Source organism: Staurois parvus, unplaced genomic scaffold (genome assembly GCF_062004578.1).
Source record: "Staurois parvus isolate SC_StPar_1 unplaced genomic scaffold, SC_StPar_1.0 ptg000261l, whole genome shotgun sequence".
Lineage (NCBI taxonomy): Eukaryota > Metazoa > Chordata > Amphibia > Anura > Ranidae > Staurois > Staurois parvus.
In genome coordinates this window covers 1,087,791-1,159,879 of record NW_028318057.1, presented here as the reverse complement: position 1 = coordinate 1,159,879, position 72,089 = coordinate 1,087,791, and the positions used below count along the sequence as shown (strand labels likewise).

Sequence of the window (72,089 nt, the reverse complement as noted above, 5' to 3'; positions counted from 1 at the left end):
GAAAAGCTCCCAAACCAGAAGGCTTAACATTACTGTCTTTTGTCTTTCTAGTCATCATTCTCACACTGGTTCGTTAAGGCAAAGAACTCCATCCTTGAGGGTCACCCAATATCGAATAATACACTCCATGCGCACATCTCATTTATCCGAAAGAAGCAAAAAGGTTTATTGCAATGCGCAAGCTATTGGTCCATCTCCCTCCTAAACCTGAATTTCAAAATGTTTGTGAAAATCCTGGACAACCGACTCATCCCATACATGACGAGGAATATACATCATAACCAGGTAGATTTCAGGCCCAAATGAGAATTGAGGGACAATACTTTCAAAGTACTAAACCTTATTCATCTCACCCAGTTGAGAGGAGGGACATTCCAACTCTGCTACTATCTGCAAACACAGAAAAGGCCTTAGACTGGATGTACTGACAATTCCTATGACTGATGCTTAGACATATACTGTAGGTCTGGATAAGAAAATATGTAACTGGATCAATGCTATTTACTCCAGTCATGGCACTGAAAGTGAACGAGGCCGTATCTGAGGAACTACCTTTAAAGAATGGCATGTAGTAGAGCTGTCATTTGTCACCTCTCATTTTTATCTTAACACCAGAACCCCTACTGACATATCTGGCCATATTGAGACCACCCTAAAGTAGTTGAGCAGGTGGATAACCTGCTGTTCTTTATCACCAGACCAGAGCTATTCACTCCCAATCGCCTACATGAGTTGGATGGATTTGTGAAAATGTCTAATTACAAAATTAACCTCACTGAGTCTGAGGCTTTAAATGTCAATGTCCTAATCAGAAGACTGTCCAATATACACTCAAGCTTCACATAAAATTAGCTATTAAGAAAATGAAATACCTAGACATAACTATTACTCTGTCTATTGATGATGGTTTCAACTAAAACTCTAAGCCCCACCCACCCCCACTGTCAGTCATCTCTAAGGACTTTCACAAGTGGACAAAACTCATGCACACATGATTCAGAAAAAATAGCATTCTCAAAATGAGTGTAGTGACCCTCTTATCCTCCTGAAAACACTCCTTATCCAGATCCCACCTCATTTTTTAAGAGTTCTCAAAAATGTCTTCTGGCAAACTAAAGCGCCAAGGATAGCTAGCAAGCTCATATTTTTACAAAAAAGTAGAGAAGGAAAAGGTTTCCTGGATCCCACCTTGTATCCTTACAGCGTTAATAAACCTAGGACCCTGCATTAACTCTATCTGGTCTTCCACGGTACACAGAACATGAAAATGCAATTATTTTATTAAATATAAACTGCTAAATACCTTTTCTCATTAGCAGTAAGAGCAGTCTTGTGACTTCTATGTGACTTCAGTGTCCAGCAGAGCACTGGTTAAAGCTTGTAGGAGGAGTTTTCTTTATGCTCTAGGACAGTGATGGCGAACCCGTGGCACGCGTGCCACAGCCGGCACGCCGAGCCTTATCCGTGGGCACGCCAGGAGAATCCAGCGGCGCGCTGTCTTCCCGGCTGTAGTGTGCGTGACAGCCGGGTCCCAAGTGCGCATGCACAAGAAGCAGTGCTCTTTGTGAATGGTAAGGCGGTACCTGGGACACATGACAGATCCCAGAAGCCGCCGGACCAATCACAAAGCGCAGCGCTTCTCGCGCATGCGCACTGGGCATCCGGCTGTCCGACGAGCGCCCACACTACAGAAGCCGGGAAGACAGCGCGCGGCTGGATAAAGGAAAAGGTAAGATAAAAAAAAAACTCTGCGGAAGTAAAAGCGGGTACTTGTCAAATTCAGGTACCCGCTCCCCTCCCTCCCCAAAGGTCAGCAGTCATCTCTGTACTGTCCGCAGTCTCTGGTCATCCCTGTGCTGTCCGCAGTCTCTGGTCATCCCTGTGCTGTCCGCAGTCTCTGGTCATCCCCTGTACTGTCCGCAGTCTCTGGTCATCTCCTGTACTGTCCGCAGTCTCTGGTCATCCCTGTGCTGTCCGCAGTCTCTGGTCATCCCTGTACTGTGTCCGCAGTCTCTGGTCATCCCTGTGCTGTCCGCAGTCTCTGGTCATCTCCTGTACTGTGTCCGCAGTCTCTGGTCATCCCTGTATTGTGTCCGCAGTCTCTGGTCATCTCCTGTACTGTGTCCGCAGTCTCTGGTCATCCCTGTACTGTGTCCGCAGTCTCTGGTCATCCCTGTACTGTGTCCGCAGTCTCTGGTCATCCCTGTACTGTCCGCAGTCTCTGGTCATCCCTGTACTGTGTCCGCAGTCTCTGGTCATCCCTGTACTGTCCGCAGTCTCTGGTCATCCCTGTACTGTCCGCAGTCACTGGTGATCCCTGTACTATGTCCGCAGTCTCTGGTCATCCCTGTACTGTCCGCAGTCTCTGGTCATCTCCTGTACTTTCCGCAGTCTCTGGTCATCCCTGTACTGTCCGCAGTCACTGGTCATCCCTGTACTGTGTCCGCAGTCTCTGGTCGTCTCCTGTACTGTGTCCGCAGTCTCTGGTCATCCCTGTACTGTCCGCAGTCTCTGGTCATCCCTGTACTGTGTCCGCAGTCTCTGGTCATCCCTGTACTGTCCGCAGTCTCTGGTCATCTCCTGTACTGTGTCCGCAGTCTCTGGTCATCTCCTGTACTGTGTCCGCAGTCTCTGGTCATCTCCTGTACTGTCCGCAGTCTCTGGTCATCTCCTGTACTGTCCGCAGTCTCTGGTCATCCCTGTACTGTGTCCGCAGTCTCTGGTCATCCCTGTACTGTGTCCGCAGTCTCTGGTCATCTCCTGTACTGTGTCCGCAGTCTCTGGTCATCCCTGTACTGTCCGCAGTCTCTGGTCATCTCCTGTACTGTGTCCGCAGTCTCTGGTCATCCCTGTACTGTGTCCGCAGTCTCTGGTCATCCCTGTACTGTCCGCAGTCTCTGGTCATCCCTGTACTGTGTCTGCAGTCTCTGGTCATCCCTGTACTGTGTCTGCAGTCTCTGGTCATCCCTGTACTGTGTCTGCAGTCTCTGGTCATCCCTGTACTGTGTCTGCAGTCTCTGGTCATCCCTGTACTGTGTCTGCAGTCTCTGGTCATCCCTGTACTGTGTCTGCAGTCTCTGGTCATCCCTGTACTGTGTCTGCAGTCTCTGGTCATCCCTGTACTGTGTCCGCAGTCTCTGGTCATCCCTGTACTGTCCGCAGTCTCTGGTCATCCCTGTACTGTCCGCAGTCTCTGGTCATCTCCTGTACTGTTCGCAGTCTCTGGTCATCTCCTGTACTGTGTCCGCAGTCTCTGGTCATCTCCTGTACTGTGTCCGCAGTCTCTGGTCATCTCCTGTACTGTGTCCGCAGTCTCTGGTCATCTCCTGTACTGTCCGCAGTCTCTGGTCATCCCTGTACTGTGTCTGCAGTCTCTGGTCATCTCCTGTACTGTGTCCGCAGTCTCTGGTCATCTCCTGTACTGTGTCCGCAGTCTCTGGTCATCTCCTGTACTGTCCGCAGTCTCTGGTCATCCCTGTACTGTCCGCAGTCTCTGGTCATCCCTGTACTGTGTCCGCAGTCTCTGGTCATCTCCTGTACTGTGTCCGCAGTCTCTGGTCATCTCCTGTACTGTGTCCGCAGTCTCTGGTCATCTCCTGTACTGTCCGCAGTCTCTGGTCATCCCTGTACTGTGTCCGCAGTCTCTGGTCATCCCTGTACTGTGTCCGCAGTCTCTGGTCATCTCCTGTACTGTGTCCGCAGTCTCTGGTCATCCCTGTACTGTCCGCAGTCTCTGGTCATCTCCTGTACTGTGTCCGCAGTCTCTGGTCATCCCTGTACTGTCCGCAGTCTCTGGTCATCCCTGTACTGTGTCTGCAGTCTCTGGTCATCTCCTGTACTGTGTCCGCAGTCTCTGGTCATCCCTGTACTGTCCGCAGTCTCTGGTCATCCCTGTACTGTCCGCAGTCTCTGGTCATCTCCTGTACTGTGTCCGCAGTCTCTGGTCATCCCTGTACTGTGTCCGCAGTCTCTGGTCATCCCTGTACTGTGTTTGCAGTCTCTGGTCATCCCTGTACTGTGTCCGCAGTCTCTGGTCATCCCTGTACTGTCCGCAGTCTCTGGTCATCCCTGTACTGTCCGCAGTCTCTGGTCATCCCTGTACTGTGTCCGCAGTCTCTGGTCATCCCTGTACTGTGTCCGCAGTCTCTGGTCATCCCTGTACTGTGTCCGCAGTCTCTGGTCATCCCTGTACTGTTAATTAGTTTGCACTACTGTACGAGTTGTTTTTTCTAAACCAAAAGCTCGATATTCAGGTTTCATTGCAGTGTTGGCACTTTGAAAGAAATAAGTTGGTTTTGGGTTGCAGTTTGGGCACTCGGGCTCAAAAAGGTTCGCCATCACTGCTCTAGGAGGATGCAAACCCCCTTATCCTCTGTCTGGACAGTGCTGATTGGCCCAGTGCTGATCACATGCACTCTCCCAAGAAAGAAAAAAACCTCTCCATGTACCATGTGCATGTGGCTATGGGTTCACTCTTATCAAGTGGACATCTGAACAAGACGAGGGGCAGAGAAGTCAGGATCAAATGGCCTTTTTACACAATGCAAAAGGATTAACCCGTTAGGTTCCACAGTGAGTATAACAAGTATGCTTTACTGCATATACTGTCTAATTTTACTATTGTGGGTTTAGTAACACTTTAAGCAGTGCATTTAGCCAAAATAAATGACTGGTGTAAACACTCTGCTTACCTGAGATGGATTAACATAGAGCAGGTCTACAGGAGATGTCTAGCATACCTTTCTCAATCCTGCCATGGGTTTATTGCAAAGCTCCTAACAAGATCAAACATCACCCACTAATAGTACCAACAATGAGGACAATTGCTAAGACAACCCGTTTACCTATGTGGAATTTCTCTATCTTCTCAGTGACTCAGATTATTGGTAACCTTGACTTTTTACCCTGTATAGAGGTTGGTAGATTATAACCTTTTGTACACAACAACATTTTTGACTGCCAAGAATTTTTCTTATAGGACAGCTCCAAATCTATCATTGAAATACAAACTATGGTAGACCCTTCCATTTTGGTATAGCAGGCCATGCAAATGAAACACTTTCTATTTACCCTGAAGATCTGCTTATCAGATCTTCCCTCCAGATACTAGTCCACCCACCATAGGTCAGTGGGTCACTGCTGTAAATCAAAATGGAAAACCTCACTCTTTACTTCTGACAAAAGAAGGAAATTTTAATAAAACCTGGTTTTACTGGCAATTCAGATACTATGATGAATATAGGTCTGTTCTTTTGAGTTAGTGTGAAGTACACTAAAAGGGCAGACTCACCCTGATATGAGTTTTATTTAGAGCCCCTTCTATCCCCCTGATGGCTGTAGCTTGGGGGCTACCATTTCCCCCTATCACACACACCTTTTTCCCTCCTCCAATTTCATCCTCAGCCTTCTCTTTCTTTTTACCCCATTTCCACTGTTCTCCACATGTGTTTGTACTGTTGGGTTGAACAACAGAAAAAAAAAAAAGCTTTGCGCATGCGCCAGGCTTGAAGCTAGTCAACTATCACCTCACTGGGTGTGACAAGCCATCAGCTGTTGTTAACTGGAATGACCAAGTTTTTCAGTGAAGCATTTGTAACTTTGTTCTTGCCTGGTCTGAAGTTACTAAAGGAGTGTATGTAAGTAACTGGCACCACACATAGTCTACAGTGTGGGTCAGTAAAGCACTTTGGCATATAAATATACAAGAGGTTTCACAAGTAGCCTATTGTGAAGCATGTGGCTGTGATAGATAGCATCTTATACTGAGGGAGTTGTTGTTGCCACTCTCTCCATAAGCAGTCCGTATCCCATAGCTACAGGAGCAGATCACCTTTACAGACGTCCTCAGCCTGTACACTGGTATGGAAGAGGAAGAGTTAATGCATAGCACATATGGAGCCAGTGCTAGGTGCTTGGTGGAGCTCCACTTATTTACTGGGTGTGATGTAGTGGAGATCCGCTGGACAGGTGAAGAGGGCATCGGCTCAGTGTATCCCTCCTAAATACAACAAGTTACAGTGAAGGTGTACATTGGGGACAAGAGAGTTAACTGGAGGACAGTTTATTGTTCAACTGTACACGGTGTACAGCCATCTAATAGGTTGTGGTTTTGTCTTGAGGTGGAGTTATCCCTGGAAGCAACCCCTGTCTTGTCCTGGGGTGTTGATAAGCACGATACAGTAAAGGTACCCCATGTGTAAGGCAAGTGACCCTGTTCAAGGTGCCTATCGTAGCCCAGAAGAACCCACCCCAGGGCAGCCATCTCATGTGACCCATGTTTGGTGCTTGACAAGAAGGGGAACATAGAGGGCATGTCACCCACCTGCCCTACAATGGGGTGATGAGAGTTATCCCTTCTGATAGTATCAACTTTGAGCTACATGCAGATACAAAATGGCATGTCCTCATAAATTCTCCTAGGGACCAACTAAACAGTTCTATGTACCCTGCCTGCCCCACATCTCTAGTGCTACAAAAAGTAGCATGAAATTGAATGGTGTAATTTGTCTAGAGCTCGTTCTGAATAAAGGGGTTCCTGACTTTCCCTGGTGTGCTAACATCAACAGGATAAAGCAATACTGTCCAAATGGTAAACTTTACTTTTGTTTTCCTCCCATTTTTATATTTATAGTAAATAGGCAATATCTCTATATGTCATTTTCTTCCCTTTTTTTGTAAATATTAATGTTGTACATATTTTAGTGCACTGTTATGCATTTTGCAATATTACATATAAAAGGAATAAGTTGCCCTTCTATGTACCAGGCAAAGAATTTACAACTTGTAGAGGAATTATTATGCTACGTGGTGTGTTTAGTTGTATTGCTAGTGCTAGCTTGGTTGTAACTTTGCTGATAATCTGTGTATGAGTTGATCACGTGGCTGCACCCTTATGTTCCCTGTAACTGCAACGGGTGGCTGACAGAGAGCGTGATGGCCAACCTAGTTGCATGCAGATTAAAGTCAGTGTGTGAAGGCTATTGTATCTGCCATAGGCAGGGACAAATCTAATTGCTAGCAATAGGGATATGTGCTGTGTGGGTGTGTATGGTTGTCTAGCACACCAGTCAATGTAAAAACCTCAGGTGGTGGTATCTACCCTGTAAGTTATGCGTCCGGTGTGTGGGGAGTGGAAAAGTGATTGTGTAAGGATATCAGCTCACAGGATTGCTTGGTGAATCTCAGAAACGCATGGCAATCATGTAGCTTTTACAAAACGCTCAGAGTCCACCAGATTGCATGCAAGATTTGTTACATAGTTAATCTGGTTGAAAAAAGACAATTGTCCATCCAATTCAAGCAACATTTGTATCTGCGTGTGTGTGTGTGTCCAGCCACCTAGATTTTGGGAGAGTCTCCCTTTAGTGGTGGTCAGCAGTATTTCAAGCTTTGAAAACTGTTTCCCAGTTTTGTTCTACCTCCTCAAAGCAAGCTCTTTCCTAATTCTTTTCTCTACTTTGCAAGATGCTGTGGGCATGATTTCTTGATGATGACATACATTCAAAAAGTGTCAACCTGAAGATGAAGGCATGATGGTTATATTTTTATACTACCAGAGTGGTCAATCACATAAACTGTTTAGAACCTACAGCCTAACATCAGCTATTATTTTAGACATTTCCATCAGTTTACCAAGAATTCTTTCACCACAGAGTGAGCCAGAAAAACCTATTAAATATTTTCAATGAAAATTTCGAGGATGCTTTTCTTGACTGCCTTAATCATCTTTTTGATACAGTGCTGATGGTAGAGAATGAAATATCCTCTGTAGGATTTCTTTTATCAGTTCTAAAAACTAATTTGTCCTTCAGAATGTTCAGCATCATCAGGCTCAGAGTATGCTGCTTGATTAGATTCTGAAGCATTATCACTATAATTACTATCTTCTTCAGACTTTTCTGTAAATGGGAATTTCATTTTCTATAATGTATTCATCATAGAAGATCTGAACCATATAAAAAAAGCCTTCTAAATTGAACATTGCCAAGCAGAATGCTGGACTAGCACAAATGACAGTTTTAACCATCAGGAATGACATGCTCAGGTGGTCAATTCCTTCACTGGGACTCAACAGTTATACAGTGACTTCCTTCATTGTGGCCTGGTTCACCTTGATGCAAATCCAGAACACATAGATTTGCATATCAAGGGAGTTAACATGACTTTCTATGGAGGTTGTTCACACCTATGCATTCCAAACACAAAGTGAATTCCAAAAGGGTCCTGTGCATGTTTGGTGCGATTCGGTGCGTTTTTGACTTGTTGAATGGAAACAGAAGTGAAAATGCATAGGTGTTCAATGCAATTTCAGTGCAAGATACACCTATTTCTAATGTCACAGAATTAGCTAGAACAGAAATCGCAGCTGTGTAAAATCACATTAGAATCCCTACAGAATCGCTCCGTAACTGCCTCTGAAATCGCAAGGGATCAGTGTGAACCAAGGCTTACTGTTCTAGTTGTAACTTTTTTGAGGATCATTGAATCTAATATCTAAAGCACCAAAATATACAAGCAACCTACATGCAGTAAAGTTAATAGCGTACAATAGAAGTACAGTTTAAAACAAATTGTAGAAAGAAAACAGAAATAGAAAAAAAAAGTTGTAGTATATTCAATAAAGTCTCATGAACCTGGACATCCAGAGGCTGCAAAGTCCTATAAAAAATAAATCTCCAGCATCTGCCCAGGAAGGTGCAATGTACAGCTGTCCACACAAGTAAAAAGCTGTATGTAGCCAAACTTATGTAAACACATTTGGGGAAACACACCATATGATCTTGCCAGTGTTTACAAGAGAACAGCCAATTGCTTGTATGGGTGGCTGTATGTTGCAACTGTGGCTCTCCAGGAATAAGGTAGCATGGGGTCTAAGGCTATAGACTCGATAAAAGTTCAACTTTATCGCTGAATCCCAAGTATAGTGTTTACAACATAGCTACTGTCATGCCTTCAGCAATTTGTTCTTTGTTAATTAGGCATTATTAGTATGCCTTATCAGTTTGTAATTCTCTGTTCGTTGTGTAACTGCTCCATCTAGTGGCTGTTTGTATACACTGCATCTTTTCACAGTAGAAGTTTGACCCATTTCAGCTTCCATAGCTTGTAGCCTATGAACTCTGATTACATCATCAGCCCTGCTCATAGCAGCCATTTCCTCATCACAGACTCCATTCCTGTGGTAACCACGCTGCTGGTAGGATCCAACCCTCACATTCAGGTTCACAATAGCATCGTCGGTACGTCTACACACATGTCTATATTTTATGCATCTGTGTTTTATGTAACCTACATGTCTTACATGTGTTTATATGTGCATTGCCTTACTGTAATGTATAATATGCTTTGTCACATGGCAGACAGTGTTACTAAGCGGCTTATTTTCTGTTCCTCAGTTTCACCTCTTATATCTTTGCAATAAAGACAAAGTTGGACGTTGCTTCTTTGTCAACTCATTGCCGAGAAAGGTTTAGCTGTCTGTCAAGCTATGTACCTTCACACATAAGGAGGACAGAACAGCTACATTGGTTCAGCTTGGACCAATGTAAGTAGACACGTGTGGTAAAGTTCGTTATGAAACAAAATTCAGACACAATTTGCGTTATTTTGTGTTTGAATGTGTCCAAATCTACAAAAGTAGCAAATTTCAACTAATCCGAAATAAATTATAGGGAAAACAACAAATTCATTCATATTCATTTCATTTGGATGACATAATGCACTAGTTTAGGCCTTTTGTTAAAACATAAAGACATAACAAACGACCTGATTTTTTTTTATTGGGCTGAACTATTCAATTAATTTACATGTGTATAACCCAACAAAATCAGTAGGACGTGTTTTGTTATCTACATGTGACGTTCTCAGGAGCCAAGCAAATTTTAGTATATATATATATATATCTATATATATATCTATATATATATGCTTAATAAAACGGTGTAACGCTATGGAAGTTTATGCTTGAGTAACCATTAGTTCCAGTGGATAATACAGTTTAGTTCAGTGGTGAGCTTCCATTGGTTTATGATAGGTAACCCAGGGTTCCACATTCAGAAGCCAATGAATACACACTAATAAGCACTTGTTTACCATCTGGTTTATGACAGAAAGTCAATTCCTTTTGTTGAGTGTGGAGTCTGGCTTGGGGACAAGGTGGATTTTTTTTTTTTTTATTCACTGTTATATCTGTATTGTGCAAGATACATAATTCTGGGTCTAACCCTACATCTATTTCAGTTATCATTTCTATCAGATAGATTATTGTCCTCCAGAATACTTGGATTTTGGGGCACCCCCACCATACATGGTATACCGTACCTATCTCTCCACATCCCCTCCAACACAACGGTGAATTTTCTCCACACATCTTATATTCTACACTTGGTGTAATGTGCCATCTTATTAAACACTTATAATTTATTTCTACTTCTCTCATACTTACATTTTCGTGAGTTAATCTATATATTCTCTTCTGTTTTTCCTCATCTATCACAACTCCCATATCACTTTCCCATTTTACTTTATATGTTGTCTTTGTGTCTGTGTCTAATTCAGTGAGAACTTTATAAACTTTAGCAATCCCATGTCTCCCATCACCTCGTGTCCCCAACAACTTTTCAACCAAATTCCACTTATCTCTTGTCCTTAGAGGTTTTGAAAGATTCCCAACAAAACATCTCAATTGGAAATACCGCCATTCATCTAACTTAGTGAAAATCTCTCCCTTTTTTTCCCCAAATCCTTAAATGATCCTAATTTACCCTCCACCAAAATATCTCTCAATTGAACCTCATCTTTTTTTAAACCACCTACCTACTATCTCTTCTCTACCTGGGGGAAAAAAACTCTGTGTTTCTCAATGGCATCAATATTGTTTTCAAATCCCATTTCATACTTTTGTGCAAGTTATCCCAAATCCTTAAAACATTTAAAGTGTAAATATTTACATTATCTTTTAGACCCCTATATTGTGTTGGCACCCACACCACATTACCTAAGTTTGTTTTCAATTCTCACCCAACTTTTCTCGTGGTTATACATCCAGTCTATAATTCTTGTCAATATTACTGCTTTATAATATCTTTTAAAGTCTGGAAGCCCCAGTCCACCTCTCTCTTTATTCCTACTCAACAACTCATAAGATACTCTTGGTTTTTTATTCCTCCATATATATCTTGTTATCATTTTCTTAATTACTTTAAATAAGGCTTCTGGGAGTTTAATCGGGATCATTTGATATCTATATAAGATTTTAGGTACTATTACCATTTTTACCAGATTTATACGCCCTATCCATGTCGGGCATCCTCCTTCCAATATTTTTAGTTCCTCTCTGATCTCGTTTTACAGTGAAATATAGTTTAGTTTATATAGATGTTTATATGAAGCTGTAAGTTTTACTCCAAAATATTTTATATCTCTTTCTTTCCATTTAAAAGGGAATTCCTTTTGTATCTTTTCTTTTTCACTTTTTAAAATATTTATATTTAAAATCTCCGTTTTTGTTGGGTTAATCTTTAAATTTGACAATTCCCCAAACTCCCTCAGTAGCTTCATTAAGTTTGGAAGTGTTATCCTGGGATTTCCTACATAGAACAACAAGTCATCCGCAAAGGCCGCTACTTTATGTTCTGTGTCATCTATCTGAATTCCCTTTACATCTCTATTCTGCCTTATCGTTGACAACAAGGGTTCCAGTGATAGAACATACAGCAATGGGGACAGTGGGCATCCCTGTCTTGTTCCGTTTGACATCTCAATGGGTTTCGACTTCTCCCCATTCACCACAATAACTGCGGAGGGATATCTATACAACTTTCCTATCCACTCTCTCATTCTAGACCCGATTCCCAGAGCTTCAAGAGTATCCATCATGAATCCCCAGTCCACTCTATCAAATGCTTTCTCAGCATCAATCGAGAGTAGCACAACCGGGTCTTTTCCCTTTCTACTTTTTTGGACAAGCATCAGTGATCGTAACCCATTATCTTTGCCCTCTCTCCCTGGAACAAAGCCAACTTGGTCCTCATGTATCCATTCGGGCATTAGTTCTTTCAATCTATTTGCTAAAACCTTTGCGTATAACTTAGTATCGGTATTCAATAATGAGATTGGTCTATAGCTCGAGCATTGAGAGGCGTCTTTTCCTTCTTTTTGAATAAGTACCACATGAGCTTGTAATGATTCTCTTCTTACTTCCATCCCTCCTCCTAGAGCATTCATATATCTTCTAAGTTTAGGTATTAATATTTCACTATATTTTTAATAGTATCTCACCGTGTAACCATCTGGTCCTGGGCTTTTCCCTGATGCTGTATTTTTTAATGCTGTTTTTATTTCTTCCTGTGAAATTTCTTCATCTAGGGAATTCAGTTGTTCCTCACTTAATTTTGGTAACCCAGCCTTCTCCAAGTATTTCTTTCTTTTTTGGTTCCTCTCACTTTCTGTGTTTTTTAATAAATCCAGGGGGCCTATATTATACAATTTTCTATAATATTCCATAAATACTTTGGTGATTTCTTTATTTGAGTGTACCAGTTCACCCTTGGCATTTTTTTTTTCTATATAATTCCTATTTTTCTTTTTCCTCAGGGTTCTCATCAAGTGTTTTCCAGGTCTATCTCCCCATCTATATCTCTCACTTAAAACTTTATTGTACACTCTCCTCCTCTCCTCTTCCATCACAGCCTCTAGTTCTTCTATCTTTTTTATTATCTTCAGCTCTATTTCTTTTGTTATTCTATTCTTATGTATTTGCTCTAATTCACTTATTTCTTTTAATAGCCCACTCATTTTCTCTCTTATTTCTTTTTTCTTTTTTGCCCCAATCGCTATCAGTACTCCTCTTATATATGCCTTATGAGATTCCCACTCTGTGGCCATCGATACCTCTCCTGTCTCATTCTCCTTAAAAAATCGTTCGATCTCCTCCCCGACTTTCTGAGCAATATCTTTTTCTAATAAGAGTGCCTCGTTCAACTTCCATCACAGCCCTCCTACTGTCTTCCTTCCCCATTCTATTTTCATAGTGACCGGGGCATGATCCGATAGGGACATTGTCTCTATCCCTTCCTGAATCAGATGTTCAATTAATTGATGCTCTATTAATATATAATCTAATCTTGAGTACCTCTTATGCATATTTGAGAAAAAGGTGTAGTCCCTATCTTGCATATGTGTGATTCTCCAGGCATCTACCAGTTGACATTCATGTATTTCTTTTTTCAATAATCTCAGGGCCCTACACCCCTCTCTCTGCATATGGGAAGTAGCATCTTTTTGTGGGTCCATACAAAAATTAAAATCTCCTGCCAGAATCAAACGGCCCCTTTTAAAGTCCATCAGCTTCCTCAACACCCTTTTCAAAAACACCTCCGGCCTTATATTAGGACAATAGATATTAGCCAATGTACACTCAATCTCCTGTAGTTTGCCTCTTAGGAACAAAAATCTCCCTTCTGGATCTGTTTTTCTGTCTTCCAACTCAAACCTGATATTTTTTGCCAACCCTATTGCTACGCCTTTTGCTCTTTTAATCGGTGAGTCTGCATAATAGCATGTTGGATGGTACCTAGATTTTAACTTAACATTTGATTCTATCTCAAAATGTGTCTCCTGTAAGAATACCACTGAAGCTGCTCTATGTTGTAGTTCTTTAAATAATCTAAATCTTTTCCCGGGACAATTCAACCCATTTACATTGTAAGTTATAAACTGTATCTCTTCCATCTTTCTTGGATCTCCCCTTTTCTCCTCCATCTATGTTTTTTCTTTTTTCTTGCTTTTATATCTCCTTTTATCCTGCAGGGAGTTATCCTCAAATCCCCATCCCCCATCCCTCCCATTTTCCCACCCCTCCCCCCCCCCCCCTATTTTTAGGCCTACAGTTTGCCTATCGATCATTTGTGGGAATAAAATCCACCTTTGATTTAATCCTTAGGGCTAAACTCTGACCATGGACGACTTTCCCCTTCTCTGGCCCCCCCACTAACCCCCAAACCCTGCAGAGACATCTCAAGGAATGGAGAGAGGCCGGAAGGGAGAGGGAAGAAAGAGAAAAAAAAATTCCTTTCTTCCCTTCCCTCCTCCTCCCCCCCCTCTCCCCTTACTCTCTCCCCCCTACAAGCTGCCAGTCCTCTTTTTTTTCGATCTAATTTCCCCATGTTCTTCTTCCCAACCAGGAATTTCCATTCTTTGTAATTCGAGTCTATCACAAAAGTTTCTCAAATCCTCTGGGAACCTGAGGTATGCTGTAACTCCATTTTTCCATCCTATTAGGCACTCAGGTATCCCCCATCTATATTGCACATTCTGTTTTTTCATCTGTTCTAACAAAGGTCTCAGGGTTCTCCTTCTCCACAAAGTCTCCAGTGACAAATCCGCAAATATCAGAATATCCATTTCTCCATATTTAATTACTGTTTTTCCCTTAGTCTTCCTCCAGATTTTTTCTTTATCTTGAAGCTCATAAAATTTAACAAGTATATCTCTCGGCCTTTCCTTCCCAAGATTTCCTTGGAGTTTTCCTTTTCTAAAAGTTCCTTCTATTTTAGTCCTTTCCATATCAGTACCGTCCATTATAGAGTTTAGTATTTTACAAACCACCTCATGCAGTATTTCTCCTTTTGGGCTTTCTGGGACCCCTCGTATCCTGATGTTTCTCCTCCTGTCCCTATTTTCTTGTATCTCAGCCTTGTAAAGCAATTTTTCTTGAACTTTCCCTATATTAATTATCTTCTATCTAATTTGGAAATAACTTGGGTCTGGTTTTTAACTTTCTCCTCAGTTTCTTCCACTCTCACCAAAAGCTGCCCCAAATCATTCCGATTATTTACCATTTCTTGCTTTATTGTTTTCTCCAAATCTTTGAACATTTCTGCCATCTCTTTTTTATTTGGTATTTGTAGATCTTTTTCCATCTCTATATTTCCTGATATTTGTTGACTACTAATATCCAGGCCTAGTGATAGTCTAGGGCTACTTTCCAGACTAAGGTCTACTTCTCCTTTTTCATTCATACCCTGGGGCCTTTCTGGGGTCACGTTTCCCTGGGAGGTATATTTTTTTAATTGTGCCAGTCTGGGTCCCTTTAAGCCCACTTCCTTTAGCATTTTTATTTTTCATTTCTTCTGTGGCTCTTATTCTCCTTTATAGACTCGGGGCTAGGAAGAGACAGCTATTAATATACAAGTCCCAGCCCTGTCCACTTGCTTGTCTTTTACACTTTTCTTTCACCAATCTTCTTCACCCTTCCACCTCTTTACATTCCCCGGGGGTCCCCCCTTTCTCTCACACCCTGCTTCTCCCAACAGCTCAGTACAGGGTATAATATACATCAAGCCTCAGCCAGAGTCACTCACCCTCCTCGCACTTTTCTTCTTGTGACACGGCTAGAGGCTCCCTCCGTCAATCCTTCTAGTAGGGCGGCTGTTCGTCTCTTATCAGGGGGACTCCCCAGGGTATCCTCTGCTCTCCTCTCTCCAGACCAAGGCGTTTCCCTTCTCTCTGCTGTAATCAGGCAGGGCTCCGGGGAGTAGACCAGCAAGCAGGCCAGCACCTCTCTCTCACCGCAGGACGCCAGCCGGCTTCCTCACCTCCCAGCAATGCTCAGCGGCCGACCACGTGGTCGCGCCGCACCTCCTCGTCTCCTGGCAACCAGGCACGCTGTCACCGCTGGGCTCCACACAGCTGATCTCTGTCGCCCGGGTCACTCCTCCTGCGGGCCACCGCCGCCTATCCAAGGGGGGTCATCTGGTAGAGGTAGGTCTTGCTATGTAGGGCTTCTGCATTTGCACTGCTTTGGCATCAGTCACTGTGCAGCCCGGCCCCCTTGTTTTTTCTCTCTCTATGAATGGAGAAGAGAGATACATTGTATCTCTAACTCCTGACACAGAGAGATAAAAAAAAGTTTGTAAAAAAAAAAAGAAAAAAAAGATAAATAAATAAATATTAAAAAATAAAAGAAAAAATAAAGAAAAATACCTAGATCAAGGTTTGATCTAGTTCAGTACCAGGGTTGGGTTTGGGTCAAGGCCAGGGTCAAAGGTCAAGGTAAAAAAAAATTGGTATCAGTGTCAGTTAGTGTTAATGTCAGTGTGTTTTAGGTAAAAAAAAGAAGACAAAAACAAAATGCGCACTATTGTTTCTGGGCTGTACTACGGGTACAAACAACAAATAACATGCACATATAAAGTATCGTTGCAATCGTCAAGAACTGGAGAATTTATTTTGGGTTGTTCTATGGAGGTAGGTTGTGGTCATAACAAGAAACACACAGCTAAATTTAAAAAAAACAATTTGGGCCAGTTTTCCTTTGATAATGAAAAAAAAATTAGGAGCTATCCATTACCATTTACCACCAAATGAAAGCCCAATTTGTCCTGAAAAAAAACAAAGTATAATCCACCTGGATGTACAAAGTAGTTGTGATGATATGTACGGTTTTACTAACACATGTCAAAGTTGCAGAATTGTGCTTAGGCATTTAGATTTGTTTTACCCTTAGGCGTGAAGGGGTTAAAGGGATGTTCTGAAGTTTATAGCAGTCACTTTCCAAGCTCTCAAATCTCCATAATCCTCATAAAAATAGAAAAAAACCCATGCAGCATATGGTAAAGAGCATAAAGACATTTAATGCAGCATCTTACATTGGGGACTTATAAAATTCAGCATTATTTCCCATGAACCAGCCACAGCAGCTTCCTTATCTCAGAATCATGTTTTTCCAATTTCCAAAATGGACCATTTTCCATTTTGGAAATTGGAAAAATGCATTCTGTCGCACGACAGAATGAGCTAAAGCGCTTGAAACCGCATGATGTGTGGATTTCTATGTATTTCAATAGGAATAAAAACATGCCAATGTGCCTCCATGGAGCTACAAAAATAGCTACAAAATGTTTTTGAGCTCCAGACGTTCTGTTTCGGGTGACTTGGAGTGGACATGTGAACCATCTCTATAGAGCAATATTAAGCCCCCGGTCACATGGGGTGTGACTTGGCATGTGATTTGCCAAGACGCACCCTATTGTCCACTATTAGAGTGGTCATATCTCCTACATTGTAAGCTCCAAGGAGCAGGGCGTTAAAAACGCTTCCCAAACACCTGTCAAATGCTATAGGGGCATTTGGCAGGAGTTAGAAATGAAGCCAAGTGTGAACGTAGCCCTAAAGGTCCTTTTCTTCCCTCACTCAATAAAGTAAACATTGAAGTTGTACTGTAGGTTTGTCTGTTTCTTCCCTTGAGTTCAGCTCCATAAAGCCAGGTCACACAAGTTTATTGAGTTTCAATAAATATGGTAGGCATTCTTATAGCAAAGGAACCAAACCAACAATACAGAAACAAAAATCTATTTCGAGAAGTATTTTTCTCCAGAAGGTTCCCCTCTTCACAAGGTTACGCCTAGCTAAGTAGCACCTGCAGGACCAGTCAAAGGACTACATCTCCCGGCAGCCTTTGCGCCAGGACGTGCTAATCAAGATGGCGGAGACTGCTACGGCTGTGAGTGGTTCGGGCAGCTCCGGAACGGTAATATTCACCCGGGTGATGAACGAATCAAATCGGGGGCGAGAGTTCAGCAAGCTTTACGTTTTATGTAATGATAGATTTGTGTTTGAGAAGGTTCCGAACTGTTTCATAAGCTCATGGCGTGCGGGAGCGATAGGCGGAAACCAGTCACGTGAACGGAGGCGTGGCCCGAGGTCATGATAGGGGTTTACGCAGCTTCCAGCCTTTTGCAGGAAAACAAAGCAGTAATGGCGTTGTCCCTAGCAACGAGCCAGGGGTCTCATTTCAAGAGCAGACATCAGTCATTGCTGTGTGCACCGCTAGGCCACGCTCCATACACCAGGTTAACACATGGGGGATCTCTCCAAACAAACCGAATGCCTAGAAAAGCCGTGCAGGACAATGCGAGGCAGAGCCCACTAAGCTACATGAGGGAGTGGGCGTCAACAACAACACATTTAAAGGGGGAGGGAGGGGGGACTTTTTGCTTCTAAAAGCTGCCCTATGTTAACCTACACTATATTGCCAGAAGTGTTGGGACGCCTGCCTTTACACGCACATGAACTGTAACCACTTCAATACTGTGCACTTTCACCCCCTTTTTGACATACTTTGAATTACAATTGCGCAGTCATGCAACACTGCATCCGTATGACATTTGTATCATTTTTTTTTAGACAGGTTTTTTTTTTGTGTTATTTAACCACTTCAAGTCCGGACACTTTTACCCCCTTCCTGTCCAGGCCAATTTTCAGCGCTATCACACTTTGAATGACAATTGCGTCGTCATGCAACACTGCACCCATATGTATTTGTTAGTATTTTTTTGAGACGGAAAACTTTATTTTGGTGGTATTTATTCACCTCTGGGATTTTTATTTTTTTGCAATATAAATGAAAAAGTCCAAACATTTGAAAAAAATGTAGCAAATCTTTCTTCAAAACGTATTCAGCTATTTTTTTAGTAAAAAAAAAACCCAAATTAGTTTAGAACCAAAAGATATAATTTTTCAGAAATCTTTTTTACATTTTATTTTTTTATATTATTATTTTTACATACTGTCACCCTAGCAGTGGGGGGTGATGATTTTTTGTTTACACTGATTGCTTTTACACCCATAAAGGCTGTAAAAGCAATCATTTCTCCTTCTCTCTGGCTGCATTCTTGCAGCCATTGAGAAATACTGTGAGATCTGTGATTGGTCACAGCTTGTCACATGGTATAAGGCTGTTGTGAATAGCCTTGTACCATGTGACCTCTGTGATCATTCACAGGTTTCACACGTAGTAAGCAATGATGTCAGAAGTGACATCTTGCTTACTACTATTCATGTGATCACTGATTGGCCAATCAGTGATCACATGATCTGGACCTCACATAGAGGTCCCGTACAACGATCGGTGTTCTGCTGTGTCCGGAAGACACAGTGGGCACCAGATCGCGGTGCTGTGCGCTCCCAGGGAGCGGGCACAGGCAGGGAAGTGGGAGGACGTTTATAAATGGCAACCCGCTCCTGCACTGCATTCATCTGGCCATTTATGTTCATGGGCTGGACGGGAAGTGAATAATCACCACTGGGTTTTTAATATTTTCCTAACCAAATAAAACAAACGAAAATTAAAAAAAAAAATTCTTAGTTTCTTTTTTCTAAAATGTTGCAAATAAGTCATTTTTCTCCTTCACTGATGTGCTCTGCTGAAGCTCCACTGATTATCAGTGCAAAAGTCCCCTGTCAGAATTGCCAGTTACTGGCTCTTTTCTCGCTGTGACAGCGTATGAGGAAAGGACTGTCCATAACCGAAAAGTCTGTTTACAATGTGAACAACTGTGATTGGACACAGCTGATCACATGGTAAAGGGCTGCTGTGATTGTCCCTTTACTGCTATCTGTGATCAGCTGTGTCCAAATAACACAGCGATCACAGAACACGTCAGATGTGTACCCCAGGGAGCAAGTGGGGGGCGTGGTTCTGGGAGGACATCTATAGATGCCCTCCCAGAACTGGATGAACGCACTGTAGCCATATTTTGGCTATAGCGAAGTTGGGAAGAGCTTAATGGCATCCCAGTCTTAGTCTGTAGGGTTCAATATTGAGTTGGCCCACCCTTTGCAGCTATAACAGCTTCAACTCTTCTGGGAAGGCTGTCCACAAGGTTTAGGAGTGTGTCTATGGGAATGTTTGACCATTCTTCCAGAAGCACATTTGTGAGGTCAGGCAGTGATGTCGGATGAGAAGGCCTGGCTCGCAGTCTCTGCTGTAATTCATCCCAAAGGTGTTCTATCGGGTTGAGGTCAGGACTCTGTACAGGCCAGTCATGTTTTTCCACCCCAAACGTGCTCATCCATGTCTTTATGAACCTTGCTTTGTGCACTGGTGCGCAGTCATGTTGGAACAGGAAAGGGCCATCCCCAAACTGTTCCCACAAAGTTGGGAGCATGAAATTGTCCAAAATGTCTTGGTGTGCTGATGCCTTAAGAGTTCCCTTCACTGGAACTAAAGGACCAAGCCCAACCCCTGAAAACAACTCCACACCATAATCTCCCCTCCACCACACTTTACACTTGGCACAATGCAGTCAGGCAAGTACCGTTCTCCTGTTAACCGGCAAACTCAGACACGTCCTTCTGGACGGAAGTGTGATTTGTCACTCCAGGGGACACATGTCTACTGCTCTAGAGTCCAGTGGCAGTGTGCTTTACACCACTGCATCCGACGCTTTGCATTGCACTTGGTGATGTAAGGCTCGGATGCAGCTGCTCAGCCATGAAAACCCATTCAATGAAGCTCTCTATGCACCGTTGTGCTAATCTGAAGGCCACACAAAGTTTGGAGGTCTTTAGCTATTGACTCTGCAGACAGTTGGTGACTTCTGCACACTGTGCGCTTCAGCATGTTCTGACTCTGCTCTGTCATTTAACGTGACTGAGTTGCTGTTGTTCCCAGTTGCTTCCACTTTGTTATAATAATACTAACATTTGACCCTGGAATATTTAGTAGCAAGGAAATTTCACGGATGGACTTATTGCACAGGTGGCAACCTATCAAGGTATCACGCTTGAATTCACTGAGCTCCTGAGAGCGACCCATTCTTTCACAAATGTTTGTAGAAGCAGTCTGCATGCCTAGGTGCTTGATTATATGCACCTGTGGCCATGGAGGTGATTGGAACACCTGAATCCAATGATTTGGAGGGGTGTCCCAATACTTTTGGCAATATAGTCTATGCACACCTACCCTAGAGTTCATGAAGACTGGCGCATGCAGATTTTACAAAAGTGTGTCGCATGTTTTCTAAAAGTGGTGAAGAATGTGCCAAATTCATGTACCTGTCTAGAACTTGTACTTGAATTTAGCGCATGCTGTGCCACTTTTAAAATGAGACACTTTTGCAAAATTTAACTGAGACTGGGTTTTCTCTCTGTACACCAAAAGAGAATTGGTCTTCACTACGGATGCACCGATATCAGCGACCAGAATGTATTGGCTGAAGATAGTGTTATCTGCATTTTGCTAATAGGAAAAAAGGTGTCGATAAGTGTGCACTTTTGCAGCGATTTTTACCATGTTTAGGGTGCGGTTTTCATAGGTCATATGGCTCAAAAAATGCATCAAAAACGTAACACGTGTTTTTTTTTATGCATTTTTCAATGCATTTCAGGCCTGGTTCACACCAATGCATATTGCATTTTGTCTGTTTTGCTGTTTCTTTTGCAGTGCATTTTGTGTTTTTGCATGTGCATTTTTGATGCTTTTTTGTGTGTTTCTAAATTTTTTTTTCTTTTGTTTGGTTAACTTGTTGCTGGGCAGATTAAAAATGCAAAATGCATCAAAACTGTATCAAAATGTGCGTTTTCTGCTGCATCTCTATTGAAGTCTGTTGAACCAAATACGCAACGTTTTGCATTTAAAAAGCGTCCTGACCCTTTCCAAAAACACAGCAAAAAAGCATAAATGTGTCCCATAGAAAACCGTGTTAAATGGACTGTAGCGCGTTTCTGCAAAAAGCACTATAAACCACATAGGGGTGAACCAGGCTATAATGGGGAGGTACATTTTTGGTGCGCCTTTTTTTTTTTTCTTTTTTTTTTAACTGTCCAAATATGCATAAAAATTGTGGCAACGAGGATTTTAGTACAATAGACCAGTGACAAAGACATACATTGAATCTAATTTTTTTTAGCTTTTCTTGCGCTTTTTTTTTAAACGCAAAGCACTTCAACAACTGCTCAGTGTGAAAGCAGCCTATTGACCAAAAAGGTGCTGAAAATAAATTCATATTTATTTAAATTCATGATATTAAAGCGGTTATAAAGGCTCAGGGTTTTTTACTTTCATACAGTCTATGCATTCTGAACCAAAAGTGTCGCAAATAGATGTTTGGTATCTATTATCTCGACACAACCTTATCTTTTATATTTCACCATAATTGGTATTATATTGTGCGTGTTTGGATTACAATTTATTTAATTTTTTTCTGAAATTAATGAACAGTTACAAAAATATCATGAGGCATAAAAATTTGCAGTATCGTACAGGGCCTCAGCTTTCAGAAAATATATAATGTTTTGGGGGTTTAAGTAGCTTTGTTACCAAAAATGAAGATTTTTACACGTGTGCAAAAATGTAAAATATTTGCTGTGGAGCTGAACTGGTTAAGGTAAAAAAACCTTCTGGCTTTAGAACCACTTTATTTTGGAGACCTTATTGACAGGACACTTTAAAGTGGTTGTAAAGGCTCAAGGTATTTTAACTTAATGCATTCTGTGTAGCAGCATCCCAATACTTATCTGAGCCCCACTGCAATGCAGCAATGTGCACAAGTGACTCGGCTCTTCGGGGACTCTCCCTCCTCATTGGCTCCTGCTCCTGTCAGTCACAGTCAGTGAGCCAATGAGGAAAGATGGGGACAGGGCCAATCCATGGCTTTGTGTGTGAATAGACACACAGGGCAATGGTTCCGGGCAAGCCTGCTCAGGTGCCCCCATAGCAAGCTGTTTGCTTTGAGGACACTTGGCAGGAGGAAAGGGCCAGGATGTTAAAGAACTTCCATTTTTTATACACAGTGTTATACATACGAAATGTAAGCTGTAACAGCTCTCCATTAATATTGCAGAATGTACATTGGGTAAAATGTCACAGATACTTTACATTAAATATTTAGTTGTAACAACAATTTACGAGGTGGTATCAAAAGGTTTCAAGACTCGCCAACAGATGGCAGTACAAGGCTGCACGCACCATTGCAGGGAGCACCAACCTTCATAAGTCAGTGTGCCAAAAGACATTGTTTTATGCACATTGGGAGGTGTATTGAGTGGCACGCGCACTTTAAGAGTAGAAGAACATCACTGGAAGACAACGAGAGATCAGGAAGACCTTCAGCGAGCTTAACCCCCAAAAATGTTGAAACCATTCAGCAACTTGTGCATGATGATTGTCGAAGAATAATCCACAACATTGCTGCCATTGTCTGTGTGTCATATGGAACAATCCAGGCCATCCTCATGTGTGATTTGAACATGCGCCTTGTTTCCAAGTTCGTCTACAGGCTGCTGACCCAGGAGCAGAAGGAACACTGCGTTGAAGCCTGCCAAGAACTCCCATCAGAGTGCTGTGGATGACCTGTTCTTCATGTCAAGGATCATTACCAGTGTACAGGTTTTACGTTTCACTCTTTGTTCTAACTAGCTGTTTGTGACGGACCACCTTGCACCCCACCTGGGTGATTCCATCAGATAACTGCTTCCTCGCCGCTGGGACACAGGGCCACGGTATTATAGGTGTGCATTACACCCAAGTAATAGATGATACTAGCTTGGGTGCAATCTGGAACTCTTTATTTAACAGAAATACTTTTTTTTTTTTTTATATATATATATACACTTCAGAAATAGAGGCAGCCCCCATATGAACAATAAAAACAAATCTTGCACATCAGGATAAACATCCTACACTAATTAGGTAAGAGCTTGATCACATTATCCTAAACAGTGCAAACTGTAGACAGTATAGCCAACAACTAACAGTGATCTAATTAACAGTAAGCTAATCAACAGTCAAGCACCCAGGCCAGCCAGGAGCCTAACCCCAGACAGCCTGACACCTCCCTGAATACACATTACAAATGCTGTCCTTCAGGTGACTGGCCCTCACCTGTGCAATCTTTCCATCATGAAACAAAACTCATACAATACTCCAACAGTCTGAAAAAGTAGAATTAATTTATCTTCAGTGATTTCTTGAGGGAGATTGTTGATAAATATTTCTGTCCCAATATACACACACACACACACACACACACACACACACACACACACACCCTTGAAAAGTATTCATACCCCTTGAAATTCTCCACATTTTGTTACAACCAAAAACGTACCTCCGGTTTAAGACCTCAGGTTTAACGGGGTTTATTTTTAAGTTTGACATCTCCCCATACTGTTTTAATACTTTCATTAAGTTAGGCAAAGTTATTCTAGGGTTAACTATGTAAAACAACATATCATCTGCAAAGGCGGCGACTTTATGCTCTATTTTTCCTACTTTTATCCCCCTTATATCTATACATTTCCTTACCCTCTCCAAGAGTGGTTCCAAAGACAAAGCAAATAATAAAGGAGAAAGAGGACATCCCTGTCATCCCTGTGCCATTATGCATCATAAAGAACTGAGAGAGAGATTCATTAACCTTAACCGCCGCTGATGGGTCATTATACAATACTTTTATCCAATTCATCATCCTAGGCACTATTCCTAGTATTTCTAATGTATCAAACATGAATCCCCAATTGACCCTATCAAATGCCTTTTCGGCGTCTATTGACAAAAGTATTGTAGGTATCTTTTCTCTTTTTTTAGCTCTTTGTATAAGGATCAAGGATCTCAGGCCATTGTCCCTTCCTTCTCTTCCCGGTACAAAGCCCACCTGATCTACATGTACCCATTCATGGATCAGGTCTTTCAGTCTTATTGCTAGTACCTTTGCATATAATTTAGTATCGGTGTTTAATAATGATATAGGCCTATGCCTGGCACATTGTAAACTATCCTTTCCTTCCTTTAAAATGAGCGTAATGTGGGCTTGCAGCGACTCCTTACTCATTTCCAACCCCCCACCTATTGTGTTAATATATCTACAGATTTTAGGGATTAATAGATCCTTGAACTTTTTAAGATACCCCACCGTGTATCCATCTGGCTCTGGACTTTTGCCTACAGATGTATTCTTTAACACTGATTCAATTTCTTCCGTGGTAATGGGGCTTTAAAGGGCTTCTAATTTTTCTTGAGTTAATTGTGGCAAACCCACCTCCCTTAGATATTTCTGTCTAATTTTTTCTTCTCTTCTTCACTTTCCCCTTGATTGCCACCCCTCACGTCATAAAGTTCATTATAATATTTATAGAACCTCTTTGCGATATCAGGAGTATTAAACACTATTTCTCTCTTCCCATCTCTAATTTTTTCTAGGAAGTTTCTAGTTTTCTTGTTCTTAAGTCTGCTCATTAAATATTTTCCAGGCCTATTCCCCCATTGATATCTATCTTTTGAAACCTTATTAAATATCCTCCTTGAAATCAATATTCCCCTAATATAAGCTTTTTGTGTCTCCCAAACTGTTGCCGCTGATATTTCATTGGTCTCATTAAGTTAAAAAAATTGTTCAGTTTCCAGTTTTAACCTTTTCTCTACTTTGGGGTCCTGTAAAAGCATTTCATTTAACCTCCAAGAGAGTTTTTTTTTATCTTTACCGTCCCCTACTTGTAACTTCATTGTGACGGGAGAATGATCCGAGATAGACATAACCTCTATATTGCAGCCTATTAGTTTCTCCAATTGTCTATGCTCTATCATTATATAATCCAGCCTTGAATACGAACCATGTACATGGGAGAAGAAGGTAAAGTCTCTTTCTCTTGGGTGGTTTACTCTCCACACATCCACTAGTTGATATTTATATAATAACTTCTTCAATGATTTCAAGTCCCTATCCTCTTCTCTCCCTGAACATGATATTGCATCCCATTGGGGGTCCAGACACAAATTAAAATCCCTTGCGACGACCAGAGATCCCTTTTTTAAATTCCGCGAGTTTCTTTAATTCTTTAAGAATTTAGCTGGCTTTTTATTTGGACAATAAATATTGGCCAATGTATATTCCATTCCCTGTAACATTCCCCTGATAAACAGAAACCGACCTTCAGGGTCTTCCATTTTGTCTTCCAGGGAAAAGGCAACATTTTTTGAGATTCCAATTGACACTCCTTTTGCCCCTTTGAATGATGAATCAGCGTAGTACCATGTTTGGTGGTACTTTGCATATAATTTCACATTTGTGTTATGGGTCAAATGTGTCTCTTGGAGGAATATTACATCTATTTCATATTGCTGGATTTCCCTGAGTATCTTATGCCCTTTTTTGGGGGAATTTAACCCTTTCATATTATAGGTCATAAGCTTCATCCAATCCATTTCTATTGTACTTTTTTTTTTTACCTTTTAACTCCTCTTCACACAATAAAAGATACAGATATGTTTTGCATAAAGTTCCTCCATATCCCAGAGAACATTAACTCTAGCGAACTAAAGAGCCTTCAATTGAGGATCAGTGCTCCAACAGAGCGGGATACACGGCTTAGCTGAGTTAAGGAGCTGGATTGTCAGGAAGGATTGGTACTTTTTAATAGGTCTCTCCATCAAGTGTAACGGGCAAGCCGCGGAGTTATCGTGCAAATCCACCACAGAAAGCTGTTTGATAACAGGTCACATCGCGCCAGAACGGCCAAATTCCTGAGAACGACCAGAAAATATGAAGCATGGTCCCATCTTCAGCACCGCAACGCCAGCATGACACCTGAGGGGTTGATACAGCGGAGTAAAGTGGGAACCCTGTACCACCTGGTGTGGATCTTGTAACTAGACTCTTGGACCCGTGTGGTTATAGAGGACTTTTGGGCAAAATGGAGAATTTTTTTCCTTTGGGGGTGAAACACACCAGAGAAGTCAGGGATAAAGTTGTGGATAATTTTAAAGCAGTTATAAAAAAAAATATATCCTAAGCTTTGAACAATTTACGGAGCACTGTTCAATCCACCATCCAAAAATGGAAAGAGTATGGCACAACTGCAAACCTACCGGGACATGGCCGTCCACCTATACTGACAGGCCAGGCAAGGAGATTATTAATCAGAGAAGCTGCCAAGAGGCCCATGGTAACTCTAGAAGAGCTGCAGAGATCCTTAGCTCAGGTGGGATAATCTTTCCACAGGACAACTATAAGTTGTGCACTCCACAAATCTGGCCTTTTTATGGAAGAGTGGCAAGAAGAAAGACATTATTTAAAAAGAGCCATAGGAAGTCCCGTTTGCGAGAAGCCATGTGGGGGACACAACAAACATGTGGAAGAAAGTGCTCTGGTCAGATGAGACCAAAAATGAACTTTTTGGCCTAAAAGCAAAACGCTATGTGTGGCGGAAAACTAACACTGCACATCACTCTGAACACACCATCTCCACTATGAAACATGGTGGTGGCAGCATCTTGTTGTGGGGATGCTTTTCTTCAGCAGGGACAGGAAAGCTGGTCAGAGTTGATGGGAAGATGGATGGAGCCAAATACAGGGCAATCCTGGAGTAAAACCTGTTAGAGTCTGCAAAAGACTTGAGAGCGGGGCGAAGGTTCACCTTCCAGCAGGACAACGACCCTAAGCATACTGCCAGAGCTACAATGGAATGGTTTAGATCAGGGGTATTGAATTAAAATTCACCAAGGTCCAGGCAGTAAAATTTGCATGCATCAGAGGCCCAAATCTCAAGTAGGCCAAGTAGGCCCCTGTGGTGCATTTTTGTGTGAGCCAAACCACATGTTGCTGCTGTGCAATTTCTTTAAAAAAAAAAGGTTCGGAGACTTATTCAGGTGTCTAGCAGGTAGTTCTGACCTAACCACAATGTGTGCACCATATGAATATGTACAGATCTGAACCTGTTCTCACATCAGTGTCCTCAATCCCCACTGCACATCACAGTCCTTTCCTCATTTACAGAAAGATCCCTCTTGATGAGTGTCCTCAGCTCTCCCTTTACATCACCCCCCTCCACCCCTTTCACAGTAGTGTTCTCACACTTCCTTGACATCACCCCCCCTCCCCCCAACAGTACTTTCCTCTGCCCCCTTCACTGAAGACTACTCTGCCCCTTTTTAAATCATCATTCCACATTACTGTCCCAAGACCCCCTCCCATATTACTGTCCTCAGCCTCTCCCACTTTAATGTCCTCAGCCCCCACACACCACAGTCCTTAGCCCCACACATTACTGTCTTCAGTCCCCCCACATTCAGTACTTGGACCCCCTTTACAGTAATATTCTTAGCCCCTTTAACTTCACCATTCCCCCCCCCCCCACTGTCCTACCTTACACAGACAGTGATTGATTGCTAGGACTGCCCTTCATCCTAGCAACCAATCACCTGCTTGTTAACCTCGTGCAGCTCCCACCCTCCATCCAGAACAGTCCTGCCTCCCGCTGCCAACTCTGTGAGGATGACCATAAGACAGCTGGGGGAATAAAAGGCTCTTAAATGGCAGGATTGTATGGGTCTGGATGGAACAGTGGCTTGGTCCGCATCTAGACCCCAGTCCACCATTTAGTGATAACTGGTTTAGATTATAGAATATTCATGTGTTAGAATGACCCAGTCCTAAATCCAATTGAGAATCTGTGGCAAGACCTGAAAATTGCTGTTCACAGACGGTCTTCAATCTGATAGAAACATCCCCAAAAAGACTTGCAGCTTTAATTGCAGTGAAAGGTTTTTCTACAAAGTATTGACTCCGGGGGGCTGAATACAAATGCACGCCACATTTTTCAGATATTTATTTGTAAAAAATGTTGAAAACCATTTATGATTTTCCTTCCACTTAACAATTATGTGCCACTTTGTGTTGGTCTATCAAATCAAATCCCAATAAAGTACATTTACATTTTTGATTGTAACATGACAAAATGTGGAAATTTTCAAGGAGTATGATTACTTTTTCAAGGATCTGTATATAGCTGTACAAGATTTTATATTACACCTTTCCATCCACTCCAGAGGAAAGCTTGTCTTTATGCAGAGAATCCAAGCCTCGCTCTCAGCGCTCATCGTGTTATTGTCCATCATTAGAGAATGATCTCCCTATGACCATGGGATCAGAGGCTGAACTGAGCTCTTTTCCATGCTCTGATTGGGAAAAGCAGACAATATCCCTGGTCTCCTCCATGGGCTATAATCAGTGGGTAGAAGGCTAGCCCTTAGTCCTCTCCAAAAGCCCCTGCCCTGGTTGGGTCTGTCACGCTGTCCATGATAAAATGGCAGAAGTGGTAATGCACGTGGTCAGAATAGCACCAGTTGCACAGCTCCCCATTTACACAGGACAATAACTTTTGGCACACTGACTTCTGAAGATCTGTGCTCCCTGTGACTGTATGTGCAGCCTTGTGGTGCCATCTGTTGGCGTGTTACAAAACTAGTCTCAAATCCTTTTGATACCACCTCGTATTTTGACTGCTTTCAAAAAAAAAAATTAAAAAATGTGTATTTCACAATGTATCACAGGATTATTATTTTAAGATGCGTTGCACTTTTTGTCAGCATTTTGGGTAAGTTTTAATTTTAAGATATCTGGTTTCTCCTCAGCGATCCTGTGGCCGAGGTACCTCCACTCCTGCTGATAATTACTTGCTTGCTCGTAGGCGAACCCTTCAGGTAGTTGTGAGTTCTTTGCTCACAGAAGCTGGGTTTGAGAGTTCAGAAAAAGCAGCTGTGGAAACACTGACTGAGATGCTACAAAGTTGTGAGTATGATTCAAGTGTCCCACAAATGTATCAACAGTAAATATTGGTTATTTTCTAATGATGCATTGAGCATCATGGACTCTCCTTTAACTGTTATGAGAGAAATCTGATACTTTGGCAAGTCGTGTTCCATGGATACATTCAGAGCTCTGTTGGTAACATGTTGCAGGATGTTTTTTATTCTCATTTGCTTTGTGCAGAATTATACAATGATGAATATGTGTGGTTCTGTGACTTTCTTGCAATGTTTTGGAACTGTTTATATCTAAGACCATCTTGAAGAAAGTGAACAAGGTAAAGCAGTTTGGAAATGTCATTAAAGCGGAACTAAATTTTTTTTGTCAACTTTTTTTAAAATTTCTTCAGTGGTTTCCTGGTTTCTGGCCAAAATTGTCATATATCTTGTGGGTTTATATGCATTTTTTTTCTTTCATCTGGAGGAGGGGCATTCCTAGCTAAGTACACTATCCTGCCTGCATGCCTGAGCTAAGGGCAGACGAATTCCAGGAAGTGGTACATTCATTATCTATTACTCAAGATAGCTGTAGCTAGAAATACTAGGGGGATTGTTTTCAAAGTGATTTCTCAACATAGTAAAGCATGGAGACATGGATGGATGGGTGAGTTTGCTTTGAATATAAAAATGAATTAAATGGTGTATTTAGTTTGTGGTGCTCAGATATTGTGTAGTTCCATCTTAAGGCTAGGTTCACATCTGTGCGGGTGGTTCCTGCTGCGGGTCTGCAACTGTTCCCGCAGCTGCAATTACCCGCACAGAAAAACACACCTTTATTCCTTATGGCACACCACACACACTGGAAATCGCTCCCGCGTTGCACTTGAAGGGGGCCTCATGGTGAAACAGGAGGGGGTGCAGTGGTGGAACATGTGTTCAATAGGGGTGCAATGATGAAACATGTGTTTAACAGGGGACACTTCGCCTCTCACACCTGTTCACTCCCTATGGACCAAAGCATTTTTTACATGTCTGCTAGGGGCCTGTTTATTCGGTGATAACTTTGTCATTATGTAAGATAAAAGCATAGTACATATTTTATTTATTTTGGGTACTTCTATAGCGCCGTCAATTTTATGCAGCACTTTACATATATATTGTACATTCACATCAGTCCCTAACCCTCAAGGGGCGTACAATATAAGGGCCCTAACTCACATTCATATACATGGGCCAATTTAGACAGGATCCAATTAACCTACCAGCATGTCTTTTGAGTGTGGGCGGAAACCGGAGTACCAGAGGAAACCCACGCAGGCACAGGGAGAAAATGCAAACTCCAGGCAAGAGGTGCCGTGGCTGGGATTCGAACCAACGACCCTAGTACTGCCAGGCGGAAGTGCTAACCGTTTAGCCACTGTGCTGCCTTGTTTCATTTTGGCCTTGGCTTTCATTTTGTGAATATTGTCTTGGAACAATGATTTTTTTTTTCTCGCAATCCTTAAATAATTACACGTAACAAAAATCAATTTAATTTTTTTTTTTTTGAGCATTGTTAGTTTCCAAATAAATAGTGTTACTGCATATAAGAAGTGCACATTTTATTCAGTAATTTAGTCCTGTTTAAAATCACACTAAAATTCTGATTCTGGTACAAAGCATTGTAAAGTTACTTACAATTGAAATAAGGTGGGTTTTTTAAATTGTGCGCTTTTTTATGTGTGAAATATGTAAATATATGTTAAAAGTGTAAAAATATGAATGAAAAAAAACAATAACAAAAATAAGTTTAAATAGTTTCTATTTCATTAACTTATATTAACAAAAAAAAAATCAGCAGGAAAATAATTTAATGGAAAAGAATAAGGAGTTAATTAGTGTGATTAGAGTAAAATAAGGGTTAATAAGGAATTAAACAGATGAACATTTAATTAAAAAAAACTTTTTTTTTTTTTACGACTTGCTCACACCATGTGCAGAGACCTGTTCTTTTCTGCTGCAGAAAACCGCAGGGCTCTGCAAGACACACAGGAAACAATTGTTTCCTATGTGTCATGTTCACACTGAAATGCAGTGTGTAATGTCTGGTGCGGAGCTGTGCGAGACTATGCAGTATGTCTTCAGTTTCCCTCACAGCTCCGCACTGCAATGCTGGCAGAATGAACCGCACCGCTCTTCAAGCCCCTCATGTGACAGGAAGTGGGAGGGAATGCAGAGCGGCACTTTGTGAGTTTACAGACGCCTTTTCCTCCTCCTGTTGGATGCTGGCTGGGATGCTGCCATTTGGGTAGGCGTCTGATTGTGAAAGGGCTCTTTCAGCGGGAAACAGAATGGCGGGGGGGGAAGTATAGATGCCGGCATGTAAGGAAAAAGACAAGAATGCTGGCATATAAGGCGGGGGACACAGATGCCGGCATGTGAGGAGGGGGGGGACACAGATGGGGGCACAGATGCTGGTATGTAAGGAGGGGGACATAGATGGGGGCACAGATGCTGGTATGTGAAGAGGGGGACAAAGATGAGGACACTGATTCTTTTATATGAAGAGGGGGACAAACATGGGAACACAGATTCTGGAATATAAGGAGGGGGGCAAGGATGGGGAACAGATTCTGGTATATAAGGAGGGGGAAAAATATGGTCAGAGATGTTGGTATGTGAAGAGGGGGACAAAGATGGGGACACAGATCCTGATGAGGACAGAATGGTGGGCACAGTTGAGGGTGAAGCTGATGACAAGGGACTGGTGAGTGGACTTTGATGGCAGGGGACAAATACGTAGTGTACTGGTGGTGGGGGACAGATGAGGAGAGAACTGATTGCGGAGGACAAATGAGGAGAAAACTGATGGCAGGGGACATATTAGGGGGATTATGTTGTCTTCAATGAGGGGTCACTGATGTAAGGGATGCACTGATAAGCTGGTCTGTGATGAGGAGGCTATAATAGAGATTTCTATGATAAGGAATCAACGATGAGGGGGTATCTGATAGGAGTCTGTGATGAGGGGAACACAGAGGAGAGGGTATCTGATGAGGGTGGTACATGCTGATGTGGTCTCTGATCAGGGTGACACTGATGGGGACTAGTATAGAAATAGAGTTTTGATGGGGACTATGATTTAAAGTGGTCTTTGATGGGTATGATGATTTTCAGGAGGTCAGTGATGGGGACTATAATGTGGTGTTTTTGGATTGATTGAGAGGAAGTTTTAAGTAAGGGAATCTCTGAAGGGGACCATGATGTAAAGGTTGTCTCTGATGGGGACTGTTAAGAAGGACTATGATAGTTTATTTTTGTCTGTATGTTACTGTTTATATCTATCCAGTGGAAACTAAGGAGGCATGAATGAAAATTATTTTTATAGCTGCAGGGTTAGTGCATACAGTACTTTTTTCTGCACTTCAGTGTGATTTCAGCCTATTCAAATGAATGGGATGAAAATCGTATCGCAGAATGAGCAGGAAGCTTACAATAGAGTCTGCAATCAAAATGGCAATAAACTCTCCAAAATGTCCTCATCTCTCTAGCCTCTCTTACCACAAACAAGAAGAGGATGATGACACAGGGTGTGATGTTAGTCTGTTCATAACAGACACGCAAAAAAATGTCAATATGCACGAAAACTGAGGTAAACTGATGTCTCTGCAAGTGAAATATGAAATATGCATAGTTTTCCCATCAGTTTTCATGCACTTATGGTGAACATGAGCCCTTGACGTGTGCATGTAAACTGATGTCTCTGCAAGTGAAATCTGTGCATCAGTTTCCATTAGTTTTTCTGCATGTATGGTGTGAAAAAGGCCTAAAACGCAGATCAGCAGAAGGACATCTGAAAAACAATAATTTCCCATGTGTCCTATTCACACCATTACGTTGCGGTGTGCTAAACTACAAAATGTATGTCAATGGACTTCAAAATGTATGTCAACGCACTTAAAATATAACTAAAATTGATAGAAATGTACATTCACAGTGTGAATTGGCCTTACTTGTCAGGTTGCTTTAACTGACTTCATCTGCAGATCCCTTTTGATCTGTAGATGAATAAACAGATACAGAATTAAACTTTATTTCTTTTGAGCAATGTTGATAGACATTGCCAGACTGCTTTTCTTTGACAGCTTGAGCTGTCAGACCTTTCTCTGTGTACATGGCAATGTCGGTATGCTTAATCAGAGCTGAATAGCTAGTAGTTACTGGGACAAGGGAGGTACTGGAAGCAGGGCAGAAGGACTGTGTACAATGATGCCATTTTTTTTGGGTGTGGCTAACACGTCCAGAGTCTGCAACTGGATACAGTAATTTACCCATTCCTGCATATTCATTTACCCATACTTTCACACAGTCATATACAATCATGTAGTCATCTGCAAAGGGTATATATACAGTAGTTTGCCAATAAAAGAACAGCCATTTACTCATACATGCAAGCAGCCATTTACCCATACACTCTGGCATAGCTACAGGGGTCGCAATGGCCACCCTGCTCATACTCTATGGGGTCCGGGCGGTCTCCCTGTCACATTAGCATACTTCTCAAAAGTCTCTTAAGAAAATCCCAGAATCTTGCGAAACCGAGCTGTGTCCTGCTTTCAGCTGGGCGCTGAAGCACTCCTTTCAGCACCCAGCTGTCAGGGCTTATAGAATACATGATAGCTGTCAGGGATTCAGTGTATGCAGTATCACTGTGTGTGCCTGAGCTGGGCATTCCTCCCCTTCAGCCAACCTCTGTACTGCATACAAGCAGCTAAAGAGTAGAGGCAAGAGGGAGTTACTAGCCCCACCTCCTAGACCGATGGAAAGGGCCCCAGGACGGGGTTGGGATGCGCTTCATGGTTTCTTGCATCGGAGCACTGAAGGTATATCCCTCCTCCAGTGAGGGAATGTTGTGTTTTGGGGGATCTCCCCTACAGGATGGCACCCCACCCTTTCTTTTTATTTGTAGGTTCCCATCAGCCCTCCTCTTTGATATCAAAAATTTGGGTTCTGAACAGGGCCTACAAGCTTGTCTCTGCAGATCAGGTAGTCCCTGTTGTAACACTACAGCCTGTTCAGGTGACTGGAGTAGTATTATTTTACCTTTCCTGAGGCATTCCACGCAGTGGACCTCCATCCCAGGGACTACCATCTGGCACCTTGGACTATGTTGAGGGGCCTACTTCAGACTTTGTTGGGCACCATTTAGGTTTTACAGTGCTTTCACCCCTGGGGCAAAGCGGAAGTCCCCCTTGTAACAGAACGTTGCCTGGTCTCTATGCTGGATGATGTGGAGATCAATGGCCTTGCTCAAATTGTCCTACCTAATGATATTACCTTTGAAAACTGGTTCTCTACTGGTAGCGTGAACACAAAGTGGAGGAGAAGTTCCTGGGTGTACCTCAGATGAGCTCTGTGCCTCCCTGGATTGTTTGCAGGTGGAGCAGCTTCCTCCTGCAGAGTACATCCAAGAGACCCTTTCACCTGGGAGCTGGTCCTATTCCTTTGGCTGAATTTTTTACAGTTATACTTGATAAAAAGCAAATGTATAAAAAATGAGAATGCAGGGCAACATCTAATGAAACTAAAAGAAAAAAAATCTTATAGCATAAAAGATTATTGGACCAACGCATCATTCATAATCATACTGATTTAATTATTTCATTTTCACAGATCTGACAGAGATTGGGCGCAGTGCCAAAGCGTTCTGTGAGCATACAGCACGTACACAGCCTACTTTACCAGATATAGTTGTCACCCTTATAGAAATGGGTAAGTAGTGCTGAGTAATTGTCAGTATGAGATTGCAATTTTTTCATCTACTAACAAAGTGAATATTCTCAGGTTTTAATGTGGATACATTGCCTGCATATGCTAAGCGTTCCCAGAGGATGGTGATAACCGCACGTAAGTTTTTGTGAAATTTTATGAAGTGCATCTATATTTCTATATCGTTCAGAATGAGAAGACTTACAATATCAACATTTATGTACTTGGAATTTTTAATTCTGAAACATAAATGTTTCTTGGGGTGCAGGTTTAACATAAATATTTGGAGCATTATAGTATTTTGTTGGATGGCTTGTAGAAATGTGTGTCGGTATTGCTATTGTCATTTTGTGTTGCAGTTAAACTGATCATCATTATAATCCCACTAACATTATAATACATTTTAGGATATTTGGAATTTTTTACAATATTTATGAGTTTGTGTTTTTTAATGAGCTCCCAAAGAACCACTGGTTGTCCTTTTGATGGACCCTGATTGGTAAATTTACATCACTTTAGGGCTCGCTCCCATCAGTGTGCATGTTAAAACGATCCACTTTATGTGTGCAAGCTCTATTGATTCTGTATCATTATTAGTATTATTTCCAATACAAGGCACCGTTTATCCCTTATTTTTTTTTAACTTTACTGAAATGCCACAAAGGGGGAGATTTACTAAAGTTGGTTCACTCAGTCTGGTGCACTTGTGCATAGTAGCCAATCAGCCTCTAACCTCAGCTTGTTCAATTAAGCTTTGGCAATAAAACCTGGAAGCTGATTGGTTTCTATGCAGAAATGCACCTGATTTTGCACGCTCCAGCTTTAGTTAACCACTTGCCTACCGGGCACTTATACCCCCTTCCTTACCAGGCCAATTTTCAGCTTTCATTGCTGTCGCAATTTGAATGACAATTGTGTGGTCATGCAACAATATACCCATATGAAATTTTTATCATTTTTTTTCTCACAAATAGAGCTTTCTTTTGGTGGTATTTACTTGTCACTGAGTGTTTTACTTTTTGCGCTATAAACAAAAAAAGAGCAAAAAAAAGCTTCTTTGTTTCTATTATAAAATTTTGCAAACAGGTAATTTTTCTCCTTCGCTGATGTATGTTGATGAGGCTGCACTGATAGGTAGCACTGATAGTCGGCACTGACTGGCACTGCTGGGCAGTGACTGGCGGCACTGGTGGGTGGCACTAATGGGCACTGATGGGCGGCACTAATGGGCACTGCTGGGCACAGGTGGGTGGCACAGGTGGGTGGCACAGGTGGGTGGCACTAATGGGAGCTGATCAGGGCACTGATGATCACTGCCCTGATGATCGGTGCCGATCCCTGCTCTGACAACTGCCGACTGACAGCGTAAGGAAAATGCAGCCGAGAACTGGCAATTGCATTTCCCGGTGATCAGCGTGTCATTGGACACGGCTGATCACATGGTAAAAGGTCTCTGTTATTGGCCTTTTACCACATCACGTGATCAGCTGTGTATGTAGGGCGTGCAGGAGAGCGCGTTCTGGGAGGTTGTCATATGATGGCCTCTCAGAACTGGCCGGCCGCAGTGCAGCCGTCGTTTGGCTATCTGCGGTCAGTAACTAGTTAATAAACCCAAAAGTGACATTTCAATCATAGAAAACAATTGTTTGTTTTTTTTATGTGCCCTTGCGGAGACCTGCGTTTGGTTAGGAGCAGAAAAACACAGGTCTCTGCACATGGTGTAAATGAGCCTTTACAGTTGAAGCCACCATATCTAAGGACTGGTAAGCTGCAGTATGTTCAATTGTTGTTCCTGGGGTTTGATATCCTTTAACTGAAAGCAGGGCATAAAAAAGAATGAAACTTTTTGATGATTCAGATACATCTGCAACAACATATTTTGGTTTTACATATTTGGGTTTAAATACACATTAGGCATGGTATGTTATCTTATGGTCCAGTGGTTGAAGCATTTCGAAAGCAAGGGGAATCATGCGAATCTATTAGTTAGTTCTGGAAATAAAATTAAAGTGTGTGTATAGTCAAAGTTTTCTCTTTAGTTTTGGATAGAGTAGGGAAAGGTTAAAGTCTCTACCTCTAGCTGTGTATTTTTTGCAGTTTGTGCCCAGTTGGAGAAACTTACCTGGACTCCCTGTCCTGGAGACACAACAGAAAGAGAGAGAAATGCCATCTTAGAGAGTTGTCACAGCTGTTGTCACAGATGTCCTCATTTTAAGATGTACAGTACCTTCTTTTGCTGTTCTGTTGACAATTGTTTTCTTTTTTCTTGCTTTCATTTCTGGTGACACCAGGACAAATAGAGTGGGCAAATCTCTCTAAAGGTGATACAGACATAATTTAACCACCTCCCGTCTGCCATATAAGGAAATGACAGGGGGCGGTGGTTCTCTTGTTCATATGACATTCTCCACTCTAACCGCGTGTGCTCACCCCCGGTGCTCTGTGTCATCGATAAGCGGAAAGAGCCGATGGCTTCGTCATGTGATCAGCTGTGTCCAATCACAGCCACAGCTGATCGCATGCAAATAAGGAAATGCCGGTTATTGGCATTCCTCTCCTCACAAGCTGTCACGCTGACAGCTCATGAGGAAAGGAGAGCTGGTAATCGGCATTTCCATTTCCAGAGGGGACATCTACACTGATCATCAGGGCACTGATGATCAGTACCCTGATGATCAGTGTAGCCCCATCAGTGCCACCTGTCAGTGCCCATTAATACCACATATCAGTGCCACCTATCGGTGCCAGTCAGTGCCGCCTTTCGGTGCCATATATGAGTACTGCCTTTCAGTGCCCATTAGTGATGTCTGTCAATGCCCACCAGTGATGCCTGTCAATACCCATCAGTGCCACCTACCAATGCCTCCTCATCAGTGCCGCCTATCAGTGCCCATCGCTGCAGCCTTAGTAGCGCACATCAGTGAAGGAGAAAAATTACTCGTTTACAAAATTTTTTAACAAACTAAGACAAAAAAATTTTTTTTCAAAATTTTCAGTTGTTTTTGGTTTGTTTAGCAAAAACTAAAAAACACTGTGGTGATTAAATACCACCAAAAGAAAGCTCTATCTGTCTCAAAAAAAGTATAAAAATTTCATATGAGTACAGTGTTGCATGACCGCGCAATTGTCATTCAAAGTGCAACAGCGCTGAAAGCTGAAAATTGGACTGGGCAGGAAGGGGGTATAAATGCCCGGTAGGCAAGTGGTTAAACACATGACAGGAGTTCTGACCCCCTCACCACATTTTCCTAAACTAAACAAAGTTCTGTATGATCAGTCGCTCATGCATTGTTTTTCTTTGCAGCCCCTGTGACAAATCATCCTGTTGCCCCAAAAGCTTTAAGTGCCGGACAGAACAAGCCACATCCTGCACACATTCCAGGTCACCTCCCAGAATTTCCAGATCCCCACACTTACATCAAGACGCCGGTAAGAGCATTAGTGACAGTTCTTTATTACAAGGCATTATAGCACAACATTGTACATCATACAAAGAAGTATTAATTGCGAACAGTTGCATCAATATGTCATGAGGAGAATGGGGCCCATCAAAGTGAACATGCACAATTCAAGGCGGAGGAGCAATGTGTGTAGTGATTGGGTTACAGAAAAGGATGGTTAGTTTATTGGGGAACGTGGGATTTTTAGGAACTGTTTAAACCTTTTATAGGTTGATTATTTATATGGGTTATTTATCTATATGTCTCATTTTGACATATAAATGAATTGCAATGAGCAATGGCTGCTCAGGAGAAAAATTGCAGTACTGCTTTAAATTGAACAGGGGCACAGATATTGTTTTCCTATTTTGAATCCAAAGCAGGGAAACCTGAATGTGTTTCTTCTGAAGAGACTCATTGAGAGGACCACGAGAAAAACAGTGGTGGTAGGTGTAAATAAGTCTTGCAGGGACATCTTCTGGAGATGTTGTGGAAATGGCAAAAAATGGAGATCTAGATGTGTGGAATAATTAACAGGGACAAGCAGAAAACTAGGAATAGTTAAAATGATAGTTTAATTTACAGTTATACAGTATCTCACAGAAGTGAGAACTCCCCTCACATTTTTGTAAATATTTTGTTCTATCTTTTCATGTGACAACACTGAAGACATGACACTTTGCTACAATGTAAAGTAATGAGTGTGCAGCTTGTATAACAGTGTAAAGGTACTGTCCCCTCAAAATAACTCAACACACAGCCATTAATGTCTAAACCACTGGCAACAAAAGTGAGTACAAAAGTGAGTGGGCCCAATTAGCCATTTTCCCTCCCCGGTGTCATGTGACTCCTTAGTGTTACAAGGTCTCGGGTGTGAATGGGCAGCAGGTGTGTTAAATTTGGTGTTATTGCTCTCACTCTCTCATACTGGTCACTGGAAGTTCAACATTGCACCTCATGGCAAAGAACTGAGGATCTGAAAAAAAGAATTGTTGCTTTACATAAAGATGGCCTAGGCTATAAGAAGATTGCCAAGTCCCTGAAAGAAGCTGAGCTGCAGCATGGTGGCCAAGACCATACAGCGGTGTAACAGCACAGGTTCCACTCAGAACAGGCTTCGCCATGGTCGACCAAAGAAGTTGAGTGCACGTGATCAGCGTCATATCCAGAGGTTGTCTTAGGTAAATAGACGTATGAGTGCTGCCAGCATTGCTGCAGAGGTTGAAGGGGTGGGGGGGTCAGCCTGTCAGTGCTCAGACCATATGCCACACACTGCATCAAGTTGATCTGCATGGCTGTCATCCCAGAAGGAAGCCTCTTCTAAAGATGATGCACAAGAAAGCGTGCAAATAGTTTGTTGAAGACAAGCAGACTAAGGACATGGGTTACTGGAATCATGTCCTGTGGTCTGATGAGACCAAGATAAACTGATTTGGTTCAGATAGTGTCAAGCGTGTGTCACGGCAGCCAGGGGAGGAGTACAAAGACAAGTGTGTCTTGCCTACAGTCAAGCATGCTGGTGGGAGTGTCATGGTCTGGGGCTGCATGAGTGCTGCCGGCACTGGGGAGCTGCAGTTCATTGAGGGAACCATGAATGCCAATATGTACTGTGACATACTGAAGCAGAGCATGATCCCCTCCCTTCAGAGACTGGGCCACAGGGCAGTATTCCAACATAACGACCCCAAACACACCTCCAAGACGACCACTGCCTTACTAAAGAAGCTGAGGGTAAAAGTGATGGACTGGCCAAGCATGTCTCCAGACCTAAACCCTATTAAGCATCTGTGGGGCATCCTCAAACGGAAGGTGGAGAAGCTCAAGCTCTCTAACATCCACCAGCTCTGTGATGTCATCATGGAGGAGTGGAAGAGGACTCCAGTGGCAATCTGTGAAGCTCTGGTGAATTCCATGCCCAGTTAAGGCAGTGCTGGAAAATAATGGTGGCCACACAAAATATTGGCACTTTGGGTCCAATTTAAACATTTTCACTTAGAGGTGTACTCACTTTTGTTGCCAGCGTTTTAGACTTTAATGGCTGTGTGTTCTTATTTTGAGGGGACAGCAAATTTATACAAGCTGTACACTCACTACTTTACATTGTAGTAAAGTGTCATTTATTCAGTGTTGTCACATGAAAAGATATAATAAAATATTTACAAAAATGTGAGGGGTGTACTCACTTCTGTGAGATACTGTATATTGGGAGTGTTCAACAAAAAAGATGGCAGTAAAAGTAACAAACCCAATAGCAGATGTACAATAAAGATTGTGCAGCGATAAAATTAAAATAGAATTTCATGCAATAAAAATTCATACAATAAAAATTGCTAAAAGTGATGGCATATACTTGGTGAATACGGTCTTAGCCACATTAAATGAGATAAAAATTAATAAAATATAAATACACCACTAAGGTGAACAGTGTCCGTGCAAAGTTAAAAAATAAATGTCAAAAACAGAAGTCCAAAATCAATCAAGGTTTTCACTACTTGTGCTCCACTATAGTGTTCATCAGGCGTGCTCTCTCTTCCATGCACAAACCTCCACCAATATGCACTCAGCAGAACTTACAGCATATAGAGCTTGATGAAACACTGCACAGCCGGAAAGACCTTCTCAGATCACTTACGTGCTGACGTTACGCCTCCGTGTCTGGACCTCGGAGCTTTGGTCATCTTTGTAAGTCCGGACGGATTTTTTCTTGTGATGCTGGTTTTATGTTATTTATTGGTAATTTAATTTTCATAAATACTACACTATATATACTTCATTCTGGGCTCTGGATGGAGAGCGATTCCCTGACAGGCCCCCTCCAGGCAGCGATCTTTATCCATGCTAAAGAGCGACTTTATTTCATTTAATGTGGCTGAGACCGTATTCACCAAGTATATGCTATCACTTGTAGCAACTTTGGGAACAACAGCAACGCAGCCACAAAGTGGTAGACCATGTATAATGACAGAGCGGGGTCAGCGCATGCTGAAGCGCACAGTGCGCAGAAGTCACCAACTGTCTGCAGAGTCAATAGCTAAAGACCTCCAAACGTCATGTGGTCTTCAGATTAGCAGAACAGTGCATAGAGAGCATCATTGAATGGGTTTCCATGGCCAAGCAGCTGCATCCAAGCCTTATATCGCCCAGTACAGTGCAGAACTTCGGATGCAGTGGTGTAAAGCACACCGCCACTGGACTCCAGACCAGTGGAAACATGTTCTCTGGAGTAACTAATCACGCTTCTCTGTCTGGAAATCCGATGGATGTGTTTGGGTTTCACAGTTGCCAGAACAGTACTTGCCTGACTGCATTGTGCCAAGTGTAAAGTTTGGTGCAGGGGGGATTATGGTGTGTGGTTGTTTTTCAGGGGTTGGGCTTGGCCCCTTAGTTCCAGTGAAGGGAACTCTTAAGGCGTCAGCATACCAAGACATTTTGGACAATTTCATGCTCCCAACTCTGGGAACAGTTTGGGGGTGAGCCCTTCCTGTTTCAGCATGACTGCGCACCAGTGCACAAAGCAAGGTCCATAAAGACATGGATGAGCGAGTTTGGGGTGTGTTTTTGTTTTTTTTGTGTGTGTGTATGTGTATATATTATATAGTATATTGTCATATTATCTGGTCAAGGAAATTAAACTTACCGTATTTTCCGGCGTATAAGACGACTTTTTAACCCCTGGAAATCTTCTACAAAGTCGGGGGTCGTCTTATACGCCGGGTGTTGTGCTGAAACCTTACCTGTACTTCCGAGCTGACGCTTCTGCGCATGTCTTCGGCAGCAGTAGACGATCGCTGATCACCATTCCTCGCAGAACTGCATGAGACGTCGGATGCAGCCGTTCAGTGCTCGATTGAGCTTGACTGAAACTGTGACATGTGCAGAAGCGTCTTCTTGCCGCTACCCGATGTGTATCCCTTCTCTGCATATCACAGTTTCAGTCAAGCTCAATCGAGCACTGAACGGCTGCATCCGACGTCTCATGCAGTTCTGTGAGGAATGGTGATCAGCGATCGTCTACTGCTGCCGAAGACATGTGCAGAAGCGTCAGCTAGGCAGTACCTTGCAGGAAATACGGTAATTAACATTAATTATTATATATTAATAACTGTGGCAGTTCTCAGATCATCTTGGAGACAGGGAGGGCTGGGCAGGCAGGGAGAGCTGACCCACCCAATCCAAGCAGGCTTTGTATGCAGTGTGCACAGAAAATACTGGTACATCGCTTGCCGTGATTGGTTGGTAGAGGGGGGTAGTCTTATACGGCGAGTATAGCCCAAAGCCTATATTTTAACAGGAAAAGTAGGGGGGTCGTCTTATACGCCCAGTCGTCTTATACGCCGGAAAATACGGTAAGTAAAAAAAATGTAAATAAGAATTTCCAGTTGAAATAACATATTCATTTTACAACATCCAATAGCCAGCCATTGTCTTAGCTATAAATGGGACCAATCAAGGAACGAACGTAACATATGAAAGAATTGGAAATCCACAAAACAATTGACTGGTTTCACACTATTTCTATAGTGCTGCTGCTCGACAGAAGTCAATCTAATAATCAATTTTGGTTGAGCTGGCTTGTTGGAAACTTTTTCTTGGTCAGTGCCTGCAGCCAATTAGCCGTAGCTGCTGATCAGTGTATTCTGACACCTGAGGATTCCTTCATCCTTGCTTGTGTGGAAAGGGAAATCCGATCACTTTTATCAGCCCTGTGACTAATCGAAAAAAAAAAAAAATTAGTTGTCTATAGCCAACCTAAGTGAATAAGCTGCACACGAAACACACATGTGGGAACAGTTTGGGTATGGCCCCTTCCTGTTCTAACATGACTGTACACCAGTGCACAAAGCAAGGTCCATAAAGACATGGATGAGCAAGTTTGGGGTGGAGGAACATGACTGACCTGCACAGAACCCTGACTTCAACCCGATAGAACACCTTTGGGATGAAATGAATTGGAGATTTCAAGCCAGGCCTTCACATCTGACAGCAGTGCCTGATCTCACAAATGTGCTTCTGGAAGAATGATCAAACATTCCCATAGAGACACTCCGAAACCTTGTGGACAGCCTTCCCAGAAGAGTTGAAGCTGTTATAGCTACAAAGGGTGGGCCAACTCAATATTAAACCCTACAGACTAAGACTGGGATGCCATTAAAGTTCATGTGTAAAGGCAGGCGTCCCAATACTTTTGGCAATATAGTGTATGTATGAGGAAATCCATGAAAGAGCACAGTCTCTAAAGTTCATAGTCTGTCACTGTCAGGTCATAGTTTTCAGAGTCAAAAGAAAAGCTTTTTTTTAGATCGGCTTTTGCTTTGAGGATGCAATGAGCCACTTTTGTTTGGGTTTAAGTTTTTTGAGTATGCGGGGTGAAGAGGATCAAGCAGTGTGTTAGATGTGACGAATAGGATCAGGTTAGCCTGTTAGGGAAGAGCCATTCAAGTAGTCTGGAAACACATGGGAGAACAGCAAGGCCTTTTGCACAAGGGATTAAAAAAAGACACATTTCTTACTGATATGGATATACTGTAGATGCTTTGTTGTCTATGGAACAATGCACACAGCTGTGTAAAGATCAGTAATGCAGCCCTATGTACAAAGCTGTAAAACAAAAATAGAAAATTTTACATTTGAATGCAGTAATTTATGCGCATTAGCGTTTATACACACAGGTATATTGCACTGGCAACTGAAAGAGGACAAAAAAAATTTTTTATGAACCTATACGCATACAGACATTTACACAAGGTCTTTACCGAACATTTTACTCAGGATCAAAAGGATCCTGAATGGAAACATAAGTACAGTAATTTCCGCCCATGTGCCAGAGGCCTAAAGAGACTGTAGACATAGATAAAGAATAGAAAAGTATTAATAGACATTCTACAGTAGAAATAGAATAATAAAATGTGCCTTTGTTAAGGGATATGTTGGTGTGTTTAAATGTATAAAAGTTGTTGAATGTATACTTATTGATTGATAATGATATGTAATTTCTGGCAGGGATGTGAAGAATTACTTAAAGCGAAGCGATAGTGTGAACTGTAAATACAATTTGCAAGACAGGTGTTAACTGTCTTATTTGCCAAAGAATTTGTAGTTCTCCCACTGCTTTTTAAGATTCATACACCTTTGCCAGTCAACACAGTTGCAGGGTGACACAACTTCCGTTTCATTAGTTCTTTACTGTTTTTAAAGTATATGTAAACCTTAAATCTAATTTTCAGTATGTTTGACATCATGCCTCACTGTACACAGTTTTCGTAAGCAAATTGTGTTTTTGTGCTTCTGTTGCAAAGTTTTTATAACCAGGAGATCCTGTCAGTAATAGCACTTTCTGTTGTAAGTTGACAACACCAAGCCACTGTCTCTCAGTTAACAGTACAAGGGCTAACGTAAAACCTGGTATACACTGAAAGTGTTTTTCATTCAACCCAATGTGCTGAACATAAAAAAACTGAGGAGGTCTCTGTAGTAATGATGCGATGTTAGTGCAGCCATCTTCCCACTGAGCTATTGTATTCTGAGAGGGAGACTTCCTGCCGGAACACACTGATCAGCACTCACAGCCATTGGCTGAGCGTGCTGATAAGACATCGACTGGCTACTGGTTTGCCAGCATGCTCGTTCAACAGAAGCCGGCTGTGACATCGGCTTCTGTCAAACAAAAACCTGTACACACAGGCTGAATGTCAGCAGGTATCTACTGTACCAGCTGATTTCAGTTGATATTCGGGCCATATGTGTACGTGGCTTAAGGAGCACTTACAGCAGATTTACAGGGCTGCTGCTAATTGTTAGTCAGTGGCTTAGCATTATCAGCCTACAGGGGAAAAGGGACTTCTAGGTTCTCATCGAGGTGGCAGGATTGGGGATGCTGTTGTAAAATTGGAGGCAGCCCAGTTGAAGGGAGACTGTCAAGGGGAGACAGAGAGGAAATGTTTTACAGTCTATTACTCTTATTGCAGACCTGTAGAGAACCAGTGGGGGATTACCAGGTCCTTCGAGAGAAGGCAGCATCTCAGCGTAGAGATGTGGAAAGAGCACTAACGCGATTTATGGCAAAGACTGGCGAAACCCAGAGTCTCTTCAAGGATGACACCAGCATTTTCCCATGTAAGACAGCATTTTTTTCAATGTGCTGTGTAAGCCAATCCTTTCTTTGTATAGTGTGTGTGTTAAATAAGTTTCATTTATTTATTTTTTTTATTTTACTTGCTCACTGCTCAAGGAGTGTTCTACCTTCATTATCACATTTCCTTCTTTGCCAGTGATTGCCGCTCGCCCTTTGTCCATCCCATATTTGAATGCCCTTCTCCCATCAGAATTGGAGCTGCAGCAAGTAGAAGAGACTGATTCTTCTGAACAAGATGACCAGACTGATACAGAAAACCTTTCTATGCATCTACATGCGGTATTGTATTTAACAATCTTATTTGTGGTTTTCTTGAATTTGTCCTTCTTTTTCTTTGCTTGTTGCCATAGATTTATGTTTTAGTTTCCATTATACAGGTAATTACCTAAATTCAGCATGTAGAGCAAAGATACTAATGACAAATTAGTGTTTTCGATGTGGAAGATTCTTAACAGTACAGTGCTGTATTTGGACTTCTAAATTTGAGGGTGGCAGCAGAGTGTTAACCTTCAACAAAAGTAGAAGTTTGGATTTAGGTTGATACCATTTATTTGCTAAATAAATAAATTGCTATGCAAACCTTCAAAGAATGCTGGCCACTTCTTTAGGTAATATGAACTGATACTAAGAAACAAAGTTAAGTCCCCTTTGATGTGGAGATGAGCCTGTATGATGGTTCACAGAGATTCATAGTTTAAACAGCGTAGAGACCTGTAGGGCATGTTGCATGTATGATAAGGTGTACTAAATTAGAGGATTTGAAGGAGAAGGTGACCCAGGGATGTTCAATTTTTATGGCCCGATGACCAGGACATTTTGGGCGCCGAGCAGATAGTTTCTTTGAACCTTTAGTCCTGCTGGGGGTAAGCAGCAGGGCTCACCTGTCAGATGGAAGCATTCAGGTGGCAATGCTGCTGCCGATTGCTTCCACACAGCCCCTTAAAGTTTCAGCCTCTTCCTCCTAGGGCACTGGCAGTGAAAGGGATAAAGGATAAGCCTGACGCTCTCCTTTCCTGACAAGCACCCAATCGGTGCTCATTACACTGCAAGGCCTCTCTCCTCCCTCCTAGTCCCTGGGTGCGATGCTGGTGACAGGTAGGTAGGGAGGAGGAGATAAACAGAACAATGTTAAAATTATTACACGTTTAGGTCACCATAAAGCCCCTTTTGTTTTTAAAAGCCCCAGACATTTCTAAAATCACCTCCGATTTAAATAGGATTTAAATAAAAACATTTTTAAATGATTTTTTTTTTAATTTGAACCAGTAGATTGTCATAAAGGACAAGTAGATTGGGACCCTGATTTTGTCTCTGGACAACTAGTTTTTCCAAAAATGTCCACACTCTTGAGGTGTCTTTCATTCTGTTCCGCAAGTCTGGTATTGGTACCCTGTTAGTGACATACAGTATCTCACAATTATATTATTCTATATCTTTTCATGTGACAACCCTGAATAAATGACACTTTGCAACAATGTAAAGTAGTGAGTGTACAGCTTGTATAAAATTGTAAATTTGCTGTTCCCTCAAAATAACTCAACACACAGCCATTAATGTCTAAACCGCTCTCAAGTAAAGTGAGCACACCCCTAAGTGAAAATGTCTAAATTGGGCCCAAAGTGTCAATATTTTGTGTGGCCACCATTATTTTCCAGCACTGCCTTCACCCTCTTAGGCATGGAGTTCACCAGAGCTTCACAGGTTGCCACTGGTTGCCTCTTCCACTCCTCCATGACGACATCACGGAACTGGTGGATGTTAGAGACCTTGCCCTCCACCTTCCGTTTCGAGGATGCCCCACAGGTGCTCAATAGGGTTTAGGTCTAGAGACATGCTTGGCCAGTCCTTTCACCTTTACCCTCAGCTTCTTTAGCAAGGCAGTGGTCGTCATGGAGGTGTGTTTAGGGTCGTTATCATGTTGGAATACTGCCATGCGGCCCAGTCTCTGAAGGGAGGGGATCATGCTCTGCTTCAGTATGTCACAGTACATGTTGGCATTCATGGTTCCGTCAGTGATCTGTAGCTCCCCAGTGCCAGCAGCACTCATGCAGCCCCAGAACATGACACTCCCACCACCATAATGCTTGACTGTAGGCAAGACACACTTGTCTTTGTACTCCTCATCTGGTTGCCGCCACACACGCTTGACACGATCTGAACCAAATAAGTTTATCTTGGTCACATCAGACCACAGGACTTGGTTCTAGTAATCCATGTCCTTAATCTGCTTGTCTTCAGCAAACTGCAGGCTTTCTTGTTCATTATCTTTAAAAGAGGCTTCCTTCTGGGATGACAGCCATGTAGACCAATTTAGTGCAGTGTGCGGCGTATGGTCTGAGCACTGATAGGCTGACCCCTTCACCCCTTCAACCTCTGCAGTAATGCTGGCAGCACGCATACATCTATTTCCCTAAGACCACCTCTGGGGATGACGCTGATCACATGCACTCAAGTTCTTTGGTCTACCATGTGAGGCCTGCTCTGAGTGGAACCTGTGCTGTTAAACCGCTATATGGCCACAATGCTGCAGGTCAGTTTCAGGGTCTTGGCAATCTTCTTATAGCCTAGGCCATCTTTATGTAGAGCAACAATTCTTTTTTTCTGATTCCCAGAGAGTTCTTTGCTTGAGGTGCCATGTTAAACTTCCAGTGACCAGTATGAGAGAGTGAGCGCAATAACACCAAATTTAACACACCTGATCCCCATACACACCTGAAACCTTGTAACACTAACGAGTCACATGACACTAGGGAGGGAAAATGGCTAATTGGGCCTAATTTGGACATTTTCACTTAGGGGTGTACTCACTTTTGTTGCCAGCGGTTTAGACATTAATGGCTGTGTGTTGAGTTATTTTGAGGGGACAGCAAATTTACACTGTTATACAAGCTGTTATCCATTCAGTCAATAGCTAGCTCCCTGTTACAGCTAGAAGATCGTGTGTGCCAGTATGTGCACCGGAGATGTATATACCGACCCTCTGATCAGAGACTGCTGACAAGCCAGGGTCCTGAGCTAATGTCTTCACTTCCCATTCTAGGGGGAGCCGACACTTTACTGCTACATGGAATACTGTTGTGGGTGTGTGTGTGTGCGCGCACGCACTAAATGGTTGTGTGTGGACAGGCTGTGAGACAATTGTACAGAGTAAAGATAACATCAATCCCTCATCATCTCCTGTGTATGAGGAGAGGGGGACTCTACAGAGAAATGAAGAATTCATACAAGAGGTCAATAGACCACACAGAGAGAGTGCCAGCCTGTGCTGCGCCCAGGTGCCCCTAGGTGGCAGTACGCCCTAGGCGGCTGCCTAGTTTGCCTAGTGGAAGCATCAGCTCTGGCTATGGTATTTGAGAATTATGCAGAACCAATTTTAGTGCCTTGTACATCAATCTGCAAGGTGTAAACAGTTGTTGCTGTTGTTTCCTACTATTATTGTGCTTATTTTGTATTGGGACGCCTGCCTTTACATGCACATGAACTTTAATGGCATCTCAGTCTTAGTCCATAGGGTTCATTATTGAGTTTGCCCACCCTTTGCAGGTATAACAGCTTCAGCTCTTCTGGGAAGGCTGTCCACAAGGTTTACGAACTGGTCTATGGTAATGTTTGACCAGAAGAGCATTTGTGAGGTCAGGCACTGACGTCGGTCGAGAAGGCCTGGCTTGCAATCTCCGCTCTTATTCATCCTAAAGGTGTTCTATCGGGTTGAGGTCAGGACTCTGTGCAGGCCAGTCAAGTTCCTCCACCCCAAACTTGCTCATCCTGGTCTTTATGGACCTTGTTTTGTGCACTGGTGTGCAGTCATGTTGGAACAGGAAGGGGACATACCCAAACTGTTCCCATATGTGTGTTTTGTGTGCAGCTTAGTCCTACAAAGTTTGGAGCATGAAATTGTCCAAAATGTCTTGGTATGCTAACACCTTTCTTCACTGAAACTAAGGGGCCAAGCCCAATCCCTGACAAACAACTCCACACCATTATCCCCCCTCCACCAAACTTTGCACTTGGCACAATGCAGTCAGGCAAATACCATTCTCCTAGCAACCGCCAAACCCAGACAAGTCCATCAGAGTCCAGTGGTGGTGTGCTTTACACTGCTGCATCCGACAATTTGCATTGCACTTGGTGAAGTAAGGCTTGAGTGCAGCTGCTCGGCCATGGAAACCCATTCCATTAAGCTCTCTGCACACTGTTGCTGTGCTAATCTGAAGGCCACACAAAGTTTGGAGGTCTTTAGCTATTGACTCTGCAGACAGTTGCCAACTTCTGTGCACTGTGCGCTTCAGCATGTGCTGACCCCGCTCTGTCATTTTTCGTGGCTGAGTTGCTGCTGTTCCCAGTTGCTTCCACTTTGTTATAATGCCACTAACAGTTGACCGTGGAATATTTAGTAGCAAGGAAATTTCACGGATGGACTCATTACACAGGTGGCAATCTATCACGGTTCCACTCTTGAATGCACTGAGCTCCTGAGAGCAACCCATTCTTTCACAAATTTTTGTAGAAGCATTCCATAGGTGCTTGAGTTTACACACCTGTGGCCATGGAGGTGATTGGAACACCTAAATCCAATGATTTTGAGGAGTGTCCCAATACTTTTGGCAATATATAATTTTTATATCTCGAGTAGAATAAGTACAGAACGCGTCACCATTTTTCTCAGTAAATATATTTCTAAAGGTGCTTTTGACGTAAAATTTTCACCACATGTCGGAAACAACCCATGCAGTCCCTACATGCAAGGAAACATAAATAAGTTAAAAAATTATGTGTAATAAAATAGAATGGCACAGAGAAAAAGTATTGAACACATGAAGAAAAAGAGGTGCAATGAAGAAAGCCAATACACCAGCTGAAATATATCAATAATTAGAAAGCAATCCTGCCCCATGTCAGTTCAAACTAATATCAGCTGGTTCAGTCTCAACTGATGGCCTATAAAAAGGTGTCTCGTTACCTAGGTGTCACACAAGAAACATCTCGATGGGTAAAAGCAAAGAGCTCTCTCAAGGCCTTCGCAACCTTATTGTTGCAAAACATACTTTTGGCATTGGTTACAGAAGGATTTCCAAACTTCTGAATGTTCCAATGAGCACTGTTTGGGCCATATTCTGGAAGTGGAAAGAACATCATTTCACCATAAACCAGCTACAACCAGGTGCTCCTCAGAGAAGTTGTCCAAGAGCCAATTACCTCTTGTGGAGAGCTTTAGAAAGACCTGGAATTAGCGGGTACAAGTGTTTCAAAGAAAACCATAAGTAATGCACTCAACCACCATGGCCTGTATGTATGCTTGCCGTGCAAGATTGCTGAAGAAAGAGCGGGTTGAAGCTCATTTAAAGTTTGTTGCACAACATTTAGACAAGCCTGTGAAATACTGGGAGGATATAATCTGGTTATATCAGAGCAAAATTGAACTCTTTGGATACCAAAATACACACCATGTTTGGAGGTCAAATGGCACTGCACATCACTCCAAAAACACCATACCAACAGTGAAGTTTGGAGGTGGGAACATCATGGTGTGGGGCTGTGTTTCAGCATACGGTACTTGCAAACTTCATATCGGTGGAGGGAGGATGAACGGAAAAATGTAGCAAGACATTCTTGATATAAATCTGCTCCCACCTACCAGGATGATGAAGATGAAACGAGGATGGATATTTCAGCGAGACAATGATCCCAAACACAAAGCTAAGGAAAGCTTTCAAAGAAAGAAAATAAATCTGCTAGAATGGCCCAGCCAATCGTTGACTTGAATCCAATAGAAAATCTATGGAAAGAACTTAAAATCAGAGTTTATAGAAGAGGCCCACGGAACCTTCAAGATTTGAAGACTGTTTGTGTGGAAGAATGGGCCAAAATCACACCTGAGCAATGCATGCGACTAGATTCTCCATACAGGAGGCATCTTGAACCTGTCGTTACCAACAAAGGATTTTGTACGAAGTACACATAACCTAATCTCTGAACTTATTTGTTTTATTTTCTTTGTATGCATGGATTTCATGGGTTGTTACTGACATGTGGTGAAAATTTCATGTCAGTAGCACCAATTAGAAATATATTTACCGAGAAAAATGGAGATGTGTTCAATACTTATTTTACCCACTGTGTATATATACTGTGGCGGGGTGGCTGCTCTGCGCTGGATTACGTATGCCCCGCACCATGTGCTGTCATTTGGCACACAACCAATGATTTATGACTGGGACCTGCTGATTGGCGTAGCGAATGACAGTACAGAGCCCTGTGTTTAAGAACAACACAGAGCTCTGTACATGGAGCAGAGATGTGGCAGTTTGTTTCTACCTGCAAAGCAGGGAGATAAAACCGGTACATCTCTTAGTAAAAGCAGCACACATTACACACATTAGTATAGTGCAGTGGTGGGCAACCTTTTTTTTCAACTGAGCCAAATCTCGCCAAAACCATGATTGAAATTTATTTTGAGAGCCACATTTTTAAAACTGAAAATACATCTCCCATATAGTAATTCATCCCCCATAGTGTAATTCATCCCCCATGGTGTAATTCATCCCCCATAGTAATTCATCCCCCATATAGTAATTCATCCCCCATATAGTAATTCATCCCCCATATAGTAATTCATCCCCCATATAGTAATTCATCCCCCATAGCAATTCATCCCCCGTATAGTATTTCATCCCTCGTATAGTATTTCATCCCCCGTATAGTATTTCATCCCCCATATAGTATTTCATCCCCCATATAGTATTTCATCCCCCATATAGTATTTCATCCCCCATATAGTATTTCATCCCTCATATAGTATTTCATCCCTCATATAGTATTTCATCCCTCATATAGTATTTCATCCCCCCATATAGTATTTCATCCCTCATATAGTATTTCATCCCCCCATATAGTATTTCATCCCTCATATAGTATTTCATCCCCCCATATAGTATTTCATCCCTCATATAGTAATTCATCCCTCATATAGTATTTCATCCCCCCATATAGTATTTCATCCCTCATATAGTAATTCATCCCTCATATAGTATTTCATCCCCCCATATAGTATTTCATCCCCCCATATAGTATTTCATCCCTCATATAGTATTTCATCCCCCCATATAGTATTTCATCCCCCCATATAGTATTTCATCCCCCCATATAGTATTTCATCCCTCATATAGTAATTCATCCCTCATATAGTATTTCATCCCTCATATAGTATTTCATCCCTCATATAGTATTTCATCCCCCATATAGTAATTCATCCCCCCACATAGTATTTCATCCCCTCATATAGTATTTCATCCCTCATATAGTAATTCATCCCTCATATAGTATTTCATCCCTCATATAGTATTTCATCCCCCCATATAGTATTTCATCCCTCATAAAGTAATTCATCCCCCATATAGTATTTCATCCCCCCATATAGTATTTCATCCCTCATATAGTAATTCATCCCTCATATAGTAATTCATCCCTCATATAGTAATTCATCCCCCCATATAGTATTTCATCCCCCCATATAGTATTTCATCCCTCATATAGTAATTCATCCCTCATATAGTAATTCATCCCTCATATAGTATTTCATCCCTCATATAGTATTTCATCCCTCATATAGTATTTCATCCCCCCATATAGTATTTCATCCCTCATAAAGTAATTCATCCCTCATATAGTATTTCATCCCCCACAGTACTATTCCCCCCCCCCCTTCTAGTAAGCCAAGTCCCCCGTGTCAATTCACTTACCTTTTGCGTTCCTCTCGCTGTCTTCCCGCGCCGTTCGGGTCTTCAGGGCGGACTGTGAGAGGAGCCTAGCTCCCCTCCCCTCACGTTCGGCACGCTGCCCCGCCTACACACATCCTGACAGCCACATCCGTAGGCCGGATTAAAAGGTCCGCGCGGACTTTTGGGGCTGCCAACCGAGAGGAGGCAGGGGAGCGGCCGACCGAGAGGAGGGAGGGGAGCAGGCGCCCGGCACACAGAAGAGCCGCATTAGACTGGGTAAAGAGCCGCATGTGGCTCGCGAGCCGCGGCTTGCCGACCACTGGTATAGTGTATAGTAATATCTCCAATGACACCAATAAAGTGATATCAGTGTCAGTCATTTCCCACCCAGTGTCAAATTACCCGCTGCACTATCACAGTCCCACTATAAGTTGCTAATTACCACCATTACTAATTTTATTTAAAATAAATTAAAATTCAAGTTTATTTTTAATTGTTTGTAGACTCTATAATTTTCACACAAACCAATCAATATATACTTATTGGGATTTTTTTCTTTTACCACAGACGTAGCAGAATACATTTTGACCTAAATTTATGAAGAAATTAGAATTTAAAAAAAAATTTTTTATTGGATATGTTTTATAGCAGAAGGTAAAAATTATTTGCTAAATTTTCTGTCTTTTTTTTTTTTTGTTTGGGGTTTTTTTTTATTATATAAACCAAGTGTTGATCAAGTACCATAAAAATAAAGCTCTGTTTGTGTGAAAAAATGCCATTTGGGTATAGCATTGCATGATTGTGCAATTACCAGTTAAAGTAGCACAGTGCTAAATAGCAAAAATTGCCCTGGTCATGAAGGGGTTAAAACTTTCCTGAGCTTAAGTGGTTAATAAAAAGTATCTGGAAAAAAATCTCCTGTGTCGGATACTAGGGGGAGCTTCAACAACATATCATCTCTATTATGACAGTGCCCGGGCCTAGATATTGTCTGCTAGAACCAAGCGCACCCATATGAGAGCAGCTCACATGCATCCGTATACATTAGGTTACATTTAAAAAGAATTAAACTGCTTCTAAAAGAAAGCCATGTCTGTTAGCACATAATGTTGTTTAATTTTCTCATCCACACATGCATATACCACGTCATTTACTGTACATTATTTCCCTTCCTTTCTTTTTTGTGAAATGCAATTTTCAAATTTGTTGACCTCTAAGCTTATTTAGTTTTTCTGTGTTCATTTTTTTCTATCTCAATAGGATGATCCTGGAGAAGAGAAGGAAAATTCATCAGTTCTTCAGAACAGCTCATTGAAGGGTGGTGAAGAAACCCTGATTGATAATCCCTATTTACGACCTGTAAAAAAGCCAAAGCTGAGGCGAAAAAAATGACCACCCGGTGATCAAGGCGATTAACTAGGGCATGCTATACACACACAGACTGTGTAATGTAACATTGGAAGGACATGATATTGTGTTCCTCAGAATTTCCCAACACCTTTTAACAAGACTCATTGGGCTGCTCACGTTGTTTATAGACATGTCATGACTGTTGGGCTGTTTGTTGAAGTATTGAGGTGCCTTTGCAGCAAATACAGGCCTAGTGAAATCCATTTTTTTCCAGCTTCTTCTACATCCGACCCTAGCACTAGGTCTTGTTTATGAAGAGTCTTGCTGGTGCCCAAAGAAAAAAAAAAAAGGCACAGTATTCAATGTAACAGATTTTATAATTAAAAAAGGCTTTCTGTGTTAAACTGATATGAGCTTTATTGCAGAAATGTAATACAAAGGATATTAAATTGTCCCACTTTAAAGAGACCCTATTATGTTGTAACATTTTTTAATTCAAACATATACCTGTAAAATAGATCTGGTAGTGACAGTAATGGACAGAGGAAGGAAGCGGTGAGCTGTGGGGGACAATGGGGATAGACACTCCCAGAAGTGTCAGTTTCCCAGCGGACTTAGGTTCTCTACAACAGAAAAGTGTGGGGTGGTGGGGGCACAGAAAAGGAAGGTGTGCTGTCTTCTGTACAGGTATGTGCTTGGATTAAAAAAATGTTATAATGTTAAAAGGTCTCTTATTGTAGTGAAATATGCCCAGTTATTTTTTTTTTCAAGCCAAAAAGGAACTAATTTGTAAGAAAAAAAATAAAACATTCTTAAGATAAAAAAAAAATCTTTTCAATTCAGCACTGTTTCTTTCTCTGAACTTTAGAGTATATGTAAACCGTCACCTTGTAAAACAACCCATTCAGTTTAAAACCAAAATGAAAGGCAAAACATTTGTGTATACAGTATATATAAAAAACATTGTAGATACCTTTTTTTTTTTTTTAAATAATCACATAACCTCTGTTTTCAGCTGCATTAGGAGCTGGGGGAGGGGAAACAGCAGGACAATAAACTTCCCAGGGAATGGCTGTGAAGGGGGGGAGCAGGCTCAGTTCTTAACGCAGCCAGAACACTGACTACGCTATGCTTTCCTGCCTAGTGTGGTACGTTTTTAAAAGGAAAGTAGAGGGAATAGCAGAAATACCAGGGTTTTTACACAAAGGAAACAATACACAGAGAACAGCATACTTTTTCATACTAGTACATGGTACAGCAGGCACATACTGTATCAGGAATATGAAATGTTGGGTTTGCATATTATTTAAAATGTATGTCAATCCTAACAATGGACTTGTCATATTTGCAATTTTTTTTCTCTAGTAAATATACCTTTTTAAATAAAGTGTTTATTTATATTTGACAAGTACAAAAACATGTTGACCTTGATAGAAAATGAAAGCTGTGTTGTGTCCTGTTCACTCTTCTTGTGTTAGGAGCCTAATTGGCCCTCTCAGTTCTTCTTTGGGCTACAGAACAGTTACTCCCTATGTTGTGGAGAGGAGGAGGAATGCGGGGCAGGGCAATCTTGTGTTTTGTCATCCCGCACAGAAAGTTAGAAGTGCATGTATACCAGATTAAGTTTCTTTGTTTTTTTTTTTGTAATGGCAGAGTTCTTAAGATTCGGCAGTGAGAGAGTTAAAGGCTAAGTCCACTTTTTAGAAAAAAAAATAACAAATGCACATATATTTGTCAGGTAAAAATGCATGTATGTATTTTATTTTTTTGCATAGGAGCCTACAAAGTACTGGATCAGTGATCGGTGGGTCCTAGGTACAATGCCTGTAGACTCTTCCTCTAGCTCCCTGTCCATACCAAAGTATGGCCTTTCAGTTGGAGAGCTGGAAGAAGTGCCAGTGTATGTGGGGTCCCATTTGCCCCCTTGTCCTCTGTAATGACCTCAGGGAGAATAGCTCTACACCAAGTTCACTATATGAACCACTGATGTATTTATACATGTTGATCATATCCCCCCTTAATGTTCTCTTCTCAAGAGACAATAAATTCAGTTCCTCTAATCTTTCCACATAGCTGAGCTCCTCCATGCCTCTTATCAGTTTGGTTGCCCTTCTCTGTACTTTCTCCAGTTCCCCAATGTTCTTTTTGTGAATTGGTGCCCAAAACTGAACTGCATATTCCAGATGAGGTCTTACTAATGATTTGTACAGGGATAAAATGATATCTCTCTCTGGAGTCTATACCTCTTTTAATACAAGAGAGGATTTTGCTCGCTTTAGAAACTGCAGCTTGGCATTGCATGCCATTATTAAGCTTGTGATATACCAGAACTCCCAGATCCTTCTCCACCATTGATTCCCCCAATTGTACCCCCCCCCAGTACGCATGATGCATGCATATTCTTAGCACCCAAGTGCATAACCTTACATTTATCAACATTAAACCTCATTTGCCACATAGTTGCCCAATTAAACAGTGCATTGAGGTCGGCTTGTAAGTTGGAGACATCCACGAGAGCCCCCAGGAGGAGTTAACCTTTTTGTCAGCGGCAGCATTAACATTTAAACCCCATCCTAGCATTGTTTACATTTTTGCTGCCAAATTTCTAGTAGAAGTTATTCTAGTGGAAGTGATCACTTTTATGTGCTCATAAATGTGCAACACTCCATTTCCCCCATCAGGTGTTCAGCTGATATCTTCCAGGAAGAAGTACAGTTCTTCCTGGTTCAGAGCGGTCAATCTCCAGCTGCTTTGCCTGGGGAAGAAGCTAATTATGCAGAGTCTGTGCTCAGTTTGCTTCAACAGGGTGCAGAAGTGACTTCTGATATTTCCTTGAAGAGAACCTGTCACCTACACTATCACATAGTGGGCTTATAAGGACAATTGGATGTATTGTGATTTTTTTGCCATTTCATGGGCGTGTGCAATTTGATGCTTAACAAATTTTAGTATCTATTTACTCAATGCAGCCTTATCTTTTATATTTTATCAAAAAAAGTGCACAGTATATTTTGTTGTGTGCACTAAAGGTAATTTTGTTAACGAAAATATAGGTTTGATAAGCAGTAGCATAATTTTTGTGTGGCTTAAAAAAAAATTGCATCAGTCACCATTTTATTTGACATGGTCTCTGCATTCAGAAAATATATTTTCCTGTAATTTCTGAGCCAATCCTCATTTCTGCATGCATCTCTGCCCCTGACTCCCAATATGTTCACCTAATTTAGCCTCACGGTGTTCTCTAACAGGACAGCAGGGAGGGAAACTTATACTCATATGAGAATTGGCCAGGAAAGGAAAATAAGGATAAGAAAAAATATTTTGATTTCCTGGCCTCCTCCTGTCCACATGAGGCCAGGAATTCAAAAAGGTTGGGAACAAATATCTTGCAACCACAAAAAGGTTAAAACCACAAATGCAGTAATTACCTGTGCTAAATATCTAAGAGAAAAAAAAAAAAAAAAAGCGATATTGCATTAGTCAATATCGCTAATTATTATGTGGTCTAGCCAATTGCTATTTTAACAAATGTTATAAAGTAGGAACTAAAACATTTTGCAGCGGTATTACTACTACCTTAGTCAAGGTGGAGATATCTGCACCTTCAAAGAACACTATCCCAATCCTCGGCCCATACCTGTATGCAGAAGGCTGAGGATGTCAGAGAATGCTGCCTAAAAGGGATCAATGTTGGCTGCCACTGCGAACTAGAAAATTATCCACCAGAATTTGAAATGCATGGAATTGGTTGAAATTTTGTGGGATTTTAATAGTCTCTACACTCTTCCTGGAATGCCTAAACTGATCATCCTGCCCCATTGAATCCACAAGAATTTATTGGAGTCTCTTGGGATTGGAATTAAGAAAATCTTGATTAAGAAGTTACGTTTCAACGGAAGTTGCTATGGAGGGAACGATGGTGGGAACAATGGTGAAAATGAAGAGGAGACAATACCCTCCTGCGCCAAAAGGGTAGGATCATAATAATGTTCACTTTCTCTACTTGAATACCTGAGTGCATGCAGAATTAATGATGTTGGGGGAAATGCATATATTAGCTTAAAGTCCCAACAGACCGAATGGGCATCCTGCACCAGCCCTTGGAGGGGCTTGTGTCACAAAGCCAAGTGTTGTGGATTGTAGCCCTTAAGTCAACCTCTAGCATCCACCAGGGCCAGAACACTTTGTGTAGGATAGCGTTTGTTCACTGACCATTCATTGTAGCCTGCAAATGTTGACTTTGCCACTAAATTCTTTGGCCCAAGTAGGTACAAAGCTGTTAAGGCTGAGATGCGTCTTTCATCCCACTTAAAGATTTCTGCTGCAAGCAAAAGGCTCCAGGTGCTGCCCTGCTTGAATACAGCCATAGTGTTGCTCATCTTGATCTTCACTTGTGCCCCCTTTAGCAGAGGTAAAAAGTACCTGCGTAATTCTAGAGGGCACCCTCAGTTCCTAGAGGTTGGAATTGCCCAGTGAACTGCAGATATTGTGATCATGGCTGAACAGAAAATGCTTTGTCTGTACTAACCCCTCTTGCATAAATTGGGGGGGGAGCTGCCTCTTCTTTCATTTCTACTGCACTCTTGACAATGTTCATAAACAGTAGGATCAAAGCAAACTCAAAGACATATTGGTATGCCTGCCTCATCTGACTCCAGAATTGGAGTCACCAAGATTGAGGCCTGATCCCTATGCAACCATGGCTATTTTGAGTCATAATCCTGGGTACATCCTGCCTCTGTGGCTCTTTGTCTTTGTCTAAAGCTTCCTTTAGACATGCTTCATAAGCCAGTTTAGAAGAAAAAGCTGGGGCAACTAAACGTGCAGAACAAAAAAATTTGTTTAGTTTTGGATTGAGTCGTTAAGTTACTAATTTTGTCTGGTTGCATTTGTAACGAATTTTGTTTAATTTACGGTTTTTATTTTTGACCGGCGTCACATTTTTCCAATGGATTCAAATCGATCCGAATTCATTCTGAGGAGTAATTGGTTCTATTCTATTCAAATTTCATGAGACGGCTATATTCTGTTTTCTTTTTTCCCTTTCCCCCTTTCCTTTTTCCCCCCTCCCCCCCCCCCCTTTCCTTTTTCCCCCCCTTTTCCTTTTCCCCCCCCCCCTTTTCCTTTTTTTTTCTTTCCCATTTTCTTTTTTCCCCCCTTTCCATTCCCCCCCTTTCCTTTTTCCCCCCTTTCCTTCTTCAAATTTCAAAAGACAGCTATGTTCATTCTATTCTTTTATTTTCTATTCTACTTTATTCTATTCTTTTCGATTTCGGAAGACGGATATATTCTAATTTATTCTATTCTTTAGTATTCCATTCTATTTTATACTTTTATTTTCTATTTCATACTTTTATTTTCTATTCTTTTAAAATTTTGGAATTGGTGGAAACCTACTGCGAGGATGTGTAAGGGATCACCTGTAAGAGTGATGTGACCTCAATCACCTATGTGGCAAACTGTTTTGACTTTTGCCATAAGGGTCCATTACCGCAGACGATTAGCACATCCTACAGATTTCAGTAGCAACAATCTGCAGATTCCTGTGTCTGGAATGACGTGTGTAAAGAGCTGCGGATGCTCAGCTCACACCCTGCAATAATGGCCAACAGGTCTGTTACAATAAAGCTGATGTCCAGGTTTCCTGTGACTTTCAATAGTTAATTTAGGCCAATCTTGCATGAACAAGCTAATTAAAGTGACATGAAACCTGGACTTCAACTTTAAGGTAGCCCATTCCTTATGAAGAAGAGTTGAGCTTAAAGAGGGATGTAATGAGAATGATTCTTATAGTAAAACCAAAGTTGTCAGTTTGCAGCCATGGAAATTGATGAATTCTTATGTCCCCAATTGAATTTTTTTAATCCAAACTATGACACGTTTGATTAGGTGGTCAGATAATGATAATGATGCAGTGGTTTACAGAATGTGCGGACAGATTCGTTCTGAAAAAAAAATTGACATTAAAGAAGGATAATGGGGTTGCAGAAGATGAGCAGTTGTGATGCATTAAAGAGTCATACTTCTCAAAAAGAGGTGCTGCTTTTGCCTGTTAATTTCAGCATGTTTAAGATAAATTCTGAAAGTGAAAATCAGCCTGTCCTGGTAATGTTCATGAAGCTGTTGGATCTGATAATTTCTTGCCTTTTAGTATGGGTAACATTTGGATAAAGGCTTTAGCATGAGCAGACATACATTTTGGAACATTAACATATTGAATAGTGGCAAAAGCCTCCAGCCCATTTTAATTTTTAGTGCAACATACAATGGGTTATTTTTTTTCCAGCACTCGTATAGCATTTCTAAACTCAAGAACAAAAAGTTAATATATTGCAGCTTACCAGTCATGGATGTGGTAACTGCATACGTTTCCTCTTTAGACTTTAGTACTTTTGCCAATTACACTTTTTTTAGTGTAATAACACTCACCCTACTGTATCAAGAAAATGAGACAGGACTATGGAAGCCTCCTCTTCTTTATAACATAAAAGGGAGCTGTTCTGTAGTCCCCAGAGATAATTGGGAGCAATGTAACTGATAATTATGTGGCACAGGATGTCAAGCTGATGTAACAAAATGCTTTCAATTATATATTTAACAGACGAATAGGGACCGTTTAACTTTGTGTTGTTTGAAACTCGGCTTTACTGAACTATATTCGCCAATTAGTCCTTTAATGCTGCAGTTTGTAGCTAAGCTTTGTCAGCTTCACTCCACTAGTAGCAATGACATACTTTTTGTCTTCCCCTCTACATTCAATAGTAGGGACATAAAACACAACTATGTGCACAATAATCTCATTTTCTGTCACCCAGCTTTCCCACCTAATCCAGATGCCTCCCTACAAATTATTCAGTTCATTTTGGAAAGTGCTCTCAGAATGAACCGATGATCCTGAGCTGCTACTGTTTGTCTAAGTTGTTCTTTTGCCATATATTCATAATTCTGGGAATGTGGTATGCCTCTTGTACTTGTTGTCAAACAGTAAAATGTACAACTTCTATATACATACAGAAAAAATAACCTCCTGTTCTTTGTAGACCTCCCTACAATAAACCAATAGCAAAATAATAAGAAACAGATGGGGATACCTAATGTCCCTTCCTCCTTGCCTTGGTTCATACAGGTCACCTATAGATCCAGGGTCGGATTTACCATTAGGCACTGTATGCATGTGCCTAAAGGTGCCCTTCCTAGAGGGGTGCCTCTCTTTCCCCGGTCTCTCTCTCAACAGCCAGGGACTGGAGGGTAGTTCAGCTGTCAACTCCAACCTGTGATATCGGGATGGGCAGGGCTGATATGTGTTTCAGGGGCTTCACCCCCTTTGTCACGCAACCAGTGCATAGATGAACAGCCGGCATTTATACATAGCTGGCTGGGGAAGAAGTTAGCAAGTACCAAGACCAATTGGAACTAATGCATGTGTGCCCGAAGCAGCTTATAATAAAACTGAATTATACACCACTGGGGGTGCACATGCAGTAGTTCCAATTGGTCTTGCCCCTTGCCCCATTTTTCCCAGCTGGCACTGTATAAATGCCAGATGTTTCATTATGAATGGGTTGTTTGACAAAGGGGGCAGAGCCCCTGAAATGCATATTGGCTCTGGGACAGACTGCCTGGTACCCTGCCAGGGTGCTTTTTTTAGAGAACTGCTGCTGGGACACAGGACTAAGGTATTATAGCACAACACTAGCTTAGGTGTAAACTGGAACTGTTTATTGAACAGAAATACTGGTTTTTATACACTTCAGAAATAGGGCAGTTCCCACATGAACAATAAAAACAAACATTACACATTGGGATAAACATCCCACACTTATTACGCAACGAGGCCAAGTTGACACAAGACTAATCCAATCATGTAGGAACCTCCAAGAGGACTAGCCAACAGACATAAACAATAGATGATTCAATTAACAATGGGACAAAGACACAGTGGTAAACCCATCACATCTTAATAAACAGATTACAGCAAGAGACCTCAGCATCAGGTTGTTTTGAGCTGATTATATTAATATCTGCTTGGAGTCTCTCAGTCTAGGAGGGGGTTGAAACAGTCAATGCTGGTTTTGGCACACAGACCTCAAATCTGTGTCCTGGTCTGTATTTTTTTGAAGACCTGAAGTAAAACTACTCCAAAAGTACCCACAGGCACACACCTCCCAAAGAATAGAGCCCCCTCAAACATCAGACCCCATAGTCAGTAGACAAGAGGCTAGCCTGCAGTCTCCTCCAAAAGATTGTTACGGTTGGGTCTGTCAAAGTCCCCACCCATCCCCAAGAGGTTGGCACTGACAGCTGTACTTTCATTGCAGCCGTACCCCCACCGGCTTGCCTGCCATTCCCTGGCTGTGCTGGATGTTTACACTGCTGCATGTCCTGCTAGGCTGCACTCATTTGTTCTCTATCTGATGCCTACTTTCTTACCTCGGCTCCTGTATGCTGTTAATCAAGATTTTAGAATGTACAGTTGCAAGAAAAAGTATGTGAACCCCTTGGGATTACGTGGAGTTTTGCATGAATTGGGCATAAAATGTGCTCTGAACGTCATCTTAGTCACAACAATAGAAGAACACAGTCTGCTGAACATAATACTACACAAACATTAGATGTTGCCATGGTTTAATTGCACATAACATGTAAACATTCACAGTGCAGGAAGGAAAAAGTATGTGAGGCCCTAGCTTAATGACTTCTCCCAGAGCTAATTGGAGCCAGGAGTGAGCCAACCTTGACTCCAATCAGTGTGATGATATTGGATGTGTTGCTGACAGCTGTCCTGCCCTTAAAAAACACACACCTGTTTTGGGTTTACTGGTTTCAAGAAGCACTGTCTGATGTGAACCATGCCTCGCAGAAAAGAGCTCTCAGAAGACCTACGATCAAGAATAGTTGACTTGCATGAAGCTGGAAAGGGTTACAAAAGTATCTCCAAAAGCCTTGATGTTCATGTGTCCACGGTAAGACAGACTGTCTACAAATGGAGAAAGTTTAGCACTGTTGCTACTCTCTCTAGGCGTGGTCGTCCTGTAAAAATGACTGCAAGAGCACAGCGCAGAATGCTGCATGAGGTAAAGAAGAATCCCAGAGTGTCAGCTAAAGACCTACAGAAATCTCTGGCACATGCTAACATTTTTGTTGACACATCTACAATAAGGAAAACATTAAACAAGAATAGAGTACATGGGAGGACACCACGGAGGACGCCATTGCTGTCCAAAAAGAATATTGCAGCATGTTTGAAGTTTGCAAAAGAGCACCTGGATGTTCCACAGCACTACTGGCAAAATATACTGTGGACAGATGAAACCAAGATTGAGTTGTTTGGGAAGAACACACAACACTATGTGTGGAGAAAAAAAGGCACAGCACACCAACATCAAAACCTCATCCCCACTGTAAAACATGGCGGAGGGAGCATCATGGTTTGGGGCTGCTTTGCTGCCTCAGGGCCTGGACGGATTGTTGTCATCGATGGGAAAATGAATTCCAGAGTTTATCAAGACATTTTGCAGGAAAACGTACGACCATCTGTCCGCCAACTGAAGCTCCGCAGAGGATGGGTGATGCAACAGGACAATGACCCAAAGCATACAAGTAATTCAACAAAACAATGGCTGCAACAGCACAGAATACGCCTTCTGGAGTGGCCCAGTCAGAGTCCTGACCTCAACCCGATTGAAATGCTGTGGCATGACCTTAAGAGAGCGATTCACACCAGACATCCCAAGAATATTGCTACACTGAAATAGTTTTGTGAAGAGAAGGGGTCCAAAATTACTCCAGATCGTTGTGCAGGTCTGATCTGCAACTACAGGAAACGTTTGGTTGAGGTTATTGCTGCCAAAGGAGGGTCAACCAGTTATTAAGTCCAAAGGTTCACATACTTTTTCCTCCCTGCACTGTGAATGTTTACATGTTATGTGCAATTAAACCATGGCAACATCTAATGTTTGTGTAGTATTATGTTTAGCAGACTGTGTTCTTCTATTGTTGTGATTTAGATGACGTTCAGAGCACATTTTATGCCCAGTTCATGCAAAACTCCACGTAATCCCAAGGGGTTCACATACTTTTTCTTGCAACTGTATGTGTGCTAATTAATTGGTGTCTTTGCAGTTTAACTAACTCCTGAACCTTGCACTCGGTACGAAGCACACTCCTGACTCCAGCACTCTGTATGAAACACACTCCTGAACCCTGCACTCTGTACGTAGCACACTCCTGAATCCTGCACTCTGTGCATATTGCACTCCTGAATCCTTCCACACTTTGTGTACACACTCTTCCTCAGTTTGTGCAAAACCATTTGTAATGGACGCTTTCTATTCTTTTTTTAGAAATGATTGTGCTGGGGTTTGTGTCCGGGAGACTCTTGCTTGTAGCACAGCAATCAAAGCATATTTTATAGATACAAGGAAGCCCCTTAAGCCCATCCCATTGCTAAGCATTCGGCCACACCTATTTTTGCTGTGGAGCGCTAGGTGCACCACAGGTCACTGCCTCCCTCAAGTGTCCCTCATTCTGAAGTTCAAAAGTTATGATAAGGGGAACTCTGGGGACATCAGAGTTCCCCTTTACATCACAGTCTGCAGTGTTCTCCTTTACATCAAAGTCTGCAGCATTCCCCTTTACACATATAAAAATATTTTGTCAAGAAAAAAAAATTAGGTCTTACTGGGTTTTTTTTTTAGGGGGGGGGGGCGCTTCAGAAGGGTGGTGAGTGCAACAGAGAGAACTTTTTCAAAAAAACTATCTATGTCACTTTCATTTGACTTGTGCTAGGACAGGCAGATATTTTCCTGCCTGCAAATCTTGAAGCAATATATGGCCAACTCAGAATCTGGGTGTTTTTGTTTGCAATAGCAAACAGTGAGCTAAAAGCCTGCACATTTTTTAAGTAACTGTTAGTCTGATATTTGTTAAAACTGTGTTAAACCAAAAATAAGATTGTAATATATTGCCAGTCAAGTCCATCTAAACCTGCCGGTACATTTAACCCTCACCCTTGATTGACCGTTGCTGCTTTCCAAAGGTGTCTCCATTGCTTCTCCAGTGCAATAGAGTTACCCTAAGACAGGAAGTGTATTACTGGTAGGATTGCAATGTAAAAATTAAGAAAAAAACCCCTAAAAACTTAGAAAACTGATGCTACCATATGTAAGGATTGGTATTACATTTTTTTTGGGTTCATTATGTCTTTAAGCATCTTTACTTTAGTGTTTTAATATATCTGGTGTAACCAGATATTTTACTATAAAGCGGAGTTCCACCCAAAAGTGGAAACTGTTTTTCTGCCTCCTCCCCCATCTGCTGCCACATTTGGCACCTTTTGGGGGGGGGGGGGGCGGGTACTTTGTTCTGACAGGTACCCGCTCCCACTTCCAGCTCAGTTTGCCAAGGAGGACTGAGCCAGAAGTTTGCCCCATGAAACTTTTCCATAACGTAACACCGTATTTATTAGGTAAAAACCACTTAAAATTGCACTTACATAAAAACATGTGTATAGCACTTTAAATCCCAGCACAAAGCAATTCCTTCTCAGAGGACAAGTGTAGCGCTATCCGGCCCCGCCATATGTGTTTCGTTGTATGACGCCATCAGTGTTTTTTACCTAATAAATCCGGTGTTACGCTATGGAAGTTTCCCTTTGATATTTTTATGGTGGTGGAGGAGTACTGTGGATGTTCTGGAGGAGTTTTCACAAGAAACTGGTCTAGAGGTGTTTTCACATATGGAGTCCGTTACTAGTGTATAGAGGTATCAAGCTCAGACAGACGGCCAATTTACTGCAGGAGAGCGCTGCAACATCTAATGCGATACTTGACCTACCATCCAAGGTGGTCAATTATTTCTGGTGAGTGGGGCTCTGGAGGGGGAGCACTAATTGGAGCACTTCGCACAGAGGATTGCTATGGATAAGAAGATTAACTATTGTATCGCATAGTATTCACATTGGATGCGGATGGGGATTTTTTTATATTGGAACTTTTATATGTTCGCACGCTGATTGGGACTTTAATATACATACATGATATCTTTTGCATATAAGTTCACTATATATAGTTTGATGGTATTGTATATTTGCTATTTATAGCACAATTGTTGTTTGAGCATGTTGAGTATATATATTGGTTTCCTATTTATGATTTAGTCACTGGGCAGGAGGGATATATTTGTCAGCCCATAGGGCATTGAAGTATACATACATTTGTAGGGACCCTATATGTAGTAGGATGGTTTATTTATTAATATTTTCAGGCAGCGCAGCAACTTTTATGTTAGTTTTGAGAAATACACCCAGTTTATTTATATTTACTGGAAACATTTTTCTTTGAAGCAATAATTCATTTTAATTGCATAGAAGTGTTTCCCAACTTTCAAGAAGCAAGTTGCCCACAATCCTTCTGCTATTTTCTATTACTGTCATGGGTTATTTGGCATGTTGATTCAGACCTAAATGACCTTGACTCACTGTTATGATCTGTTTGGTCATGAGGCCCCCCATGACATTTTGGGCCTAAAGTGATAAGTGATCCAAAGAGCAGGAAAACATGTTACTTTGCCCTCTGTCAACCTGAAAGCATGAAGCAAACTACTGCATGTGTGTTTTGTGTAGAATACACTCATTATTACCCTGTTTCCCCTAAAATAAGACCTACCCCGAAAATAAGACCTAGTACTATTTTTGGGAATTGCTAAAGTATAAGACCTACCCCAAAACTAAGACCTAGTTGTGATCAGGGCTTTTTTTTTCATGCTACCTCCGGCACTGGCCCTGCTCACACCAATATCTACTGTCTCTTATAAACACAGAAGCGCAGCTGAAGTGACAGCACCATCCGCTCCCACAGAACCTCCCTACCTCTGTACTCACTGTGGGACAGGGAAGTAACAGATACCTGTGGGCGCAGTATGCAGTGTGTTTTTGGGGTGGGGTATCTCCTCCTGCAGCCTAATGCATGGGTGGATCTCCGGTCAGAGGAAAGAGGCGGAGCAGTGAGTAAGTGCCCTTGGTGCACTGTGTGGGAAGATAGGACCCGAAACAGGAGTTACTATAGAGAGGGGTCGGCTGCTGACAGCTGTGTTTTGTAAAGCTAGCTAACCATATGAGGGCAGTGGATGGGAAGAGGGGGTGTGCAAAAGTGAGCTGCAGTCAGGTGTTGCAGAGGTAAATTGACAGGTGAGTTGCAGACAGGGTGCATAGGTGAGCTGCTGATGGAGGATGCAGAAGTGAGCTGAGTTGCAACCCACCTCTGCACCCCCCTGCCACAGCTCTGCACCCCCCAGCCACAGCTCACCTTTGCATCCCCGTCTGCAACTCACCCCTGCACCCCCTGGCCACAGCTCAGCTCTGCACCCCCAGCTACAGCTCACCTCTGCATCCCCTGTCCACAACTCACCCCTGCACCCTGTCTGTGGCTCATATCTGCACACTGTCTGAAACTCACCTGTCAAGTCATCCCTGCAACACCTGACTGCAGCGCACAACTGTCAACAGCTGGCCCTCTCTATAGTAACCCTCATCCACAACTGTCTGCAGATCACCTCTGCACCTCCTGTCCACACCTCTACTTTTAAAAAAATAAGACCTACCCCAAAAATAAGACCTAGTGTGTTTTTTGAGCCAAAACAAATTTAAAACAGTGTCTTATTTTTGGGGAAACACGGTACTAACCCAAATAATTAGCATCGTACAAGAATGCAATACCTATAGGTGCAAAAGTGCCTTTCTTTATTACAAGACTGAAACCTCTTTCTGATTGCTAGACCACCAGAAAAACTATCTTCAACATAGGTGCTACTTTTTAAAGAGGCCTAATGGCAGCAGGACTGATAATGAGCAGTTTAATCACAAATACAAAATGTCACAGATGTAATCTTTATATCGGGGGTCAGCAACCAGTGGATCAGTAGGTTACTGGTAGATCATGTTCTGGGCTTGTTGACCCACCATCCGAGAGCATCAGAATGCAATGCAGAGGGGCTACTTGTAAGTAAGAGCAGCAGAAGCTGATGTCCTCCTGTAGTGCTGGCTCCTGTCCCATGTGGAGTGATACCAACTGCACTCCAACTCTTATCCTGGCTAGCAGTCTCCAGTGTGGTGCAAGCAGCAGGAAAGATGAGATTTGCAGGTCAGTGTAAACCAGTGTTTCTCAACTCCAGTCCTCATGGACCCCCAACAGGTCATGTTTTCAGGATTTCCATTATTTTGCACAGGTGATTTGATCAGTTTCACTGCCTTAGTAATTACCACAGCTGTTTCATCTGAGGGAAATCCTGAAAACATGACCTGTTGGGGGTCCATGAGGACTGGAGTTGAGAAACACTGGTGTAAACCAATACAATGGACCTAATAATGTAGAGCTGCTTTCACACTGATGTACTGCAGTTAACCCACACCGTGGTTGCAGTGCAGTGTACCTGCAGCTTTCCTGTGGGTTTGCTTTGCTCAGCCATAGACTTCTATTATATCCTGAGCGTTTAGGGCACTTTATGAAAGCGTACCAAAGCTCTTGAGCTTGGGTGCACTTTCAGAAAGTGCACCACACCTGCAGGATATAATAGAAGTCTATGGCAAAGTGTAGCTAACCCAGAAAAATTACATTGAGCCTCAAACAGTCAGTGTAAATGAGGCCTAAGGTGCAGGTAGACCAGTGTCAAGTGTGTAAGGTTAAAAAGGGCCAGCACACCAACCCAAGACTTTCAACTTGCATTTACTTGCTGTGTTTATACTTATCCTTCCCCTTTTTGACCATTTCTGTGCTTTTAAAGTTACTCCCAAGGTCAGAAAAGAGGGTGTGATAATGGACACTTCACAGTCTGCCTAGAAGTTTACACCCTGTTCCAAATTATTATGCAAATTCTATTTAAGTGTCACAAAGATTTATTATTTTGTTTTTCAGTTTAACTCATGGATGGCATTGTGTGTCAGGGCTCTTTTTATCACTGAAAACAATCTCGGACACCTGTGATAATTAGATTGGCCGGTGAGCCCAATTTAAGGAAAAACTACTAAAGGAGGGTGTTCCACATTATTAAGCAGAGCACCATTTTCAAGCAATATGGGGAAGAAAAAGGATCTTTCTGCTGCCGAAAAGAGTGAAATAGTTCAATGCCTTGGACGAGGTATGAAAACATTAGATATTTCACGAAAACTTAAGCGTGATCATCGCACTATTAAGAGATTTGTGGCTGATTCAGAGCACAGACAGGTTCGTGCAGATAAAGGCACATTGAGGAAGATTTCTGCCAGATCCATGCATCGGATCAAGAGAGCTCCTGCTAAAATACCATTACATAGCAGCAAACAGATATTTGAAGCTGCTGGTGCCTCTGGAGTCCCACGGACATCAAGGTGTAGAGTCCTCCAGAGTCTTGCAACTATGCATAAACCTTCTATTCGGCCACCACTAACCAATGCTCACAAGCAGAAATGGCTGCATTGGGCAGAAAAATACATGAAGACTAATTTTCAAACAGTCCTGTTCACTGATGAGTGCCGTACAACCCTGGATGGTCCAGATGGATGGAGTAGTGGATGGTTGGTGGACGGCCACCTTGTTCCAACAAGGCTGCGACATCAGCAAGGGGGTGGTGGAGTCGTGTTTTGGGCTGGAATCATGGGAACAGAGCTGGTCGGCCCCTTTAGGGTCCCCGAAGGTGTAAAGATGACCTCTGCAAAGTATGTGGAGTTTATGACTGACCACTTTCTTCCCTGGTACAGAAGGAAGAACTATGCTTTCCGTAATAAAATCATCTTCATGCATGACAATGCACCATCTCATGCTGCAAAGAATACCTCTGCATCAATGGCTGCTGTGGGGATAAAAGGAGAGAAAGTCATGGTGTTGCCTCCATCCTCCCCTTAGTTCAATCCTATTGAGAACCTTTGGAGCATCCTCAAGCAAAAGATCTATGAGGGTGGGAGGCAGTTTACATCCAAACCGCAGCTCTGGGAGGCTATTCTGACATCTTGCAAACAAATTCAAGCAGAAACTGTCCAAAAACTCACAAGTTCAATGGATGCAAGACTTCTGAAGCTGTTATCAAATAAGGGGTCCTATGTTACAATGTAACATGACCTGTTAAAATGTCTAACAAGTTAAAATGTTGTTAAAAGTTTGATTGAAATAGCTTTTGATTTCAATAAATATGCTGCAAACACAACAAATGACAATTTTCAGTTCTTTACAACCTATAAAGTGTTTTGAAACTTACTGTGCGTAATAATTTGGAACAGTGCATTGTAAGTTTTTTATGTTTAAAAAAAATCCTGTTGTCATTAGGAGGTTTGTTCAATAAAATTTGAATTGTACTCTTAATAGCTGATAACATGAGAATTATGCTGACTGTTATTTACATCAATTATTTAGGTAAATGAGAAAAATATCATTTGCATAATAATTTGGAACAGGGTGTAAAGGTTTAGTAATTAGGTGAATGACTCTTTTAGTTTTTCCTTTCCGACAGGCACATGTCAGGACTGTTCTTTAGGCTAAAATTCACAAGCGTGGCTAGGGGCAGTCACTGGTGAGATTCAGCAGATTCTTGATAGTGCATCTAAGAGCTGCATGCACACAGTGTTGTATTCTGCACAACTCAATGACCAGCACCGTTGCTGTTCACATATTCATGCTCATTTGAACAGATACAAGGGCCTCTGGCCAACCCTGGACACAGACAGTATGGGGCTGAATTCAGGGCCTTCTTTAATAGTGATTGTACCCTGGAACATTTCCTTGGCCTACCGCATCATGAAATGTCACTCTCCACCTGCACAATACATAGCAGCTAAACTCGAAATTAGTTTACTGCAGCAGATCAGGCAGCAATTGCAATTGATTGCCAGAGGTTATAGCATATCATTACTGCTCACTGACTAGTTGCTAGAGGTTACAGCACACATTACGGCTCCCTGATGAGTTGCTAGAGGTTACAGCACAAGCTTTCTGCTTGCTGATTGGTTGCTAGAGGTTACTGCACATCCTTACAGCTCATTGATTGGTTGCTAGAGGTTACTGCACATCATTGCCATGCACCGATTGGTTGCCAGAGGTTACTGCACATCCTTACCACTCACTGATTGGTTGTTAGAGGTTACAGCACTTGATTATGTCTCACGTACTGGTTGCTGAAGGTTACAGCACATCATCTTCTCACTGCCTGCACACCATGGACTAAGAAGGTTAGGGGACCCTGTAGCTCAGATCTCACATTATTATACAATTGCTGATTGTATCTCACCACTATTTTTGCTGTACTGAGTGGCTTCCTCCATGATGGGATTCGCATTTGCATCTTGCCTTTAAAGTCCCTTTGAGGACGGACATGCCTGTTTTTATTCGCTGTTTGTGAGTACCATTCTTTTATTTAATAAATTTTGGTTACTG

General features: G+C 42.0%; 1 protein-coding gene across 2 annotated transcripts; it reads left to right on the top strand.

Annotated features, from left to right (window-relative positions):
• Nucleotides 1-17,461: 17,461 nt before the first annotated feature.
• Nucleotides 17,462-55,535, top strand: TAF8 (TATA-box binding protein associated factor 8). 2 transcript variants are annotated; one of them, XM_089681151.1, is made up of 8 exons: nt 17,462-17,530; nt 29,192-29,348; nt 34,958-35,056; nt 35,129-35,191; nt 38,358-38,482; nt 45,459-45,606; nt 45,762-45,904; nt 54,604-55,535. In XM_089681151.1, the coding sequence occupies exons 1-8, from the start codon at nt 17,483-17,485 to the stop codon at nt 54,733-54,735; spliced, it is 915 nt and encodes a 304-aa protein (XP_089537277.1). In that variant the 5' UTR covers nt 17,462-17,482; the 3' UTR covers nt 54,736-55,535. The 2 variants fall into 2 exon arrangements, with proteins under 2 accessions (XP_089537277.1, XP_089537278.1); XM_089681152.1 differs by lacking the exon at nt 35,129-35,191.
• The last annotated feature ends 16,554 nt before the right edge of the window (nt 55,536-72,089 follow it).

Coding starts and splice junctions, on each gene's coding strand:
- TAF8 (XM_089681151.1), top strand. CDS start 17,483: ATGGCGGAGACTGCTACGGCTGTGAGTGGTTCGGGCAGCTCCGGAACG. Junction 29,349..34,957: donor GACTGAGATGCTACAAAGTT/GTGAGTATGATT, acceptor TCATTTTCACAG/ATCTGACAGAGATTGGGCGC. Junction 45,607..45,761: donor TGACACCAGCATTTTCCCAT/GTAAGACAGCAT, acceptor CTTCTTTGCCAG/TGATTGCCGCTCGCCCTTTG.